A 54,319-nucleotide genomic window follows, 5' to 3' on the forward strand; every position below is an offset into this window, starting at 1 on the left:
CTTTCATCCTTTCAAGTACAGCAGTATTTGGGTTATATTTTGTCTTGTGCTTTCATAGTTTCCAGTTATCAACAAGTTCAAATATAAACCTAATTTTTGTACAGTATGAGTCAGGTGTCTGGATGTTCTGGGAAACTGCTTTGGGAAGAACAAATGTCTTTGAGAATTACAGGATCATAATTAGGGGTTTGTCAAATGAACTAAGTGACATGGGTCTCCTTTGCTCTCCTCTACATCTTCCATTCTGCTGTACAATAGTAACAACACTAAGCCCTGTAACTTTTTTATTCAGTTAAAAAGAAAGAAACTTCATTGTTCACAGTATGGTTTGTTCTCAGGTCTTTATTAAAAAAAATCAAGACTGTGTTATTTACAGAAAACAATGGTGGCTGAAAACTGGGGAGTGGGTTGAAGGCGGTTTGATTGTAAAGACTAAGAGGAGGAGCGGCTTGTCTGAGTTGTTCCCTGCCAACTGCTGACAGAGGCAGTCCTAATGAATCATTCTGGATTGTGATCATGTGCTGCAAGCCCTGAGTGAGCTGCCAAAGAGGAAGTGCAGCTTGTTTTCTTTTTCTTGATTCCTCTGCTAGAAGAAGATGAAAGGTGGTGGAGGAGGAGGTGACGGCGGCAGCAGCAGCAGCAGGAGGCGGAGGAGGCAGACTTAACCGGGAAAGTCTGCCAATTCCAGAAGAGCTCAAATGGAGGCCTCTGAGTGGGACCCTTTGAAAAATGACACTTCTCCACCAACCTTAAGTCCAGCCGTGCCTCCATATGTCAAGTTAGGGCTAACCATTGCCTATACTATCTTTTATTCACTCCTGTTTGTGTTCATCTATATCCAGCTGTGGTTGGTCCTTCACTACAGGCACAAGAGGTTTAGTTATCAAACTGTCTTTTTGTTTCTGTGCCTGCTCTGGGCCTCTCTTAGGACGGTGTTGTTTTCGTTTTACTTCAAAGACTTTGTCACCGCAAATTCACTCAGCCCCTTCGCCTTCTGGCTTCTATATTGTTTCCCAGTGTGCCTCCAGTTTTTCACACTGACACTGATGAACCTTTACTTCACTCAGGTAAGGAATAGCTGTTTCTGTGTTGGATGAAATTGTGACAGAATTATAGCTTCTGAACAGTTGGTAAGCTTAGTTTGTTGAGTAATAACTTTTTCTTTTCAGTGCCTCAGGAGTAACATTAACTGTTTCATCTGCAGTTTTTATAACTATGAAAGCTGTAATGCCATTAGATTCCCCTGACATTTCAGCATTATCATTTACTCAAGAGAAAAGACATTTAACAGTGTTTGCATGATAATTACGTATGAAAGTAGAAACTGAAAAAGATAAAGACTTTTAAGTTTGCATCTTTTCCAGAGACAAAGATAGTGGGAGGGGGGGGACAATAATAAAATCTCTAATTTATATTACACAGTCTTTATTCAATAGCTATAGGAAAATGTTTAGCAAATAAACATATTTTATGTATATTTTCTTTAGTAAATTACACTGCCAAAGTATTAGAGGAATCCTGGTTGCACTGGAAATGTGGAGGAGACATTATAAACCACAAATGAAACAATTACTCATGGCCCTCAAAGAAATACTGCTGAAAACCTTGTTGCTCAGCAAACTAAAGATATCAGCTGGTTTTACTAACAATGGAAAATAAAGTTTCACAATTCACTCATGCCTGTTCAGCAAAGAATCTCAGCAGCAAGTCTGTGGTCTCACTTATCAGGTTTCACAAGAAGAAAGCTCATTTAAACTGGATATATTGAACAGCTATTTATTTTGATAGAAGAGCTCCTTCTTTCATAATGAAATAAAATACTGTAAGTTGTAAGTTTAATTTCACTATACTAATCAAGTAAAATTGTAAAATTGTTCAGGAAAATCCTGTTTGAAATCTGATGTTGCATAAAGGTTAGGATCCTGGTTTATTCTCACCTCATCCACAGGTTTGTAGGTGGCCTTAGGTGAGCCTGGTTAGCCTCAGCTGTCTATCTAGCCTGTTTTGTTTGTTGTAAGGATTACTAAAACAATGTATCTGAAGCAATAAGCACTTAAAGTATCACTAAACTTAATTATTAACACCACTTAGCATTCTGTTCCTAAGACTTAGACATTTGTTTCAAAATGAAGTTCACTGAGCTTTTTACTTTATATAGAGAATATAATTAGGAAGAAAGGAAATGTTACCATTCATCAGCATTTTTAGGAAGATAAGAAGAGCAACTGGGAGACTCCTGGTCAAACACCATCTTCTTCTGAATGGCTTGAGCATGTCATAGCGACTTACAGTCTGGCTTTCTTGAAAGGAAGCCCCCTGGGTTTAAGTGGAGCTTACTTCAAGGTAAATGTAAAATGTTGGCCAAAGTTATCAAGATTAAAGTAGGAATAATAGTGACGTCTTCTGCTTGTGATTGTAAAGATGGATCACATAGAAACCATAAAAAACATTTTCACGTTAAAAGTTGCTCCATGGATAGTATTTCTCTTCTGTTAAGTGCAGGTGGTATATTGTGCTATTGTCACTGAAAAGGGACTTGTAGGAGCAATGCGTAAAAGCGGTACACTTGGCCTGCTTCAGAGGAAGGACTCAAGTAAAAAAAAATAGAGAAATGAGAAAAATAGGAACCAGCATCTGAAGGAATATAGCACATACTATAGAATAAGCCACACATGTTCCTTCTTTGGTAGTTGCTGCAAACCTATAATCAGGAAGTGGCAAGTTTGGCTTGTAAGTCAGCATACTGTCAAGGCTGCTGGGTTCAAAAGATACACCTATAATACTGTCTCAGCAGACAAGCAAGAACAAGTATGAAAAGGGGAGGAGAGGGAATTATTACAACCCCACAGACTTGTACGGAGATAACTTTCATCCAAATAAAAAGAAGAAAGGCAGACTAGAGCAACCTCTTGTCTTCATACACAAAAGCCAGCTTTTTCAGTGTGAAGAAAAGTTACTGATTGCTGGCATAAATGTGCACCTGCAGAAGTGGTGGAACAAATGACCATCATATTCATTCAGTCATTTCATATACATGGTTCGGCAGGAAGAACATGCCAGGAAAGCACCATCAATTAAGCCTAGGGGTGCCAGACCCCCGGTGGGGGTGGGGAATCCCTCCTCCTCACACCCCGCCCCCACTTACCTAGCCAGCGGGGGGGCACACCTTCCATGTGTGCTCCCCCATGGCGCGGCACGCTCCCATGCACAGCAGCCGCTGGGGTCGGGCCCATTTTGGACCAGATCGGGGCTGCTGCGGAGTGCAGGAGCACTCCAGTGCTCCATAGCGCCTCAAAACGGACCCATTTCAGCCGAAATTGGGCGTGTTTTCAGGCACTGCAGAGCACAGGAGCACTTCTACACACCACGGTGCCTCAAAACGGGCCCGACCTGTGGCAAAACAGTTATGTTTTCAGGCGCTGCGGAGCGCCTCCCAGGGGCCATGTGATGATGTCACTCCCGAAGTGACGTCATCACGCTTGTGAGGGCGCACACGCACCCCCCCTCTCCCCCAAGGTAAGTGCCAGGCCTCTATCCCCCGCCGGGAGGTTGAGGGGGCCTGGCAACCCTAATTATGCCAGTGGATTAACTTCCAAAAATTTGGTTTCGGGAAATAACAAGTGGCAGAAGAAAAGACTCTCTTGAATTTAGTAGATCAAGCACAGTTTAGAAATATGAAACAATATTTGAATAACTCCCTTGTATGTAGAACCAAAAAAGAGACAGAGGAGTGTCTGCACATGTATACGTAGGTACAACATACTGTGTTGCTTCTTTGTATACATTTCCCACAGCTAGTTGTACTGGATAATTTTGGCAGTAACAGATTAATTTCTCTTATGTACAGTTTCTAGTGAGATCGAGTTAATCTAATTTTATATGACTTTGTGACAGCAGCATTTTATAGTGGCTAGAGTAATGAATTAGGTTCTGAAAGACTTGGATTCAAATCTCCAGTTTGCCATGGAATTTTGCTGGGTGACCTTGGGTCAGTTAATACTCTTAGCCTAACCTCCCTCACAGGATTGTTGTGGAGGTTAAATAAAGGAGAGGAGAGTGATGTAAACCACTTTGGGTCTCCATTGGGGAGAGTGATGTCTGTTTGTATTTGTGCCAATTTCTTCATGAGGTTGATGGATTTCCTCTCCATTCGGCTGAATGCGGTGCTTTCCATGGTCATAGATCCAGAGGAGTTAGAGGACTAACACGGCTAACTCCTCTGGATCTATGATTGGGGAGAGTGGCAGGGTATAAATGAAGTAAATTAAAAAAATACGTTTATGATGAACACGGCAAAAGAGGCCCCAATGGACTGTATAATCACATGGCCAGGCAAGTGTGGGTGGATGGATGAGTAAGTTCAGGAATCACCAGGCTCAAGTGTCAGGAGAAGAGGGGATTTTGCTTTTTTGTCTTAGTCATCATTGTCTAAAACTGGAGGAGCAAAACCACTTATTGTTTTCAACATAAATCCTATAAATCAATTGCTTTTCTTAGGATTTTTCTACATGATGACAATTCTCTGTGTAGCTCTCATTCCCATTGCAAACACACAGGCATTTACAGAAACAATCGAGAATCTACATAGTTTCCCCTGTACTTTCCTTGCTTCAGGCCCTACACCTTCCTACACTCCAGCTGGGGGTTCAGAGAAGCTGACAGATTGCTGACGTTGTTAGAGTGTTAGACTAGGTTCTGGGAGATCCAGGTTTGAATTTCCACTCTTCCATGGAAACTTGCTTGGGATAGTCACACCCTCTCAGCCTCACAGGGTTGTTCTGAGATAAAACGGAGGAACAAATTATATTGTATTAAGTCATAATGCTATAGCAATCTCACAATTGCTGATTTTTTAAAAAGCTTGAAAAAGTGGTGGCATGGGAAAAAGTGGCAGCTGGGGTTGTGGTGGCTAAGGAGAGGAAAATAATGCTGATGTGGGTGAGATCATGACTGGCCCAGGGTTCCTCACTCTCTCTTCCTCGCGCCCCCCCCCCCTACTTGCTCCATTGTCATGAAACCCCTTCTTCCCCTCCAAATCTTCTCCTGAGACTTTGGGGTTTCTGGTACATTTGCCACCACTCCAGGACTCCATAATACTCTAGTCCCGCAAATCCTCTTTGTGCCTTGAAGCAGGAAGATGTGTGTATGCATGTGTGCATGGGTATAAGCCTATCTGAGCTGCTAAGCGGGTGGGCTGTCAAAACACCTTTTAAGAAAAAGGCTTTTATTTAACTAGTATATGTTCTACAGAAAAAGCCAACAAAAATTACAGAAGAATGACATCAGTGAGAAAGTAGGGTTGCCATCCTCCAGGTGAGACCTCAAGTTCTTCCAGAATTACAACTTATATCCAGAGATCACTTCCCCCATAAAAAATAGCAGCTGGAACTCTATGACATCACATCTGTGCTGCACTCTTCCCTTCCCTAAACTCTGCCTTCCCCAGGGTTTGTCCCCCAAACCTATAGGGATTTTCCAAGTTGGAGCTGGCAACCCAATAACAAAGTGAGATATAATGAAATATAAGAAATAAACCCCAAAAGAGAATAAATAACTAGCCTATACTGAAGTGTGTGTTTCCCTCTCTGAGCACACCCTGAGGAGTTTATGGCAGTATTTAAATAGCTGTGTATTTTCTTAAGGCAGACAGCCTCTCATTCACAACAGATGGGAACTTCAAAAATATGCACCTTCCCAACCACATGGTATCCAAAGGTGCTTTGACCATGATAATTTCAAACATGTTATACCAAACTGGATTTGTGAAAGATTACAGCAAGGAGGGGGGAAGCATGAAAACGGGCTGGAGAGGCTGACATCATGCAGAGGCTCCAGAAAAATTTGCTCCAGTTAGGATTCAAACCAGAGCAAAACCTCCACATGGAAACAGCCTTAGGACCAAACTACAAGTGACGAATGACACTTGAATGGCAAGTGTATTCCTCCCTGTTCACTTGCCCTCCACTTGCTCTCCACTCAATCCACTTGCCATTCAAGTGTCATTCGTCACTTGTAGCTTGACCCTCAGTCTCTTAGTTTTGTCCTGTTGAGAACGTGTGTGTTCTAAACATGTGAATTCACTTTTTCCCCTAAGGTATCCACAACTAGGCTGTATTTCAATGGGATGCAAGCTGGCAAGAAGAAATTGCTGATGCATATACCCAGCATCTTGTTTAAACCAGGTCTTTGGCCACTGGGCATGAGCTGCTAGCTCAATGATGGGTGCTGCGTTAGCATGCCAACATCACACATCTAGTAGCTGCAGGCCCGGTTTAAATGAAAAACCAGATGTATACAATGCCATACATTGCCAGCCCAGAGCTGTTTCCACACGTCACAGCATAATGAAGGCGTCTGACATCATCACACCATGAAAACGGGATTGTGGTGCAATTACATTAAAAATCACAGGAAGACGCCTTTCTTGCATGAGTTTAGCACTATGCTGGGACATGTGGAAATGGCCCAGATTTATATTTAAATCACAAGAAGGTGCTTCTTAAATCACAAGAAGAAGGTGCTACTAACCCTAACCTGTTCCTGGCACCCACCCACCACCAAAGAAACAAAGGGGCAGGTCTCATACAACTACAAATCCAAGGGGACCTGAGGTCCTAAGAGACTTGAGAAAATAATGAAAATTTTTATAATTTTTTAATTTTTAAAGTGCAAGTGCAATAAGTCTAAACATATACCCACCCACCGCCTGACCATCTGTCACCTGGTCGGTAGGGGGACCCACCCCTAGTCTGGCACCCCAACCCTAACCCACACCTAGCCAATCCCCTAGTCTGGCACCCCTAGCCTGGCACCCCAACCTGCCCCGGCACCCACCCCACCACCTCTTATCTGTCATCTGGTTGGTGTTTGGGAAAGGTGCAGGAATGGGGTGTTGAGGGCCAAAGTACACACCTGCATTGCTCTGGAGATGATGTCAATTTCAGCGCAACACAGAAGCAATGGGTTGTGACGGGCTGATTTAGTAAAAATTGGCCTCCAGTGCAACCAATCACTTCTGAGTTGCACTGGAAATTATGCCATTCATAGCACAATGTGGGAGTGCTGTGCAGTGTGTGTAAGTAGTTGGCCTGACCTCTGCCGTCTTTAATAGCCATTTCAGCATGGCTGCGTGTGATATTAAATGGCATCAGGCCTCTGGATTTAAAATGGCAGCTGGTATTGCACCCATAGGACTGCCAGCTAACAGTTGTTGAGTCCTGCCTGGGAGACCCAGGCATGAATGGAATGCCGCATAGGAACGTGGGGTGATCAGTGGTGATTGGATTTGTAGTCCCTTCAGCTCTGGGAGGAGTCCAGCGCAACAAAGGTCTCACAGAGTCATCCCTACTTAACACTTTCGGAAAGGTCTGGGAACTATAGACCACTGTCAAACGCTATACCAACTGGCTTACTCTGGAATAAATGGGCCAACAAAGGCACTTTATGTAGCATTTGTTGACTTGGCTGCCGCATTTGATTCAATCAATAGGTCCCGCTTATGGTCCAAGCTTGCCAAACTTAACATTGATAAGCGACTGCTGTTTCTGCTTCGTGAGCTGCACAAAGAGACTTTTGCTCAAATCAGGGTGGGAACCTCTGGATCATTAACCAACAGAATCCCTATTAGCAGAGGTGTGAAACAGTGTTGTGTGCTGGCCCCTCTACTATTTAACCTGTACATCAATGATATCAATGAGTCTCTGTCAGGTCCCCAATTTATGCCACCTTCTCTGGGACAACAGAAGATTTCAGTTCTCCTTTATGCAGATGAAATGGTCCTAACCTCCCTGACCAAGATCAGCTAGAGGAGACTCTTGGACCAGTTAGGCCATTATTGTAACGAAGAAGCTCTCAATGTCAACTACACAAAGACAAAAGTAATGGTTTTCAAGAGAAAGGCAAAAATCTCCCACTGGAGCATCCTTGGCAACCCAATCCAACAATGCAGCTCCTTTAAATATCTAGGGGTAACCTTTAAAGAGACTCTGAATTGGAAGGTACATCTTGCGTTGGTTAAATCCTCAGCATCAAGGATTGTAGGGTCAATCATACATTTTTTTCATACAAAGGGGGGGGGGTGTCGACTGATAGATCCAGCACTGAAATTATTTAAGAGCAAGGTAGTCCCTCACCTCCTATATGGAGCTGAAGTGTGGGGTTGGAAGGAAGACATTCTAACCAGCCTTGAGGTAATCCAAAACCAGTTCTTGAGACGGATTTTGGCTTTACCCAAAGGTGCTCCTGCCACCCTGATGAGGGCCGAAACAGGACTCCCCTTCCTTAGGGCGCAGGTACACCTTGCAGTTTTAAAATACTGGAAAAGGATCAAATTTTCCAGTTCTGACTCCTTAAGTTGCCAATCAGTAAATTACTTACTATCCAAAGACCCCACACAGCCTGGCTTTCTATCCACTATTTGCCAAAGGTATACCATCCCGGATAACCTCTTAGGGGTCTCAGCCAACAACCTCCCACTTAAGGAGGGGATCTGTAAGTCAGATGCAGTGATGGATCGGCTATCAATATCAAAATCTAAGGCAGCTCCTTGCTATAAACTAATCAAATTTGACCATTCAAGATCTCCCTACCTAGCCAGTATTTCTCATTACAACCTCAGAGTGTCTTTCACTGCTCTGACCTTCCAGATGATGCAGACAGCTCTTTTGGCAGGGCGTTATTCTCACACCCCTATGGAACATCACACCTGCATTTGTGGATTACCTACAGTGGAGAACCTTTCCCACTACCTACTTTATTGTCCATTATATAGTGTACCCAGAGCTAAATTTTTGGCTAGAATCCTATCAGTGATAAACACATACTCTGAAATCGAGAAGATTGTGTTTTTGTTATCTGACACTGATAATCATGTGCCCTATAGAGTCTCTCAGTTTGCACTCGCAGCCAAAAAGATAAGATCTAAGGTGGTACTGAATGAGGCTGCTTCATGATCCCTGGGATAGTTTGGCATACTGTATTGTTTTAATTAATTTTAGTAACCTATATAAACTGTGATCAGGGACTTAATTGTTTATTAGTCAATGTTTGGTGAATTGTGACGGCCTATGGCTATAGACGACAAACTCTTTGACTTGACTTGACTTGACTTGACTTGACTACTTAACACATTCCTTTCCATCCTTCCATGATGAGATCTCCTGTCTTTGATTAAGGAGCGAATCAACTAGCATTCATATGTATTTACAACTCATTCCTGGGAAGGTACATTCCCCAACTAAATTCATCAACTCAGCTCTGGTGGACTTCATTAGCAAACTGCCCCTTTGTGCAGTACCAGAACAAATTTTGCATTCTCTTTCACATGCCCCAGCAGCTACCAATCAAGGTAGCTTTTGTTACTCCCAGGAACTGACCGCCGGAGTCTTTGTTCCAACAGCTAGGTGGGTCTTCTGCCTCAGGGCACCTTTTACCCTATAAGAGTAGTGCCCTGGCCCCATTCAAATTGTGCAGCACAATTATTGGATCTGAAGTGCTGCTCCCTTGAGGTTGTTCCAAGCCTCTTACTCTCCTGGCTGAGAATGCTGGCATTTGAAGCTCTCCCTCCACGGACTTCTCTGCTCTCCGGATAGGTAAATATTGCCTTGCAATCCCTCAAATCTATTCCACCTTCACCACTGATTTCCCTAGGCCTCTTGTGTGTTTGCTTGCAATCTTGTGTGTATGCATTTGCCCCTTGAATAAAACAATTATCCTTTAATTAAGAACACCGGCTTTGTGTGTGTGTATCCTTGGAAAATTATTGGTGAGAAAGATTCCATGGTTACCGGCCTCTCACATAGCTGTCTTCCTTGCTTGCTAATCCCACCACTCTGTTTACTTGCAAGGAGATGATTCCAGGTAACAGTATGCACATGCAAAAGGTAAGATGACGGCACATCACCCAACTGTTCCCATCCCCCAGTTTGGATTCCAAGGGACCTGGCATTCTTACTTCAGGCACACTATTCCTTAAGTTGGAGGGCACAAGACAGCATGCACATATATGGGCAGTTATTGATTCTGCCCATTTGCAGTGCGGCATTTGCAGAAGACTCTGCTCAGATGAGCAAAGCTGCTGTGGAAGAGCATGGGGAGAGAGGCAGTCCCACAGATATGAAGAACCAAGGCCACGAAGCTCTTTGTATTTGATAACCAAAACCTTGAATTGAATCTAGTAACTGATGGGTCACCAATGGAGTGACTGCAGAATGGGAATAATATATGCCCGCTCTTCTTAGTTCCTGAACATTGGTCTGTGGCTCTCTGCACTAACTGCACTAACGGGGAGCCCTGTACAGAGTGCTTTACTGTAGTCTAGTTTCTATGCTACTGTGGTGTGGATCTAACTGGCCATGTCCGTCAAGGTCTCCCCTTTCCTCTGGGAACAGAGCAAGGGTCACTGAGGGGAAGATAATTGAATTTCCTGCATTATGCTGGGGGTTGGATTAGATGATCCTTGGGTATTCCATCTCTGTGTTTCTACATTTCCCTACCAGCATCACTTCCATCTTAACCAAAGGAAGTAGACTCCACCCCCAAATGTTTGGATGAAGACTGAAGATGCTGCCAGAGAACCAAAAGTTGAGAACAGTTCAAAACCAGTTGTGGGAGGATGAGGAGTGGCAGGGGAAAGTAGCCTGCTCAAGCCCCCCAGGGCCCTATAGAATCCTGAAGGAGGAGAATATTGGGACTGATGGGGTGCAAACTCATATTGTTTCTCAACCCCTCAACTTGTTCAGAATTTATTTTCCTTCAAATAGTTTTGTTTTCCAAATATACAAGCCTACTTTTATATTTTATATTTATATTTTTTTATATTTATGAGACACAAATAGTGCAATCCTAAACATCCTTCTAAGGCCATTGAAATGTAAATGGGTTTAGAACTTGTGCTGAAAGTCTGCTTCTTTCAAAACTTTATTAAAAAAGGAATGTCATTATGTTATTTATTGCTTTTAACTGCTTGAGTGAGATGTGTTTTTGTCTTGTTTCTATCATCTGGAGGATTTTTTACCTCCGCTTTTTCTCACGGAGGCTGCTGTATTCTTTGATTGTATTAGCTTTGTGGTATTTTGCCCACCAGACTCTCATGACTTTTTGTATTTGTTGCTTTGATCCCTTTTAAAAGATCAGTATTATTGAAATGTGTATTGATTATTTTCCTTGACAGGTTGACATATTGTCTGTTTCATCAGGCTCATGTTTCTTATAAAGGCTATAGTGTACAGGTCTGAGTGCTTATTTCCTACTGAGGTCAATGAGACTCAAACGGCTTTAATTATCTTCTGGATAACAGCCATATGCAGAATTTCCTGCTAAGTAAACACCAGGATTTAGGCATATAAATTGGGATTTTTAGGGTTTTTTTAAAAAAACAAATAGAAGCTTTTTGTGCCATGGAACGTAATAAGCAGCTTTTAAAACTCCAGAGAGCTTTCACAATACTCACAGAAGCAACGACACAATTCTATCTATTGTGGCCTTTTATTTTTATTTTTTTTGTGCTGTTTGTGCTGTTTTTTTGTGCATTGTTTATTATTATTAAATTAAAGTTGCAAACTGGCCAGGGGAAAATGTCTAGTCTCTTTAATAGAGGTTCAATATTCAGAAACAGGCAGTTGAAGTTCATGGCACGGAGCTAAATAATTGCTCTAAAATATTAAAGGGTCAGCTAGGAGGAGCAGTGTAAAAGTTAGCAACCCTAACAAATATTTTGATAAAATTCTTTCAGCATCAAACACATACAGGTGTTGCCAGTTAACTTTATATTGCTTTAAGTATTTATGTCAATACTGTTTTTAGTGTTAATAAATCTCACTTTTTATTAAATGTATATGATGTGTGGTGGTAGAAAGTGCTGTCAAGTCATAGGGGATTTATGGCAATCCCTGCTGGAGTTTGCAAGGCAAGAGTGAGATTAACAGAGACGGTTTGCCATTGCCTGCCTCTGCAACCCTAGTCTTCTTTAGAGGTCTCCCATTCAATTATTAAACAAGATTGACCCTGCTTAGCTTCCAAGATTTGATGAGATCAGACTTACCTGGGCTATCCATGTCAGACCATACAATGTGATCATGCTGTTAAATTACTCGTATTCATATCTAAGCCTTTCCATCCATGTTCACAAGCCAGAAAGTTTTCTCTCAACTTTTAATGACAGGCTGCCCAGTCTCAAGATATTCCTCATGTAGCTGGCTGGCTTTTCTCCAGATCACCTGTCACTTTGCACACTCCCTATTGATATAACTCAAACTGTTACTGGAGGCTGATATGAAACATCACAGGATGAAATTTGTCCTGCTTTTCACTCTCTTGTCCTAAACTTCATGCTTTAGTTGTTATGAAGCTGTCTTTGCAAAAGGGGGAAGAAGCAGGTTTTGTCTTACAATATGGAGATAAAATGTGTCTTGGGATGTACGTACCGGCAGCAGTTCCTGTGCCACTTCATGTCAGCTGTGGATAGCTGAGCCAACTCACACCGAGCAGAGGAGACAAGCAGCCATGCCAATTAACATGTCTAACGGACACAACCTTACTTAAGAACATGTTTCCTAGTCTGGGGTTTTTGAAAAGGTTGTTTGGGGCTATTAACACATTTTGTGGTTTGTACATGACAACATGTTGGAAATATTAAGCTTCCTAGTGTGATAATACTTCCTTCCACAACTAATGGGACTAGAAACTTGCTTTCTTATTGTCCCAGAGACTTTCATAATTTTAGCAGATGTCCCAGTCACTCAGACAAAATGTTCAGTTGCTCACAGTTTTTAAGTGGCTGTAAGCTCCATTGCCCACTGTGTGACTTTTGCACAAACATGCCTAGGATTGTGCTGAAATTTTATTTCACCTAAATATTTCAACTAAAAGGGTAATGTGTGAACAAGATGTTTGAAGTATTGTCGAAGGCTTTCATGGCCTGAGAATGATGGTTGTTGTGGATTTTCCGGGCTGTTTATCCATGGTCTTGGCATTGTAGTTCCTGACGTTTCGCCAGCAGCTGTGACTGGCATCTTCAGAGGTGTAGCACCAAAAGACAGAGATCTCTCAGTGTCACAGTGTGGAAAAGAAGTTGGCAGGTAATTTATACCTACTCAGGAAGGTAGGGTTGGGCTGAGTCATCCTGTAAGAGTTTCCCAGGGTGTGGAATGCTAATGGAGGGAGGCTTCACTATATCCTGAGGAGGTTCTTTTGCATATGGATTGGTGCTTGATATGCTAATCTTCTCTGCAGGGCTATTGTCAGGTATAGAGTATTTTGTTAACCTGGTGTTTTTCAGGACTGGAAACGATGCTCTATTCATTCTTAAGGTCTCTTCTTTCCTGTTGAAATTGTGCTTATGCTTATGAATTTCAATGGCTTCCCTGTGCAATCTGATGAAGTAGTTGGAAGTGTTGTCCAGTATTTTAGTGTCCTGGAGTAGGATACTGTGTCCCGTTTGAGTTAGGCTATGTTCAGCCACTGCTGATTTTTCCGGATGGCCAAGTCTGCAGTGTCTTTCATGTTCTTTTATTCTTGTCTGGATGCTACGCTGTGTGGTCCCGATGTAAACTTGTCCACAGCTGCAGAGTATGTGGTATACTCCTGCAGAGGTGAGGGGGTCTCTACTGTCTTTTGCTGATCATAGCATCTGTTGTATTTTTTCTGGTGGGTTTGAATACCGCTTGAAGGTTGTGCTTTATCATAAGCTTTCCCATCTGATCAGTGATTCCTTTGATATATGGCAAAAACACTTTTCCTGTGGGAGACTGTTTTTCCTTGGTTGTTTGATTCATCCTTGGTTTAATTGCTCTTCTGATTTCATTTCTGGAGTAGCCATTTGCTTGAAGTGCGTGGTTTAGATGATTAGTTTTCTCGTTGAGAAAGTGTGGTTCACATATCCGTCTTGCACGGTCTACTAATGTTTTTTTTTTAATTGTATTTTATTCAACGTTTTCAATATTTTTTTTTAAAACAACAAGAACCAGTTAACAACATAGTATATTACGTCTACTAATGTTTTTATTATGCCTCTTTTCTGTCGAGGGAGGTGATTGGAGTTTTTGTGTAAGTACCAATCTGGGTGAGTTGGTTTCCTGTAGACCTTGTGACCTAACTGAAAGTTTGCTTTGCGGATGACCAAGGTATCCAGGAATGGAAGTTTCCCCCTGATTTCTTTCTCCATGGTGAATTGTATGTTCAGGTGGATATTGTTGAGGTGGTTTAAAAACTCCATCAATTCTTCCTCACCGTGGCTCCAAACGATAAAGATATCATCTACGAACTGGAACCAGATTGTAGGTTTGTGGGGTGCTGATTCTAGAGCTGTTTTTTCAAATTGTTCCATGTAGAAGTTTGCTAGAACTGGGCTGAGAGGGCTTCCCATGTTTGAAGTTTCATGCAAATAACTCATTGGAGAGCCAAGACCAGCTGCAGCTCCCTGATGGCATACCCATGTTTGCAGCTAGATAAAGTGAGGGATGATCCCAGAAAATGGGTTATTTGTGCCAATAGTTCAGGGAGACCTTTCCCAAAAGCAGTGCAATGGTTTGAGGGTAAATGTGGTTTTTCTTTAATTATGTGGCCCTACAATTTGTCTGAAACACAAGATGTTTGACTGCAATGTGAGACCATAGTAGCATATTCTTAAATGTTTATTGCATATATAATACACTCTCATTTCATTACAGGTGATTTTTAAAGCTAAGTCAAAATACTCACCAGAACTACTTAAATATAGGTAAGAAAAACATTTCTTGCAGTGACTAAAAGGCAAAAGCAGCTATTGATTGTTAGCCCCTTTTTGATATATCTGCAGAAACAATTATTTACACTTCAAAGAAGTATTTCAAAGTTTTCAAAGTTTTAACACTTTCTAATTGTGCAGGTCACACTCTTAATCTTGTATTGGGGAGGTGGTGTCAAGTCTTGCCAGGTACTTCCCAAAACACTTCACTGCATCACGGGAGTGAATGAGTTAAAGTTGGTTTTATTGAAGAAGAATACCAGTATCAAGATGCTATGACAGGAGCATTGGCTGAAGTGGCTCAAGGTAGCAAAGCAAGGTTAATTAAAGATCAAGTCCCCGCCCCCCAGTGGGAAAGAAAGTCCATTAGGATTTTGGCATACAGAGCCTGGGAAGAGGGGAGGAGGGAAAGGATGAGCTGTGCTCAGTCTCTTAGGAGCCTGGTGCTGTCTCCGCTGGAACTTAAAGGCTGCATTCTCAAGCCTGCCAGGAAATCGTAACCAAAACACCTGCAAGATAAGCAACTAGCAACCATTCAGCAAAACAGGTTTCCCTCTGCATGTTCTCAGAGGTACAGTAAACCCTGCAGCAAGAAGTCTATAACACATGACAGATATGCTGGAGACAAGATTAATGTGATCATGCTGCAGCTATGATATTGCCTGGAGTGTGTTGTAGGGGCCATGTTTTTTCTGTTTTGACCTATCTACACTGGCTCCCAGTTTGTTTCCATGCACAATTTAAGGTGCTGGTGTTGATCTTTAAAGCTATATATGGCTTGGGATTAGTATAACCTGAAGGTCTGCCTACTATTTTATAAATTCGCCCAAGCACTATGGCCATCTTCAGAGGCCCTGCTTCTGGTGCTTTTGCTTTCTGAAATTAGGCAAATAGCAACCCAGAAGAGGGCCTTCTCAATTGTAGCACCAAAATTCTGGCATTATCTGCCCAGAGAGTCTCATCTCCTCCCTTCTGTTGCTATTTTACACCAGTGAGTAAAGACTTTTTGTTTTGTCTGGTGTTACCTCAGTGATCCTTCCTTCCTGCCCTATGTTTAAACTGTTCTTTTTCTGTTTTTGTATGGGCATGTAAGTTTTGTTTTAATTATTTTAATGATGTGTTTTTGTTTTGTTTTAATGGTTTTTAAGATGTGGTTTTTTTAATGTATGCTTTTAATCTGTTAGCAGCCTTGGTAGTTCCGATAAGGGCAGAAAGGCAGGCTATAAATTTTGTAAATAAATAAATAGTGATTTTTGAGCAATGTTTAAAATAAGCATAGTGACCTATTTAATGCATATATTAAGAATTAGTAACCTGACATTACAGGTCCTAAAATGCTGGGCACATAATTGAGCATGGGCTGGAGAAAGCAAACAGAGAAAACTTTTTCTCTATTTCCATAATACTAGAACTCAGGAGCACCCAATGAAGTTGATGGACAATAGATTCCAGACAGAAAAAGGGAGTATTTCTTTACTTAACAATTAATTAGATTGTGGAATTCAATGCCACTGGATGTAGCAATGGTCAAAAGCTTGGATGGGGGGATTACATGGATTCATGGAAGAGTGATCCATTAATGACTATGATTAGAGATGGGCATGAACCGAAATACGGACTAAAGTTTGTCACGAACTGGTCCAGTTTGTGGTTCGTGAACCAGCGGTTCATGGGAGCTCATTTTTGACAAACTGTGATGAACAGCTATGATTTTTAGCACATTTCGTTTGGTTCATATTTCAGTTTGTCACTGCAGACAGCCTGGCGCTGATCAATCAGTTTCCTAGGCAAAAGGGGCAGGATGGGCTCTCTGCAGACCTTTTGCTGACCTGGAAGTGACATTTTCATGAACCAAACAAACCAGTTCGTGAACTGGGGCAAGTTCATAACAGTTTGTGGTTTGTGGTTCATGAAACGCAATAAACCACAAACTACCACAAACCGCCATTTTCCAGGTTCGTGTCCATCTCTAATTATGATTACTAGCCATGGTTCCTAATGGAAATCTCCATGTTCAGAGGCACTGAATATCCGTGCTAGGAAGCAACATCTGGGGGAAACGGCCTCTATGTCCTGTTTGTTGGGCCTCCAGAAACTAGTTGGGCATCTGTGCGAAACAGAATGCTGGACTAGATAGCCTACCAACGTCATCCAGCAGGACTCATTTTCTTACATTCTATGTTCATCATACATGGATAATACATACTATTTAACACACTTCTTTCCAAGTGCTGCAGTGCATGTTGGGATCACTTTTACCATTATATGCTTTAACAATTATATTTTAAAGATATATCTCCTTGTGGTAATTTGCATCTGGGATGAACAAATTATTTTTTTCTATAATTTTAAATATTTGAGCCCTGTGGTGCAGAGTGGTAAGCTGCAGTACTGCAGCCCAAGCTCTGCTCACGACCTGAGTTTGATCCTAGCGGAAGCTGGGTTCTAGTAGCCGGCTCAAAGTTGACTCAGCCGTCCATCCTTTCAAGGTTGGTAAAATGAGTACCCAGTTTCCTGGGGGTAAAGTGTAGATGACTGGGGAAGGCAATGGCAAACCACCCCATAAAAAGTCTGCCAAGAAAAACGTCATAATACAATGTCCCCCCATGGGCCAGTAATGACTTGGTGCTCGCACAGGGGACTACCTTTACCTTTTTACCTAAATATTTGATGCTTAATACAAATTCAACAAAATGTTTCTTCCATAAAATATTTTGTGAAGAAACTAGTGATGATTGTTGAGAGCCAAAAAATGGTGAGATTTCGTTGAGATGGATCTGGACTTGGCAGCAGTTGCTGATGCAGAAGCCCTGCCTTGTAATGATGCGATACTGCAAATAAAGAACTACAGTGATTCACATTATAATTCATTTTTTGAAGTTAGTGTCTGGCTGATCATAAGGAGAACAGCACTGTGTTTTTAACAATGTAAAGCCTTTTTCCCTTTTATATTTGAAAATGTGAAACTGTTACCTATAAGCTGTTTATGTGGGAAACCTAATAGTCTCAATCCCACTCAAATAGCACAGAGTTAGGGCCAAAGTACATGTTTTTTTTAGTTGTGTCTGGGTGGGTCTCCCCAGTGGAAATGATATAGCAGGGGATGTCATTTTGAAGACCAGAAGGAGCCCTTTTCTCCTTGGAACTGTAGCTTAGAGGGAGGAGGGGATTCTTCCTCCCCATGCCGTTTTGAGAAGATGCACCCCCTTCCTCCACCCCTCCCCCCCGGTCAGGAAGTTATTTACATAACTATGGAGCAGCTTTTTGCAAGTTCTTTGCAAGCTTCCCTCCTCTGATTGATGTGATACCAGGCAGTCCATCATGTTGGTAAGATCCTCCATGTTGCTGTTACAATATTATATCAGTAGATAAAATATTAACTTTTGTTGGGACCTGTGAATGTCATGCTTTGTCAGTTTCTCCCCAATCAGAGTAAGACATTCTGTGGACTCAGGGAGAAGCTACAAGTGATGAATAACACTTGAACGGCAAGTGTATTTCTCCCTGTTCACTTGCACTCCACTCAATCCACTTGCCATTCAAGTTCATTTGTCACTTGTAGCTTGGCCCTCAGTTGTAGCCTTTAGGAATAAAGATGTAAGGATTCCTCAACGGGAAACCGATGCTACGTTTCATTGATGTAGTAAATTGACTACTTTTGTCCCATATTTTCCTAGAGAACAATAAGCATCTTATTAACACGTGCTGAAATATATTAATTTTAAAATTCATTCCCCCCCCCCCTTCAGGTTGCCTCTCTACTTGCTGTCTTTCTTCGTCAGCTTACTTTTTCTGCTGGTGAATTTAACGTGTGCGGTGCTTGTGAGAATGGAGAATTCGGAAAGGAAAAGTATTGTATTGGTCAGGGTCACTATAAATGACACATTGTTTGTGCTGTGTGCCATTTCGCTTTCCATCTGTCTCTACAAAATTTCCAAGATGTCCTTAGCGAACGTATACTTGGAATCCAAGGTAAAGTATATTTTAGACAATTAAAACATTGTACAGAAGTATATCCCCGTGGAGAGAAATGAGTGATACGAGTTTAAAAGCTGGCTTTCAGCCTCCTTGAGCTGAGATTAAGTAAGTAGCTTCAGCTCTGGGTTTAGGCCAAAGCATTAGTCTATTAAGTCCTTGTAAATTTATGTTTTAGGTGTCTTTAAGAAGAGAGACTAAGAATGTATTTTCACCTTTAGTGGAGGGTTGGTCTTATTTGCATAAAGATAAATGATAAAACATTGAAAGCAAGTAACATCTTTCCGTCTCTAAAATAACGGTCTACTGTGTGGACACTGAGGATACCAAAATGGGTGGGGAAAGACTATACATGAACAGGACATCTAGCAATGAGACATTGCCTGCCCCTGCAGAAAAATTACATGGATTGGAACCACCATACAAAATTGCTTCAGGTGAAAGTTGTGAATGCACATGCCCTTCAAGTAGGGTTGCCGACCTCCAAGTGGGGCCTGGCTACCATGAGGTAGCCCTTTTGGCAGTAGAATGCAGGGCACAAGCATCAGCCCTGTGTCTATCAGTTGTCTTGACTGAAGGAAGGCAAATATGGTTTTACTTTCCCTCAGCCAACAGGGGCTGACTCTCTTTCCTGGGAAGAGAGGCAGTGTTGCTGTTTATCATCAAAGTGATCTGGGAGGAGAGAGAGGGGAGGAATTAGGGGAAAGCATGCCCTTTGGCTGTTTGACTCTCCCTCCCACTGTCATAGATGCAGAGGAGTTAGCCGTGTTAGTCTGTGGTAGCAAAATCAAAAAGAGTCCAGTAGCACCTTTAAGACTAACCAATTTTATTGTAGCATAAGCTACAATATTCCCTCACCGTCCATTAATTTTGTCAAGGAAGCTGCTTTCTTCACTGCTGAAATGATGGGGGGGGGGGATCAGACAAAGTGCTTCTTTATTATTATCTGACCAAAATTTCTCCCTGTTATTTGGTGGAGGGTGGCAGCCAAATCAAGCACTGGGATTTGACTCAGAGGAAGTTCTTTCTGGATTCCTTCCAGTTATCCTCAGTTCATTGCAGCAAGATGAAAAGACAGTGAAAAAAATATTCCTTCTTCCTGCACTAAAAGAGTGCTTTGCTGCTCTCACAGTTCTTTTCAGCTCCAGCTTGTCCATTTTTAAGTCAGAAAGCCTCTCACCTGCCCCAGCGTTTAATTTGAATTATCTAATGGATATTCATTACATGATTTTCTGTGAAGTCTCACTCCTGTCTTTGAAAGCTTTAGGAAAATGATGCAGATGCTTTTGTTCTGCTGGGAAAATAGAGAAGGTTGGCAATTGTTTTGTGATGATGTTTTGTTTTCATACTGCTTTGCTTTATTACACTAAGTTTTAAAATTATTTTATACAATCATTTCATGTGTTTTGCATTTATGTATTAAATTTTTGTATTGTATTATGTATTTTGAAAATTGAAATAGCTAAATTCATTAACATAAAACTGCGTTATGCTAGGACTCTGTATTTCTGACTGGCAAAGTATATTGTATGTAGAAGCTGGCAGCTGAATGAATAGAATGAGGTAACTGCGCAGACAAGAAATAATATCAAGAGCAGAAATTGTCTCCTGTGAGACTTATGGGCTTTTCTGCACACTCAACATATTTCTGCTTTTTTAATTATTTGTTCCCCAAGCATCAGAATCAGTTTGGCCATGGTTTTTCTGCATGTCTGCCCTCCTTTTGAATTTCTGCAGTTGTGGAGTCTATTTTGTTCTGCATGTGCCTTAAATAATCAGGATTTTTAAGTGAGGGTGCTGTAGTCATTGGTGACATCATCAGTATCATCGCAGCACCCTCTTTTATTTTTTGTGCATGCTTATATCGATAGACCAATGTAAGTGCTGGATTTTTTTTAAAAGATTGAAATTTACACATGGGGAAGTCTTTACACAGGGAAGTCTAAAAGAGGAGCAGTTCCATCATCTATACCTGCCCCAATATAAACAAGGGAGCCCTGCCTGGGTGATCCAGAGCTGGGAAGCTGAGGCCAACACCAGCAGAGCAAACTGACTTCTGTTGGGATGGACCCCCAAGAAGCAGCAGTGATGTGCTTTTCAAACGCCCTGCTTTTTCTGGCACCAGAAGTGCCCCCCCTTCCCCTGGGCCATCAGGGTTTTTGCAAGATATCAGGAAAAGGTATATCTTTGCAATGGAATTGGCTACAGGGTTGTTGTTTTTGTAAATGAAAGGTGGGAATTTAGAGAACCTGCTGCACCTTTTATTACATTAGATCCATCTATTGATATGAAATTGATGATTATAAAAATCTAGCCCCTTGCTTTTCAGGGATAAAAGGAAAAAGGCATATCTCCACAATGGGAGGGGCTAGAGACTTACTTTTTAAAAAAGAAATGAAACTTGGGAATTCAGAGAACCTACTGCACCTATTATTACAGCAGTATATTGATACAGTGATATGAAATTGATGATTTAAAAAAACAAGGGGGAAAGGAAGGACAAGGGAGGAGTGATAAATGTCCAGTCATCGAAAAGTGGGTTGGAGATGGGTGGGAATGGGCAGGACAAACAAAACTGAATGAAACATTATGCACAAGGGAAAAAATAAACTCAAAAACAGTTTCCAGGAAAAAAGGGGTAAAAGCAGTCTCAAAAAACAGCTGGGAAAAAAAACGCAGGGGGAAAACAAAAACAAAAAAAGTGAAAATTAAAGGCAAATACACGTGAAAATCAGGGGATAAATTGAAGCAGTACGGAACCAGAGCCAATGCAAAAAAAAAAAAACCCACCCTGTGCAGAAAACCCCAGCAGTGTAGACTTAACTATTATGATATGTGGCTAGGGGTCCCATTTTCCTGGTGGGGCCGTGGAATCCCCTGCTTCCACCCTCTGCTCCCCATCACCATTTACCTGGCCACTGGGGGTGGGGGTGGGGACATGAGAGAATGGGCCTCCTGGACATGCTCCCAGGATGGCATGATGATATCACTTCCCACCCCGAGAGCACTCCTGTGTTTTGTGTGTGTGCTTGCATGATGATGTCACTTCTGGGAAGAGCACAATGGGAGTGGCAAAAAGGTAAGTGCTGGGTCACCCCTCCTGCCGGGAGGGTAAGGGGGCCTGGCAACCCTGTTTGTGGCTGTGGTCATTTAAGAAGGTTATTTGTCTATGTAACCTCTGATTCTGCAATCTCGATCTCTCTGAGATTTGCATATAGGGAATCCACTGGCAAGCATGCCCTTCTGCTGCTAGTCCTCTCTTGATTTAATTTTAACTTGGCCTTGAGAAAATTCCAATAAATCCTGATAAGTTAACCATTTAGGTGGACTCACCATTTCCCTTCTAAAATGAGCTTCTTGCGATGACAACCAGAGAGGTATTTTCGAACACAACCTAGTTTTGTATTTACTCTCAAAATGGCACGCCTTACATAATAATTATTAAACTCTGCATTGGCCTTCACTTTGTCATACCATAGATAGCCATGCCACCCAAATTTTAAGTCGTGCCCTTCAAGGTCCAATAGTCTTCTATTTTTTAACATTATCCATTCCTTCATCCAAACCAAACAGTTGGCTGCAAAATATACTCTCAAATCTGGTAGACCCAAACCTCCTTTTTTCTTTGTATCCTGTAGAACCTTAAGTTGAACCCTTAGTTTTTTGCCTTGCCATATAAATATCGATATATCCTTCTGCCATTGCTTAAATGGTGCCTCAATTGTCAATACTGGAATTGTTTGAAATATGAATAACATTCTAGGTAAAACATTAATTTTTATTGTAGCTATTCTTCCCAACAACAATAATTGAATCTTATCCCATCTTAACATATCCCTTTTAATTTCATTCCAAGTCTTAATATAATTATTTTGGAATAACATACAATTCATATTTGACAGAGTAATACCCAAGTATTTTACCTTTTTCTCAATTTTAAACCATTTTGCTTTCCAGTTTCATTTGGTCCTGTATTTTAATATTTTTAGTTAACTTTTGTCTTCTGATTATTAACCTTAAAACCCACCACTACACCAAATTTTTTCAGTCTTGTCATTAAGGGCTCAATTTCCTTTAAAGGGTCCTCCGAAACCAACACCAAATCATCCACAAAGGCTCTTAACTTATAATTCTCCTGTTTCACCTTTAAACCTCGAATTCTTTCATCTTGTCTTATGCCTCTGTTCAGAACTTCAAGTACCAGTATAAATAGCAATGGGCAACCTTGTCTCGTACCTCTTTGTATTCTACATGGTTTGGTTAACTCTCCATTAACGACTATCCGTGCTGAGATGTATAAACCGACTTAGTCCATTTTATAAAATTGTCTCCAAAAGCCATATCTTCCAAGATCTTAAACAAAAATTTCCAATTTAAATTATCAAAGGCCTTTTCAGCATCTAGGAAGATCAAAGCAGCTTGTCTTTCACTATGTTTTTCCAAGTACTCCAAAATATCCAATACTATTCTTACATTGTCCTTCAGCTGCCTCTTACGTAAAAATCCATTTTGGTCTTCATAAATGATGTCCTGTAGGATACTTTCAAGTTTTCCTACCAAAATCATGGCAAACAGCTTATAGTCTCTGTTTAATAATGATATTGGCCTGTAATTTCTTGTCAATGTCTGGTCTTGACCTTCTTTTGGTATAAGCGTTATGTTGGCTTCCTTCCACATCTCTGGCATTTCCCCTCCCTCTAAGATAGAGTTCATCATCTTTTGTAAAAGCTGGAGGAGTTCATCCTCAAAACACTTATAGTAATTACTTGGGAGTCCATCTGGTCCAGGCGCTTCCCCCAACTTACTCTTTTTTATAGCATCTCCCACTTCTCTTACTGTTACAGATCCATTCATAATTTGTCTTCGTTGTTCTGTGATCTTAGGTAATTTCTACTTAATAATATATTCATCTATTTTTTCTACTGGTACGTCACAACTCTTATAGAGATTTGCATAATATTGATAGAATGCCTTTTGTATTTCTGAAGTATCTGTTAATATCTTGTCCGCCTCTTGTATTATATGCCAACCATTTCCATGGCTTATTTGCATATTCAAATATTCTTTGTTTGGCACAATTAAATTTTATTTTGATTTCTCTTGACATTAACATCGATAGTTGTTGTTGTAAGATCTTAATATATTGCAATATGTATTTCCAGGAGCTCTCTTTAGTTCTTCCTCTTTGCTCTTTATCTCCTCCAAAATACATTGCTTTTTCTCTTGATTCTTTTTCTTCAGTTGAGCATTATATTGGATTAAATAACCTCTAATAAATGCCTTACTTGCATCCCAGACCATTCTCATGTCTGTGCCTTTATTTAGATTTAATTCAAAAAAGTTATTTTAGTTTATTTTTACAGTCTTTAATAATCCTTTCATTTTGTAACACAGCTTCATTTAATCTCCATCTAAAAGTATCCCATTTCCCCCAATAAGTCATAGATACAGGATTATGATCTGAGAAAGTCTTGAGTAGGACCTCTATTTTAATCACCCTAGTGGCAATGTCTCTTGATGTCAAAATCATATCTATTCTTGAGAAAGATCTATGTCTTTCTGAAAAAAGATATACTCTCTTGCATTGCCATTTTTCTATCTCCACAAATCAATCAAACCCAAATTGTTCATTAAATCAAAGAAAGCTTTGGGCAATTTACCCTGGAGTATCTTAATATGTTTCTCAGAGCATCTATCTATCTTCGGGTCAATCACTCCGTTCCAATCCCCCATCAAGCAATCTGTTAAACATTCCCCAATTTGGTTGTTGGGGGTTTTCCGGGCTGTATTGCCGTGGTCTTGGCATTGTAGTTCCTGACGTTTCGCCAGCAGCTGTGGCTGGCATCTTCAGAGGTGTAGCACCAAAAGACAGAGATCTCTCAGTGTCACAGTGTGGAAAAGATGTAGGTCATTATTCCAGGACACCAAAATACTGGACAACACTTCCAACTACTTTGTCAGACTGCACAGGGAAGCCATTGAAATTCACAAGCATAAACAAAACTTCAACAGGAAAGAAGAAACCTTAAGAATGAACACAGCATGGCTCCAGTTCTGAAAAACACCAGGCCAACAAAACACTCCACACCCGACAATAGCCCTGCAGAGAAGATTAGCACATCAAGCACCAATCCATATACAAAAGAACCTCCTCAGGATACAGTGAAGCCTCCCACCATTAACATTCCACACCCTGGGAAACTCTTACAGAATGACTCAGCTCAACCCCACCCCTCCTGAGTAGATACAAATGACCTACATCTTTTCCACACTGTGACACTGAGAGATCTCTGTCTTTTGGTGCTACACCTCTGAAGATGCCAGCCACAGCTGCTGGCGAAACGTCAGGAACTACAATGCCAAGACCACGGCAATACAGCCCGGAAAACCCCCAACAACCATCGTTCTCCGGCCGTGAAAGCCTTCGACAATACATTCCCCAATTTTTTTGAAAAATCCGGTTTTATTCTCATTTGGAGTATAGAGTCCCACCACCACCATTTTTGACCCCTGTACATCGATTTCTACTGCCACATATCTTCCATGCTCATCACTCAATATCAATTTAGGCTTTAAGTGTGATTTAATATACAAAGCAATTCCATTCTTCTTTTTCATATCTGCTGCTATAAATTCTTCACCCAGAACTTTATAAGTCAGAAATTTTATATATTTTTTTCTAATATTTTTTTTTGCAAACAAATCATATCATGTTTTAGGTTCTTCAAATAGTGAAATATTTTCTTCCTTTTGGGGGCTGAATTTGCCCCATTTATGTTCCATGTTAAACTTTTGTAATCCATCATGCCATTAGTTTTTTAAAGTTAATAAAAAAGGAGAAAAAAATCAGAGGAATGTATATATGGGAAGATAGAAAAAATAGAATTAAATATGAGCCCCCACTTCCTCCTCCTCCGTGCTCTGGTCCAATTGTTGCCCTGTTGATACTTCTGTCAAACTTTTTGTCAAAATGCCAAAAACACATTCTGTGTTTTTCCAGAAAGTCTCTGGCTTTATGTACCAAGTTCTGCCTAAATCTTTGTCCATGAAATGTAAAGATCACACCCTCTGGAGTATCCCATCGAAAAGCATGTCAGGATAATAAAATAAACAAACAGATGAGGCAGCTAGCAGTGACTGATCTGTGTCATCAGTAGTAACAAAGTGATGACAGGTAGCTATCATGTGACACCAGCCAGGTGATGTACTTCTCTGTAAATGTCAAGGACACCTGGGCTGGCACAGTGAGTCAGCACTGTGTGGGGATAGGCTACTAAGTAATATATAAGGATGCAGAGTCTTGTATTGAAAAGAGCTCCAGCTCTGCAGGTTGCTGGTAAAGCACTTTGTCAGTCAACGTAATGTACCTGTAAATATATCCACCTGTAAATTATATAATACACCATTTGTACTGAAGCTTGGTGTGTCATGTCTTCTCTTGAACCTGCCACTGAGGCCTGTGTAGCATAATCAAAACCGCAACAGGGTTATGGGCCCAGTTCCTGCGTGGCTGCACTAGGCTTTGGAGGTTCAGAAGCGAGAGAAAGAATGAGAGAGCCTGGAGCAGGAGGTGGGTGTCCACGTCTGACGGTGAGAGCAGCCCAGAGGACGTGTTGGATGGTGTTGCTGAGCTTCCAGTGACTGCTGAAGTGGGTGAGATGGCGCAGTCCACGGCAGTGCTGGTGGATAAGCTAACAGCAACAAATTACTCTATTTGGTCCTTCAAAATGGAACATTATCTAAAGAAGGAGTCGCTCTGGAGGTATGTAAATGACCCTCCAGTTGCTCCCACAGCTGCCGAGGTAATTGCTGAGGAAAAAGCCCTGGTGCACATTATGTTGAGCCTGGCAGATGACCAACTGTTATATGTGCAGGGGAAGACGACGGCAAAGCAAGCGTGGGATGCTTTAATGGCTGTGTATGCAAGAGCGTCTGCTGGCTCACTCATAGCCTTGACAAGGCATCTGTATCGCCTGGTTATGAAGCAGGGAGACTCTATGCAAGGACATATAAATGCTTTGACTGAATGTTTTCAGCAGCTGGAAGCAAGAGGAAAAGTCTTGGAGGAGCTGGACAAAGTGTATGTATTACTGAGTTCCTTATCTGAAGACTATAATGTTTTAATAACATCACTTGAGTCCTTGGACGCAGTCCAACTAACACTATCATATGTGTGTGGACATTTCCTGGAGGAGGAGCGGAGAGTCGGAGCTGCCGGGAGCCGAGCCAAGCCTGAGCTGAGTGATGGGGCCAGCCAAAGGGGCTCTGTGAGGGACGACAGCTGACTGCCAGAAGCAAGCAAGTCAACTGTTTCCCTTGTGAGAAAATATTTCCTTTGTGGGTCTACGACACACCTGCGGTGCAGATGTCCAGAGCTGAGGAGGAGGCGACAAGCACCTCAGCATCCAGGGAAAGGCGAGCAGGCGAGGCTCATTACCACAGAGGAGGCTGGAAAGGGCCAGTATTTCATTTTGGATTCGGGAGCCACACAGCATATCAGCATATCAGAGGCTTTGCTGGATGAAACAAGGCAGTCCAGCCTGCAGCATGTATCCCTAGCAGACGGGAGTGCTGCAAATGTGTTATGTGAGGGAAAGCTACACTTCCCTGCTTTAGAGTTTGTTTTCACAGGTGTCCTTTGTGTTCCTGCGTTGGAGAACAACTTACTAAGTGTTAGTGCCTTAGCAAAGGCTGGGTTCTCAGTCACTTTTGCCGGAGATGAGTGTTCAATATCTAAAGATGGCAAAGTGCTGATAAAAGGTTTGCTCCAAAACAATGTGTATATAGTGAATAGTGCTGCAGCCAAGGCTGTAGTAGTTACAAATAAGGCTAAGCATATGAATTGTATACATTTGCTACATCGTCGTTTGGGGCATGCTAGTTTTAAAACAGTAAGCCAAACGTTATCACTGTTGACTAATGAGAAGGTTTCCCAATGTAATGAATATTTAGATTGCACTGTTTGTAAGCAAGTGAAAACTAATGCATTTCCAGTGGCCAAGGAAAGCAAACGGGTGTCTCAGAAACCCTCGGCACTGGTACATTTGGATGTTATAGGTCCTTATCCAAAGAGTCATTCTAATAATCGTTTTGCCCTGATAATACCTGATGATTTTTCCCATTTCTCTTGGGTTTACCCACTTAAGCAAAAGTCAGAAGTGTTTGACACATTCAGGTATTGGGCAAAACATGTACAAAAGCAATTAGGGGTAGACCTGAAGACCATCCAAACTGATCAAGGTGGGGAATTTATGTCAACAAGGTTCAGCCAGTGGCTGAAGTGTAATGGTGTTGTTCAGAGGTTAACAAACACCTGTGTACCCCAGGAGCATGGTCTGGCAGAACGAAAAGGGGGAGTTCTGCAAACAAGGTTGTATGCAATGCTGGCAGATGCAGGTTTGCCAATGTCCTATTGGGCTGAAGCTCTGTCAGCAGCGTGTTTCATAACTAATTGATTGTGGACCAGTGCTACAGATAACATCCCTTACAGAATGTTATACAAAAGGGATCCAAGTCTAAGTTTTCTGAGAGTGTTTGGTATGCCCGCTTGGGTACACATCCCTTTGAAGCTGAGAAGAAAGGGCCACACCAAAACAACTAAGCTAACATTTCTGGGTTATCAGAATAAAATGAAAGCTTATCGCTTTGCTAATGTAAATAAGAAGCTGAGCTATAGCAGGTCGGCAAGCGTTTGCGAAAATAGGAATTGGGAAAGGTTACATGGCTATGAAAGTAAACCACAAGTGTTGTTACCTTTGTCCAATGGTGGTGATAGTACAGACCAAGGGTCTGAGGTGCTCAAACAGGAGGCTGCTACGCCAGGAAGGCAAGCCTCAGAGGATGCACAGAGTTCTGGGCATCAGATACATGTATCCAGCAGAAGCACAAAAGGGATTCCACCAGTAAGATATGGCTTTGAGCCAACGGTCAATTATGCGTGTGCCAGAGAACCAAGTAATTACCAAGAAGTGCTTACTCTTGAGGGGGAAGAGAAGCAATTATGGCTGCAAGCCATGCAAACAGAGTATGAATCACCAGTGTGTAACGAGGTCTTTAAACAAGTGTTTTCACCAACTGTAAGGTCCGAGTCTCTAAAGGTTGCCTTGTACAAGGCAGGGATTCAAAGTAAAGCAAAAAGACCATTATGACTGTAAAATAGCATATATTCGCGTGCACCTCAGGAAGAGGTATATATGCAAAAGGTTCCAGGTATTGGACACTAAACAAGGTAAACATATGTGTATGGCGATAACACATTTTTACAATGGTTCATGAAGATGGCTGAGAGGTTGTTTAGGATCAAACACCTAGGGCCTGTAAGCAATTACCTAGGGGTAGAAATCATACAAACCCCTGAAGGGTATTATGAATTATGCCAACAAAATAAAAATGCAAAACTGCTGGAAGAGTATGGGTTGTCAGAAGCCAAGAGTGTGGCTGCACCCATGGTTACAGGATTCATAAAAGAGCCAAACAATGAGTTATGGGAAGATGTACAGAGGCATCAGTACCTGATAGGTTCTTTGTTATATTTATCCTGTTGGTCAAGACCTGACATAAGCTACGCAGTTCACTTGCTATGTCAGAGCAGCCTGTCCTTACAGAAGGACAGCAGCCAAGCGTATCTTACGTTATCTGAAGGAACGATAAGTTACAAACTTGTACTAAGAGTGTCTGGGGAAGTACAAGTACAGGTGTATTGTGATGCAAGCTGGGCAGACTGTCCAGATGGAAAGTCAACGACAGGTCTGGTAATTTTCCTAGGCAATGCCCTGATAATGCACAAGTCAGTCCAGCAATCTCTTGTTGCTACAAGCACTTGTGAAGTGGAATTTGCAGCATTAAGCAAATGTGTCATACATTTGGAGTGGGTTTTTCAGCTTTTGCAGGACATGAAGATTGAATGTAAAGTTCCCATTTCCATCTTATGTGACAACACAGCAGCTCAACACTTAGCTGAGGACTTTGGAGCCAAGTCAAGAAGCAAGCACATTCTGATCCGATATCAGAATGTAAAGGACAGTGTGGGCAAAGGTTTTGTAAAGCTGCAGAGATGTTCAACTGAATGTAATATTGCTGATATGTTTACTAAGTGTTTGTATACTGAGCAATATGTACAATTAAGAAATAAACTGGGAGTCACTCTAAGCTGCCTAGGAGGAGTGTCATGATAATAAAATAAACAAACAGATGAGGCAGCTAGCAGTGACTGATCTGTGTCATCAGTAGTAACAAAGTGATGACAGGTAGCTATCATGTGACACCAGCCAGGTGATGTACTTCTCTGTAAATGTTAAGGACACCTGGGCTGGCACAGTGAGTCAGCACTGTGTGGGGATAGGCTACTAAGTAATATATAAGGATGCAGAGTCTTGTATTGAAAAGAGCTCCAGCTCTGCGGGTTGCTGGCAAAGCACTTTGTCAGTCAACGTAATGTACCTGTAAATATATCCACCTGTAAATTATATAATACACCATTTGTATTGAAGCTTGGTGTGTCATGTCTTCTCTTGAACCTGCCACTGAGGCCTGTGTAGCATAATCAAAACCGCGACAAAGCAATATTCTTCTGTTTTAGTTTTTCCACCAGGAAGCATATCTGCCATGAATGTCTATGGGTTCTGCCTCTGGCTTCTGAGAGTGTGGGAAGTTCTTTATTGCTCCATGCCAGTGGGTTATCTTACAAATCCTTGCATAATCCTTGCATTTATGAAAAATCGTGTGGGAATTACTTTCAAAATAATCATCTGGGCACCACCAGTTGTTAATTTTGTGCTATAGTGCTGTTGTAAAATTTGCTCCTTCACCCTTCTTCTTACAAAATAGGCCAGTACATCCCTTGGGACTTTCCTCATTTTGGCATATTTAGAGTTAATTCTATACACTCGGTCAATTTCTGTTTGCATTGCTTCCTGATCCCAATTCAAAAACTCTGCCAAGGCCACAGTCATTTTATCTGTAATGTCTGCATCATCTTCTTCTGAAATGGATATGAACCTCAAAGCAAATTCTTTTTCTCGCATATCTAACAGTGCAAGGTTATCCAATTGTTTTTCCATCTGTATATCATGATAGTCGACTTTGTTTTCTGTTATCCCAACCTTCTCATTCATTTGATTCACTTCTGCAGACCCATGTTTCATAGATTGGTCCAATTTTTGAGCTTGTTCTGTCATTTAATTTCTCAAAGCAACAATCCTTTTATCTATTCATTTCTCAAGAGAGTCCATTCCCCACCCCACATTCTTTCCCAATTCATCCATCTTATCAGCCATTTGCTGGAAATATTTCTGAAACTGTTCCATTTCTGGAAAATCTATAGATCCATGCCAAGTCTTTTTTGAAGTCATCATTGTAAATATTCTATAATTGTCAGCAGGTGGCAGTAAGCAACTAGGATTCTCCAGCTAGGAAATTTCCCCCCCTTTCCCTTCACTATGGCAACCCTATCTCTTTCACTCTTTAGATCTGTTAGACCAGTTGCCATAGCAACCAAAGAAAATATCAGCAAGGTCCAAACAATTCTCATCTTCGTTAGTCAAAACAATAAGTTTCCCAGCTTCACTTTTTTTTTTTAATGAGCAATACTTTTAATCCCAAGCATATTTTCCCTCTAAAACTGTCCAAATCCACAATAATAAATCTTGAAAAAGAATTCAGTATTTAGACTTTTTACTTTCCAGATCTATAAATCTTCCACAAAGTTGGAAAAAGATTTATTCAAGTGTCTTTTATAGTCTCCTGAAAAAAGGCTTTCTCCGCAAAGGATATTATCACATTGCTTTGGAGAAAATCTCTCTTTGTTGTTAAATTAATTAGTCTCTTCTAACATCAAGAAATGAGGAGCGGAAATCTTAGTGTCCTTTAATAGGCTCCAGCACAGCTCTGAGTAGAGATAACTGTCCCCAATTCCGACGGCTAAGATAGGGACCTGAATGCCAAAACCTCCATCTCAGCAATAAAGCCCCCCCAGAAGCACTCTTTGGAAGGCAGATGGGATAAACTCACGATCTGACCTCTTATTCCAAGCAGATAGCCAAGTGAAAATCTCTCACTACGGCAAATTAGCTGTGCTGTCTCTCAGCTCTTGCCAGGTGTCCACCTTCCTTGACCTCCTCACCAGAACTCCTTTAACTTTCATTTCTAAAGAGTTAGAAAGTTATCTGGTTAACAGAGATACTGAAAATTGGATAATCAATGGCTATACTTCTCAATAAGTGATTTATTAGAATAGTTTTATAATGCCTAGTGTATTTTATAAGGCAGAGCTAATTCACTTTGTGGCTAAAACATGCACATAAAATTTTAAATTTATATGAAACCAAAATTTCTAATAGAGCTATACCATTCCATTCAGAAGAATATTGTACTATGATTACACTTTAAAAAGTGTAATTTTTATTCTGTGTATTTTTTATTCTGGCTGAGTAAATAAGTCTTTCCTTCACTGCTACAGATTAACCAGCAATGTCTGGAACTGAACCTGGTATCTTTTGCATACAATATACTTTATCATAGGCCACTCTGTAACCAGGGCTTTTTTTCTGGGAAAAGAGGTGGTGGAACTCAATGCCCTCAGAGAAAATGGTCACATGGCCAGTGGCCCCACCCCCTGATCTCCAGACAGAGGGGAGTTTAGATTGCGGTGACGTGGAGGGCAATCTAAACTCCCCTCTGTCTGGAGATCAGGGGGCGGAGCCACCAGCCATGTGACCATTTTCAAGAGGTTCCGGAACTCCGTTCCACCGTGTTCCAGCTGAAAAAAAGCCTTGTCTGTAACTATTCTAGTGACTCTATGCTGAACTATAACTATGCCGAGTTACATTAAAAGATTATACCTTTCTTGAAGCTCTCAGAATATATCTCTACCATCCGCAATATTATCATGCATTTATTTGATGAGTCATTGTGTGTTTAAACAATTCAGAATACTGTTGCTTTGGGCTTTAAGCCATATTTGCCTTCCAAATCACTGTAAGATGTAAAATAAGGACAGAATGAATTGTTATACTGTCTCTAGGACCAAAAAGTGATAGATCCTTAGGATTAAGCTAGAATGTAGAAAAAGATGCATTTTATGGGGTTCTTCAATAAAAGCATAGTAGGCCAAGATGCAGCCTTCTTTCAGGAACATACTAGCAGTAAACTGATATCATAGTCACTGGCACACAGGGTATCAAAACATTACAGAATTATGTTTGTAATTCTTGTCTAAGGGAATTCTGAGACTACTATTTGTGAGAAGTTTGGGGATTTCGGAGAATTCCAAGGTTTTTATGAGAGAATTATGACAGTTTAATTGATGTATTAGTAATACAAAATAGGCCTATAGTGGATAAAACCCAGATTACTTTGCTTCAAAAGACACATTCTCAGTTAGAACAAGTGATGATAGAAAGGTTCTGTAGTCTTCTACTTCCCACTCAGTTTCCATAAAGACACAGTTTAATCACTCACCAACACCAAAGGCAATGGAGGAATACACAGCAATGTTTTCCTTTTTAAACATTTTGTACTGTGTGCTACTGTCCCACCACAACTTTCACAGCCCCTTTGCTCTACTGGTAGTTTCATTTCCTCTAAAAAAAAATGAAGTCCTTATTACATTCAGCAAAATGTCACTTACAGTAATTGCATTAAACGTTTTTCTCTGCTTGGCAGTTTCATAAAGCAGTTTGCTTAAAGCCAGGAAATTATGCTACTAACATTCAGGGTCATAGTGTATAGTTTCAAAAGATACAGGCTTAGATATAGTTCAAATATAACTCAGAAAAACAAAACGTTGTCCTATAATAAGTAATATTTCATAAGCAATTACAATATTATAATAATTATTATAATAATTTATAATTATTTCATTCACAGTATATTCAGAGAAATTGGCAAACTGTATTGTATAATACAGTCCAAATACACTAAAATATGTTTCACTCTCTCCTCTAGGGTTCATCTGTATGTCAACTAACAACCATAGGACTGACTGTTATATTACTTTACACTTCAAGAGCCTGTTATAATCTGTTCATACTAACTTTTTCTCAAAGCAAGACAATGAATTCTTTTGACTATGACTGGTACAATGTGTCTGATCAGGCAAGTATCAAATTTCTGTTTGACAATGATGATTTTAAATTTTATATTGATATCTGTCTACATAAAGATAACACAAAATACTTCATAATCAAGAATAATTATTAGATGGGATCCTGTTCACGCTTTAGTGTAACCATTCTGCAAAGAACAGTAACAGATATATTTTTTGCAGAACTGTTCATAATATCATAGATATTGTAGATGCCGCATTTAACAACCTTTCCAAAATAGGCAGATCCAATATAGGTATTTACATGGTAACTTATACATATAATTGTAATTCAGGGTGCATTATAACAAAGGGAACCAGGCAGCAAAACTACCATGTTCTGCAGAGAAATCATTCTTACTTATCCTAAAGAAGACAATAATGAGTATCTGCTTCATTGAGGCACAGCATCATGACCTATAGGACCCCCATCCAACATGAGTCCCAGCCCTCTCTCAGTCCACAGCTGGCCTCTGGCTTTTAGTATCTTTATAAAAAATAATTAATCAGGTATGCCAAAAGAGAAGCAGAAGTCCTAGAGTATTCAGACTTCATAGCCACTCTAGAGTTTGCATGTCTCCTACACTATAGTGTACTCAGCATAGCAGTGCATAGCCTAGCCTAGCCTATAGTTCATTCTGCCATTTCCTTCAGGGATCTGATCTCTCTAGTTGGGAGATGAGTGTAATTTCAGGAGAACTCCAGATCCCACCTTGAGTTTAGTAGCCTTAAAATCATCATAGAGTATCAGATGCTGAGAAATCCAGAAGCAGCTCAATTTAGCCATGATTGGTATCATTTCAACATTATAACTCAGAGCCAAGCTACAAGTGACGAATTACACTTGCATGGCAAGTGAAAAGTCTCACGTGTATTCCTCCATGTTCACTTGCCATTCACTTGCTCTCCACTTGATCAAATGGAGCTGAAGTGAATGGCAAGTGAACAGGGAGGAATACACGTGAGTCTGTTCACTTGCCAGGCAAGTGTAATTCGTCACTTGTAGCTTGGCTCTCAGATCTAGGATAAATCTACACAGTCTGTGTCCCTCAGAGCTAAACCAGATGAGACAAATTACACAAAGACGCTAAAGTGAAGGGAGACGCAATGTTAGCTGGGAAGCATAGTTTGAATTTCACCTCTCTCTACAAAGTGGGCTAGATCGCTCTTCAGAGGGTTTGGTAAGAATTGACAGCCTTTGGGGAGGCAAAGAGGAAATTAACATTTTTATGGGCTCTGTAGAGAAGTGAAATTATCAAGCCTGCTGAGGAGTGATCTAGCCGGCTCTGTAGAGAGAGGTGAAATTCAAACTACGCTTCCTGGATAACATTGCATCTCCCTTCACTTGAGCATCCCTGTGTAATTTGTCTTGTGTGGTTTAGCTCTCAGATTGGCAGGACATCCTCATTTTAGAAGATTGAGAATACAATCCTAAACAGAACTATGCCCTTCTTACTTCATTAGAAGAGTGTAACTCTGGTTAGGATTGCATTGTAAAAGCTTTTGATTCAGTATCATCCAAATGCAAAAGAACATTCTAACTGATAGGATACAGAGGAGAGACAATCCCTGTGAAATCTGCTGTTAGGGTCAGTTTCTGCTTATTGGTTTGTTTAGCCAAGAAGATTGTAGATGCACCCAAAGAATCTACCAGCAGATACCTGATTTGTACACTTGATTCTGCTCATAGATTTAGCAGGGGTCCCATGTATGTAGTAGACTGTTTGGTATTTTTTCTATCTTCCACAATAGATAGTTGAAATGCTGCTGTTGTTTCCAAGTGTTGAATTTCATTGTTCACTTTTAACACATTACTTTAATTTTTCAACAGGCAGATCTGAAATGCCAGTTGGGTGATGCTGGATATGTAGTATTTGGAATAATACTGTTTGTGTGGGAGCTGCTGCCTACTTCCTTAGTTGTATTCTTCTTCCGTGTTCGAAACTCTACAAAAGACTTAGTAAGATTTAATTTTTTTGCTTCCTGTCCAGAGATCTGCTTGAAGTGGCTTACAAGTAAAAACAATAATATCAGAAAAATAACCATAACGATTATCAATAGTAGCAAGCCATATAAAAACATTCAGTAACTTCAAATAATATAAATAAAACAGAGAGCAGGGCTCAAAAACAGGATCATCACTGGTGGGCTGAATACTATGGGATGCAGTCGTCCTGAACAGTATGGGATGCAGGCACAAGCTGTTTAGGCCTTTATAGGGAAGAACTAAGAGTTTAAAATGCACCTGGAAACAGATGGGGAGCCAGCAGAGATCTTTCTGCACAGGAGAGATACAATCCTTGTATCCAGCCCACAATGTCAGTTAAATAGTCACTGTATATTAATCATAAATCAGCAAATTTGAAAAGATTAGCTCAGCAAATTCTAGCTGTTATTACCAGGAGTATTGTACTGAACATGATAGTGGAGAATGCCCTCAAGTCATAATTGACTTATGGCAACCCCTGGTGGGGTTTTCATGGCAAGAGACTAACAGCAGTGGTTTGCCATTGCCTGCCTCTGCAGGCCTGGTCTTTCTTGGAGGTCTCCCATCCAATTACTAACCAAGGCTGGCGCTGCTTAGCTTCTGAGATCTGATGAGATCAGGCTCATCTGGGCTATCCAGGTCAGGACCTATCCAGGTTAGGACTGTACTGAACATACTGATGTGTCAGTCCCAACTTATTTAAAGCAAAATATGTTTTTGTTTCAAAGACTTTGAATATAACTGTTTTAGTCTTTTCACATGACGTCAAATCAATAGTGGAAAACTGGAGACATCCTTTTCATATTATTTTGCTTTAAAAAAGTAAGATAGCAAAAGACAATAGGAATCCAACTTTCATTTAATAACTCAGCCACATCAGATACTGTTATAGAGGGAGTAATGGCCAAAGAGAATAGTAATATACTTCATATGCAATAAATGTGTGTAAGTAAGCAGTTAAATCTTCCCTACTGAAGGAAGATTTAATGAAAGTGTGTCCTGGGATCCAATGTAGCAGAAGTGAGTTACAGGATCTAAATTCAGGCCCTGTTTAACATCTCTGTTCATAAAAATTTGCTAAAGACTCATCTTTTATTATCCTATTCTCCTTATTTTAATGCAAGAGACTTTCATCTTTTATTATCCTGTTCTCCTTATTTTAATTCACTGTTTCTGTTTATCCCCATTTAAACTGAAGTCAGTGCATATACATATACATAAACTGAGAATTTGAAGTGCAAGGAGAACCATGTTTTTTCAAAGGTTAGAAACTTAAGAGTAACACAAAAGGTTATTCCACTAAGATAATGTAATGCTGTGGCTGTTTCACAATGTGTTAAAAGAAAACTTTTACGTTGGTCTCATCATGGTAAAACAAAGCTCATTTGGAGTGCTGTGTTCACTTTGGTATACCATAATTTTTTATAATTCAGATTATAGGTATGAAGGCAAATTAGAGAAGGAAAGGGCTTTGATATGTTTTACAATATCAAAATGAAGGGCGATCTTGTATTATAAATATGTCAACAAAATTAATTAGAAAAAGTGATTTCTAAGAAAGGGCTAGCAAAGTTCTTGTGAAAGACAAGCAAATGTTTGCCATAGATAGGGAACTGGAGAATAAGTAATCTCATTCACTATAACTTTCAAATGCTTTGCCATAATTATATTAGGGACCCTGCAGCATCACAAATCAGGCTCATATTTATGAATGGAACAGAGTCTGGTCTCAGTTCCAAGAATGTACTGCAAGGAGGGTTGCTGAGCTTCCATCCCTTGAACAAGAAGGGTGAAGGATCATTGAGAGTCTTGACCTATAGAAGAATTCCTGTGGTAAAAGGGAACCTTGTGGGGCATGCTCAAAAGAGAGAAAAGAGGATCTTCAGAAAAAGTCAGGGTATCATGACCAAATCACATCACAATTCAGTTCACTATTTTAATTATTTTTTAAAAGAGTTAACACAAATTTGTGTGTGGTAGGGCCACCTATGACTATTAACTGTAATGTAACTTCTATGTTCAGAGGCAGCAACCTTTTGAATACTACTGCTAGAAGGCAACAATGGGGGGAATCTTTGGCTATTTGTCTCATGCAGCCTGACCTTGTATTCTTATGTGCTTACCCTAAATGTTGCTGCTGTGGAATAGGTGATGCCCAGGAGCAGCATGGAGTGGCAGTCAGAGGTCTGCAACAGGAGGTGGAAGTTTGCAGAAATTGCCTCACCTTCCATTAGTGGAAATTTTCTGTCTTATTCAACTCATTGTTTTCACTGATCTGATAAAGTCGATTTTAACGTTTGCTAACTTGTTTTCACTTACAGGACTCTTATTTATTATATGATACAATTATTGTAGGATTGGTTGTTCTTTGTAAACTTCTGCTTTTGTGTGTAGTATTATATATTTGTAATACAAATCTAAAATTCATGACAGCAAACCACAGGGAAACAGATGGATACAATACTGAATAACTTCTTTCTCTCCTAGACCAATCCAGGAATAGTTCCAAGTCATGCATTCAGTTCAAGATCTTATTTCTTTGACAATCCTCGCAGATATGATAGTGATGATGATTTGGCATGGAGTATATCACCACACAGCATACATGGCAGGTGAGGCAAACATGAAAACTGAGAGTGTGTAAACGGAACAAGGAACTATATTTAGTGCTCCATAACTTGTTTCATAAAGTCTTTTAGGCAGGGCTTTTTTTCTGGGAAAAGAGGTGGTGGAACACTCTATTATCACATGTGCATATGCAAAGCATGTGTGCACTCCCGGAAATGCGTGATGATGTCACTCCCAGGAGTGACATCACTTCTGGAAGTACCGTCACTTCCAGAAGTGATGCTGCTTCCAGGAACCCAGCATAATGCATTACGATGAGATAAATATTAGTAACCTTGGAAAATTACACTATTATGAGAAAAGGTTTTTTTCCTTTCTGTATCCTCTACAAAAAGTGAAATCTTCCATTCCCTTTCCCAAACATTTCATTTCTTTGGAATCATGTTTTAAAATATGCAAGAAAGAAGGGGCCTCAAAATCCAAAACCCATCTCACAAATCTAAATTCTAACAGTTTCCCTCTGCCAGCATGGGAAAAAAATCCAAAATTCTTTCTCAAAATTCCACAGAGTCTGACATTCCTAATCTAATGAATATTGAATTTTCAAATTTTCAGGGAGGGTTTTGCTTTACTGGAGCAATTCAAAATTAGATACTCAACTTTAGGTGCATTAGATTTATACTTAGTTTAAAATGGCTTTTTTTTGTTGCCTGCCAACTCTACCTTACCAGTGTCTAAGCTGTTGTGACATTGTCAAATGCTCATAAATATTCCAATGTCCCAGACAAACAATATTCATAAAAACTTCCTTAACACCTGTATGCCCACTGCAATTTCAGTGATGTTAATCAGCTGAGGGTGAGGAGAACCATTTGAGTTACAGCTATTAAGACATAAGAACACCTATATGCTGATGAATATATTGATGAAAGCCTTCTGGGACTTGGACACAGTTAGCCATTCCTAGCATAAAACTGGAATAACCATAACTGATATTTTAACTAATTCAAATAACTATAACTGATATATTTAACTAACACAGAACCGATCTGCATTCAAAAGCTGTGGGAACCATATCAATGTCAACTTCAGTCAACAAAAGAATGAAAGCAACACACACACACACAGCTCGCACCCCCCCATGAAAAGAAAGCAGACTGAACTCAAAGCAGCACACATACACACACAGCCCCACCCACCCGAATGAAAATAAAACAGAATGAACTCAAAGCAGCACACACACATGCACACATGCACACACACAGAGAGAGCCCCACCCACCCAGAATGAAAATAAAACAGAATGAACTCAAAGCAGTGTGCACACACACACAGAAATCCCTGAATGAAATGAAAGCAGAATGAACTCAAGGCAGCTAAGCCTCCTCTGGAGAGCCGGCCCCAGCAACTCTGCTTGCTTTCTCTCTCACTCGTGAATGAAAAAAAAGCAGAATGAACTCAAAGCAGCTTACCTTCCTCTGCAGAGCCCTACCGGGCCCCAGCTCTCTCTCTCTCTCTCTCTCTGACGAATGAAAAAAGCAGAATGAACTCAAAGCAACTAAGCCTCCTCTGCAGAGCTGACCCTAGCAGCTCTGCTTGCACTCACTCTCTCTCACACACTCACGAATGAAAAAAGCAGGATGAACTCAAAGCAGCTAAGCCTCCTCTGCAGAGTTCGTGCTGGGCCCCAGCTCGCTCACTCTCTCTCTCATTGTCTCTCACTCATGAATGGAAAAAAAATGAACTCAAAGAAGCTAAACCCTCTCTGCTGAGCCCGCAGTACCGAAGGAGGAAGGAATCATGTGGGCAGATTCTAGAGCAGCTGGAACAGCATTCCAAAGCGTTCCCCCTCAAAAAAAGCCCTGCTTTTAGGAATTTAAAGTAATGAAATGTTTGTTAACTAGCAGATAGAAAATCCTGAAAATGACAGCAATAGAATCCATCAAAGCTGACCAGTTATGTTCAAGAGAACATCCAAATATAGTTCTGAGCATGCTAGCCCTTTAAAAGTAGTTCTAATTTGTTTCCCAGCCATTCTGAGCTGGAGATTATTTTCTCCATTGCTTTCAAGAGATACTTGAAATCTTAAATTGATTGGCCCAATCTCAATAACCAGCTACTTTTCACAGCATTCATATAACTCCACAACCTATCTATGATGTATATATAAAGTGCTGTCAAGTCACAGCCAATATATGGCAATCCCAAAGGGTTTTCAAGGCAAGAGACAAACAGAGTGGTATTTCCATTGCCTGGCTGTGCATAGTGACCTGAGACTTCTTGGTGGTCTTTCCTCCAAGTACTAACCAGTGCAGACCCTGCATGGCTTTAATATCTGACAAGATCATGCTAACTTGGAAAATCCAGGTCAGAGTTTTCTAATGCTTAGCATCTCTCATTTATGTGTGAATGATTCCAGACTCTACTTTTGTCATTCTGTTCCACTGAACTGTACAATACCTGGAGGCATCATCCAAATGTGAAAATTCTCTCTCTCTCTCTCTCTCTCTCTCACACACACACACACACACACACAATTAGAATAAAGCTGAAGAGAAACACTAAAAGAATCATAGTGCCAAAATACAATCCAAATAATATTCTTGAAGAATTTAAAGACCAGGTAAGGAAAAGATTTGCAATACTAAGTTTAATTGATCATGAGCCAGAAGAACTATGGGCTGAAACCAGAGATACTATCAAGGAAGAATGTGCAAAGACTATTCCTGTAGCCAAAAGAAAGGAGAAGCCTAAATGGATGACTGAGGAAGCTCTTAAAATTGCTAAAGATAGATGAGAAACAAAAGGTGACAGAAATAGGGCCAAAATTCTAAATGCAACTTTTCAACAACTTGTACACAGAAACAAAGAAATCTATTATAATAACCAGAGCAAAGTAATAGAAGGCAACAACAAAAAAGGAAGAACAAGAGATCTGTCCCAAAAGATCCGAGAAATCAAAGGGAAATTCAAGCCACGGCTTGGAATGCTGAAAGATCAACATGGAAATACAGTAACTGATCAGGACAAAATAAAGGAAAGATGGAAACAATACACTGAAGAACTATACAAAAGAGATGGAAGGATGACAGACACTTTTGACAAAGCATCTTTTGATGAAGAACCAGAAATCCTAGAAAGTGAAGTAAAAGCTGCACTCAAAGCAATTGGGAGAAACAAAGCAGCGGGAGTAGACGGAATACCAATAGAGATACTTCTAGTTACAGAAATGGAGTCCATCAGAATCTTAACAAAAATCTGTCAACAAATATGGAAAACAAAACAATGGCCCATAGACTAGAAACGCTCAGTCTACATCCCAATTCCAAAAAAGAGGGATACCAAAGATTGCAGCAACTATTTTATTTATTTATTTATTTATTTATTCAATTTATATACCGCCCATCCCAGGGGCTCTGGGCGGTGAACAGTTAAAATTGATAAAAACAAAACTAAAATCAATATACAAATAATAAAACAAATTAACAAGGTGCAGTGGTGGGGAGAACCTTCCCCACCCCAAAGGTGGGAGGCCGACATGGCACCGCCCCCTTCAATCACCAAACGCCTGGCGGAACAGCTCTGTCTTACAGGCCCGGCGGAACGATAATATGTCCCGCTGGGCCCGGGTTTCCATTTACAGAGCGTTCCACCAGGCTGGGGCCAGGACTGAAAAAGCCCTGGCCCTGGTTGAAGCGAGGCAGGCTTCCTTAGGGCCGGGGACCACAAGTAAATATTTATTCGCTGATCGGAGCGATCTCCGGGGAACGTACAGGGAGAGGCGGTCCCGAAGATATGCCGGTCCCAACCCACTCAGGGCTTTAAAGGTAAGAACCAACACTTTGAACCTGATTCGGAATTCAACTGGAAGCCAGTGCAGCTGGCGCAGGACAGGTGTGATGTGTGACTGGTAAGGTATACCAGTCAGGACCCGTGCCGCCGCATTCTGGACCAGTTGTAGTTTCCGGATCAGGCCCAGGGGTAGCCCAGCGTAGAGTGAGTTACAGTAATCTAGCCTGGAGGTGACCGTTGCATGGATCACTGTAGCCAGGTCCTGGGGCGTCAGGTAGGGGGCAAGTTGCCTGATCTGACGAAGATGGAAAAATGCAGACTTGGCAACCGCCGTGACCTGGGCCTCCATCGATAGGGAGGCATCCAGGAGCACACCCAGACTCTTTACCACTGGCAAAGTTGCCAGTGGTGTCCCATCCAGGGCAGGGAGCTGGATCCCAACATCTGGCAGCCCCCGTCCCAGCTGCAGGACCTCCGTCTTCACTGGGTTCAATTGGACTATTACATTAATTTCCCATACAAGCAAAGTGATGCTCAAAATTCTACTGCAAAGACTCTTACCATATATGGAACGAGAAAGCTGGATTCAGAAAAGGAAGAGGCACTAAAGAGCACATTGCAAATTTACGATAGATTACAGCAAAGCTTTTGACTGTGTGGATCATAAAAAGCCATGGAGAGTCTTAAAAGAAATGGAGGTGCCACAACCTGTACTCTGGACAAGAGGCTACCGTCAGGACAGAATATGGGGAAACAGAATGGTTTCCAATTGGTAAGGGTGTTGGATAAGGATATTATCTCCCTACTTGTTCAACCTCTATGCAGAGTATATCATAAGGAAAGCTGGATTAGCTCTAGAAGAAGGTGGAGTGAAAATTGGTAGGAGGAACATCAAGAATTTGAGATATGCAGATGACACCATATTACTGGCAGAAAATAGAGAAGATTTGAAATGACTACTGATGAAGGTTAAAGGAGAAAGCGCTAAAGCAAGATAACAGCTGAACATCAAGAAGACAAAAGTAATGACTATTGAGGAATTACACAATTTTAAAGTTGACAATGAGGAAATTGAAATTGTTCAAGACTTTCTATTCCTTGGCTCAATCATCAACCAAAAGGGAGACTGCAATGAAGAAATCAGAAGAAGAGCAGCTGTGAGAGAGCTAGATAAGGTCCTTAAAGATAAAGATGTCTCTCTGGGAACCAAGATCAAGATAATTCAAACTATGGTAATCCCCATTAGTATGGATGGATGTGAAACTTGGACAGTGAAGAAAACTAACAGGAAGAAAATTGATTCATTTGAAATGTGGTGCTGGAGGAGAGTTTTGCAGATACCATGGATGGCCAAAAAAACAAACAAGTGAGTATTAGATCAAATCAAGCCTGAATTCTCCCTAGAAGCTAAAATGACAAAACTAAGGCTATTGTACTTTGGTCACATCATGAGAAAACAAGATTCTCTGGAAAAGATAATAATGTTAGGAAAAATGGAAGGCAGTAGGAAAAGAGGAAGACCTAAAACAAGATGGCTTGATTCAATAAAAGAAGCCACGTCCTCCAGTTTGCAGGATCTGAGCAAGTTTGTTAATGAATGGACATTTTGGAGGACTTTCCTTCATAGAGTCACCATAGGTCGGAGGCAACTTGACAGCACATAACACACACACTCCCACACAATACTCTGAGATGGGGATCAGTTACACATGTTATAAATGCCCTGTAAAGAGCCCTGTGGTGCAGAGTGGTAAGCTGCAGTACTGCAGCCCAAGCTCTGCTCATGACCTCAGTTCAATCCTGGCGGAGGCCAGGTTCAGGTAGCCAACTCAAGGTTGATTCAGCCTTCCATCCTTCCGAGATCAGTAAAATGAGTACCCAGTTTCCAGGGGATAAAGTGTAGATGACTGGGGAAGGCAATGGCAAACGGTCCCGTAACAAAAAGTCTGCCAAGAAAATGTTGTGATGCAACATCCCCCCATGGCAGACCTCCTGATGATACCTGGTTTTTTGACCACTGTGGGACACAGAGTGTTGGACTGGATGGGCCGTTGGCCTGATCCAACATGGCTTCTCTTATGTTCTTATGTTCATGGGTCAGTAATGACTCGGTGCTTGCACAGGGGACTACCTTTACCTTTAAATGCTATAATACAAATTTAGTACTGAAATCCTTCTTCCTGTATCTCAAAATGTTTTGTTTATAAAAACACACACTCTCATTTACTTTGAGTAAATGAGAGAAAACCTCCTTCACTTTAAAATATGTCTAAGGAATTGTTTAGATAAGTTTTGGTTCTCTGCATTCCAGCCTCATCTGCCCATGAATTTGCAACAGGGACTTGGATTGTAAGAGAGCAGAAACACTCTAGCTGTGGCCTAAATTTTTGCTTAGTGATCATCCTGGTAATTAAAAATTCTAAAAAAACTACTTTCTACTCTCTTACAATCTAAGTCCCTGTTCCAAATTTCTGGGCAGATGCGGCTAGAATGCAGATGACCAAAACTTGTCTACACCATTCCTTACTTATTTTAAAGTGAAGGTTTTTTCTCTTCCACATTGAACAAAGTCGAATGCATGATTAATTCTGCATTTTGTTTTTCAGCTTCTCCCCTGATTACTATGACTGGGCACATCAAAATAACAGTTTTGTAACACATGTCGGATCCCTGCAGCATGATTCTGTATCAGAGATTGAATGATCAAGCTCAACAAAGCACCAGACCAATGACAATTTTTTTCATTATTTAAAAGTTACAGGACATTGTTGTGTTCAAGGTGTTAAAATGGTTCAGCAAAAATATAGGTGGAAAAACCGTTTATGAAGCTACACTTTAGTTACATTTTCATTCCAAGATACCATATTAAAGGTATGTTCCTGCAAGAATTTGCACATGTACTTTGTATAACTAAGATGAACCCTTACCGAAGCCAGAGAATCTCCTTTTATAATGAAGAATGAGGATGGACGAAAGTATTTCCAAGACTGAGGTTTCAGAGTAAATAGTGTTTTGTATTTTAATTATTTTGTATGTTGAAAAAATACTGCTGGAAATTAATAGAATACTTTTCTAACATTGTAATTTTTTAAAATATGTACAGAAATGGTTGCGTTTCAAATACCACAATCATTTTATAAAGTATTCTCTTACAGCTTAACTGTTGTGACAATTGGAGTTACCAAGTGTCTTTCAGCCAATATTAATATACACATATTAGCAGTTAAAATTACAGCCTGTCCCAGAAAAAGTCATTTTAAAAACAGCCTTACATTAATTAATCTGCATGACATAAATGGCATTCTAATGGCAAGTTAATGTTACGCACTGTGATTGTGTCCATTAATAAGGCAAGAACAAAAATAGGTTCAAGACTTCCTATTTGGCTGGAATCCAAAAGTGCTGTTCTGCCAGGATAATGGCACACGCTAAAGGGGCAGCATTTCCTTTGAAGGGGGTATGATTTTTGCTGACATTCTTGCTGCTGACCTCACCATCCTTTACCCTGTTGTACATGAGAGTTTCCTGCATCCAAAAAAAATTATTTCAGGGGGCTACAAAGGAGGGGGAAATAGGAAAATCCCATTCTTCAAACTTTGTACTGCTTGTGGAACTTTGGATCTAACCTGCTGCTAAGATAGTTTTGTTTTATTTAAGCACAGAACAATAATCCTCAAAATACACAGAGACCAGTACTTGATACAAGCAAAATTGCTATTTGTAACAATTTTACACAAAATTAATTAATCCTGATCACAAGTCTCACTAATATGAAGACAAGACTGAAACTGGTAACTTTTCTGGATTAGATAGACTACATCTTGTAGTCTATCTTTGATTCATCTATACAAAATATACCTACGCAAAACTCATTTGTATGCATAATTTCCAAGGTCCATCTGTGATTCTTACATATCAGTGAATGTCACCCCTTTATCTGAAGATCTGGTGTCAGGTTATAAAAAATCCAGTCTTCATCTGCCTTATCTGTTCAAAGCTATGGTTAAAGAACCACAACCTGAATTGTATTTCTTCTTTTGCAGACTTAAAGAAAATACATTTTGTTACTTCCTTTGCTGATACCAAACTTTCTACAAGTATGACTTGTCTGCTATTTTGTGATCTAGGTAACAGCAGAATTCAGATCAAAAAGGCAAATTAAAGGGTGCAAGTTAATTAAAAAGAATGCAAATGAGCGGGTGAGAATAGTTCAGCTAAATAAATTCAATAAAATGGGTTCTAGCCCCAGTTTACTGATCTCCTTGAGGACATCAATTATTAGAAGCTATCATACCTGCATATAATAGGGCTGTATATTCATCGCAAGCTCAAAACACAAAAATTCTGCACCAAATAAAGCTGAATACTGTGGCCTGTATAAAGAAGTTGCAGGTAGCAGCATCAAGCCCAATCAAAAGCCATGTTTTATCTTTTATTAAGATCAACCAAAATGCCACAAAACAGTGTGCAAGCTTTCAGATTCTCTAGAACTCTTCATCATGTTTGATGTTAAAATAAAAAAAAGTGGAGGGCTTGTTTTCCAGATCATGGGGTTAAAGCATCTTTGTCTGCTTCCTGTCAAATGCCTTTAGGATGTTTAGCTGACTTTAATAGGCACAGTGTGTGGCTAGCTGGTATAAGATTGTGCCCCTGGCACACTGGGATGATGAGACAAAAACTGGAAACCTCCTCATGAAAATTTGACCAACTGCTAGTTTTTGTATTTTCAATGAAGGGTTTATATATGCCACCTTAATTTAGCATGATTAAATGAGTGGTAACGGGCCAGCTGCAGGTATTCCTGAATGAAGTGTTTGATGAATGAATGGTTTGGATCCATTATAATATGGCTTCAGACTTGGTTATGAGATTGAAACAGTCTTGGTCACCTTGGTGGATGATGTATTGCCAGGACACGGACAGGGGGAGTGTGACCCTATTAATTCTCTGGGACTTCTTGGCAGCTTTTTATACCCTCAATCATAGTATCATTATGGACCACCTTTGGGGACTGGGAGGCACTGTTCTGCAGTGATTCCGGTCCTCCCTTGAGGGTAGTTTTCAGAGTGTGGTGCTGGGTGACTGCTGCTCTGCCTCTTGGCCTCTGGGGTGCTCCAAGTGGTGTTCTCTGGGGATATTTGTCCATCTCCCTCTATTGCTGTCTTCTCCCAGCAGGTGAAGACTTTTTAAAATTCATTTGGCATTCTCCCAATAACTGTTATTGGCCTGCCTCCTTGCTCCTGTTGTTGTGTGTGTCCATTGAATTATTTTTATATTATTTTAAATGTTTTAAATTTAAATTGTTTTAAAATGTTTTAAAAATTTAACGTTTTAATGTTCATCACTTTGGGGACCTATTTGGGTACCAAGGCAGTATACAATGGTTTAAATAATAAACACCCACTGGTACTGAGATTTCTATGCAAACCCCTTCACAAGCAATTCAGGACATTCCCTTAAAGCTGTTGATGAGGAAGGTGGTGTTCTTTATAGCAATCATATCTTCCAGGAGGGTAGAGGAACTAGGAATTCTGAAAGGAATGAATTCTGTATATTCCTCCCTCACATTTATTCTGAAAACAGACCTGGCCTTTTTACCAAAGGGGAATTCTAACTTTTCACAGATCCCAAGAGTTGGTCATCCTGTTTTTGCCCCAAAGCTTTCTACCGTAAGGAGAATAAGCTAGATGCAAAAATGGCATTTGAGGGTTTTTTTGTATCTTATAAACAAGGAGCACAAGACTACAAGGCACAAAGGTCCATCACCAGCAGGGGGCTGAGAGACAGCATTGTTCAAGCCTACCGAGTCACTAGGCTTTGTCTCACCAAAGAGCACTATTCTGTATGCGATTCAACCTCTTCAGCAGCTCATTACATTAATGCACTTATCAGGAACATTTACAGGGCAGGACTCTGGTCTTCTCCAACCATGTTCATAAAGCATGATTTAAGGAATATTTTATGCTTCCTTTCCAGAAACTTGCTCAAACCAGCTACAAAACTGTCACCTTTATTTGCAGTACTCTAAATAACCTAACTGGATGAGGAGGGATGGCTGAGGACTGTTTTGTTTCCACCAAAGATGTCAGTCAACTGCAGTAAATTCTTGCCACTTTCCTAGGACTGAGAAAGGGAAATTGGGCTGACTATGAAGCTCCCTTTTTGTTTAGCACCAGGACAGCAGGCAGGCCACTCCTACCCAAATAGGCCCATCTGTGGGCAGGGGCCAAGGTTTGTGTTTGTGTGCAGTGTAAGTGGTTGGCCCAGTCTCCGCCATTTTAATGGCAGTTTTGTATATATGGCTGCTTGTAATATTAAAAATGTTCAGGCCTCTGGAGTTAAAAATGGCTACTGTATTGCCACCAGAGAGCCTCTAACAGTTGCTACGTCCCACCCAGGAGAATACAGCATGCATGGAATGCTGCACAGGAAGGCAGAGTGATTGAGAAGCGATTGGATTTACTATCTCTCCGGCCTCACCGATGCCCAGTGCAACAAAGGTCTCATAGAGTCATCTCCACTTAACACATTCCTGTCCCTTCTTCCGTGATGAGATCCTTGATTGAGGAGCTAATCAAATGACATTCATATATTTATACATTTGTTCCTGGGAGAGAACAGTCCCTCCCTAAAAGTACTTAATTTAGTGCCGGTGGACTTCATCAGCAAACTATCCTTTTTGTGCAGCACTAGAACTAGTTTTACATTTGTATTCACACACCCCGGCAGCTGCCAATCAAGGTACTCAAGCCTTTTGTCTAACCCAGGAACTCACTGTTGGAGCCTTTGTTCTAATGGCTAGGTGGGCTCTTCCACCTCAGGGCACACTTCACTTATAAAGGTAGAGCTCTGGCCCCATTCAAATCATTCACACTTCCAGATCCATAAGCGTTATTCCCTTGAGGTTTGCTCTGAGCCTCTTGCTCTCTTGGCCAAGGACCCTGGACGTTTGAAGCTTTTCTCTCTCCTCACCGCGGACTGGACTACTCTCCAGGATAGGTAGATATACTTACTCCCTCTCTCTCTATCCCCAATTTCTGGCTAAACTTCCTAGGTCTGTGTGTGCAAATGATGATCATTTTTATCCTGTAATTGTGAGTGTATGTGCACGCCATCTTGTTCTTTAATAAAAGTTATTGCTTGACCTTAAGAACCAGCCTCGTTTGCTATTTTGGAAGGGACCTGGTACACACTGGTGATAGATCCCAGTCACCACCTCTCCTATAGCTGTCTTCCTTGCTTGCTAATTCCCCCACAAATCATTTATTGCAAGGAGACCACTTCTGGTAACAGCAGTGCTAAAGTTAGTGTAAGGTTTGAAGATCTCAGCAGTTAAGATGACACTTCCATAGGAAGTGGTTCCTGTACAGATTTTTTGTATAGGTGTTAGGTCGCAAATTTTTAGTTAAGATTTTTTTTTTCCATTTTACCTTGGGGAGGGGACTCTTTCATCGAGGGGGTAAAAATTTGATTGGCTTTGCATCCTGAATCACATGAGGAGCTAACACAGAAACAAAGAGCTAGAAGGGACCCTAAAAATCATCTAGTCCAACCCCTGCACAATGCAGGACATTCACAGCTACCCCACCCCCACCTCACTCCTCCAGAGACCTCTACTCTATACCATGGGGAAGGCAAAGAACCTCAATCTGCCCTGGAGGAAAATTACTACCTGATCCCAAAGTAGCAACGGGCATTATCCCAGGTTTATAAGAAAGGGACATGAGCCTAGCACCCGTTCATCCCTTCATCTGCAAACATTCATATTGAGTCACAGAATCATCATTGCTGTTATTTAGCCTCTTCTTAAAAACCTCCAAAGGACAGCCCACCACCTCCTGAGAAAGCCTGTTCCACTGAGGAACATTTTCTTGACTGTTGTCTTTGTACTAAACAAAAGCGCTTCATAGCCAGTACTGCTTTCTTTTTTCATCATTTTCTCTCCCTGCTAGCCAAACAAGCAAAAATTTATATATGGGAAGAAGTAGTGTGCAATGAATGCAAGGCAGCTAGGGCTTGATAGTTAAGGTAGAGGAGACAGTGAGGCTGGTAAAACCTTGATCGAACTGGATAGGTTTTACTTTACAGCCAGGAGGAAAACTACAGCGTCTCTTTGTATGTTTGCACCTCCCTATTGAGCAAGCTGGCCTGGCTGGTGGGGGGCTTCAAATATTATGGTGCAGATTGGTTAATGCCTTAGGGAGACCTGAAAAGAGGTGTCCCTTCTCTGTGAGTTTTTGACTGTCTGTGGAACTGTGAAGCAATGCAGAAGGACCAGCACCCATTCTGCACATATACCATCTGCAAACTTCCAGCAAGGAGGGGAGGCCAGATGGTCAGGAACTCTAAGACTCAAGCAGTTCAGAAACGTTTCTGTATCTTTCCTTAGTTTGCATTCTAGCCCTGGAACTCTGGAGCTGTGATCTGTAGTAATAAAGTTGATGTATATTGTTGAAGGCTTTCACTGCCAGAGAAAGATGGTTGTTGTGGATTTTTCGGGCTGTATCGCCGTGGTCTTGGCATTGTAGTTCCTGACGTTTCGCCAGCAACTGTGACTGGCATCTTCAGAGGTGTAGCACCGAAAGACAGAGATCTGTCTTTCGGTGCTACACCTCTGAAGATGCCAGTCACAGCTGCTGGCGAAACATCAGGAACTACAATGCCAAGACCACGGCGATACAGCCTGGAAAATCCACAACAACCAAAGTTGATGTAGTTAAGATGCATTGCCTTGATTCTTATCCACAAGCTAGACCACTTGCCAAATGCTATGGAAGCACACCCCTTAGTTGTTGTTCATCTTGGAAGCAATCAGGAGCAGGGGAAGTTACAGAGGTAATCAAGAGATAGTGGCAGGGCTATCAGAAGAAAGGCTCCAAATCCTGCCTAGCAGGAGAGTTGGGGGGCAAAAGAACAACTTCTGTGTCCACCCACCACCTGCTGGAGAGGGGAGTGTGTATCCCACTGAGAAGCAGTCGTCTTCAGCTTTGCTTCTTAGGTCTTCAATGTGGTGAATTTAAAGTCTGACATATTCTCCTGTTCAAGTCTGTAAGGTACTTGCAGATACAATATGGCCAAGGCAGCATGTATTCCATGGTAACATGTAGAAATTCAGCATCCTGAGAATAAATTCAATTTTTAAAAAGCCAGTTTCTAGCACTTATGGTTAGGAACATAGACTTCAGGATGTGTGGGCAAAGGATAACACTTGGTGTACCTCATACAAGCTTTGTTACTGCCAGCAGCCCATATATATTGGTTGTCTGAATGATAACAGAAATCTGTCAAATCTGGAACCTACTGATTTTTTAAACTTAGTGCTTATTACTTTTTCAAAACTCAGTCATAAAGAAGTGAGGCTTTCTCTCTAAATGGTTTAAGTAAAACATGTTTATCCCATTCATGTAACCAAACAGTTCTCAAAACAGCTAATGATGGTTTAAGATTTTCAGGAATCTTGAAACTGAAATCTTATCCTAAGACATAAAAGACAAACCGTGTTGCTGACAACTCACTTCTTATCCCTGCACATGCGCAATACACCACGCATGTGTAGAGTGCGGGGATAAGAAGCAAGCAGGGGCAAAACGGTTTGCCTCCCCGCCATTTCCTCGGGGCTTCCACAGGCCTGGAAAGGCCCAGCACGGCAGCGGGAAGGCCTGGTGCAGCAGTGCCAGGCCTTCCCACTGCCCCTGAGCTTTCCGAGGCCCAGGAAGGCCCAGCACGGCAGCGAGAAGGTTTGCTGCTGCGGCCCTGAGCCTTCCTACCGCTTTGGGGCCTGATGCACTGTGGGGCTTCCCCTTTCCAGCCATCCTTGGGACTGTGACAGTGCACATGTTAGCATGCTGTCAGAGTCTACAAAGGGATGGGAGCAGGGTGGGGGAAGCAGGCTGTTGTTTGCAGTTTGCCTGAGGATGGTGGCAAAGCTTGGATTCACTTTTTGAAACCAAATATGTAACCAAACAGTTCTCAAAACAGCTAATGATGGGTTGGCAGCCTGCTGCAGCATGGGGCTGCCTGGCCCAGTGGCCCGCTGTGGCGCGAGGCTGCCTGGCCCCATGGCCACCGCAGGGCAGGGCTGCCCAGCCAGCATGGGCAAGCGGTAGCAGCAAACCACCACTTTCTCCCCGCCCAGCTGATCCGCAGGCAATGGGGGGGGGGTGGCAGTGGACCCCAAACTTCGCTCAGCTGGGGAGGGAGAAAGCGGGTTTGTCCTGCTTTCTCTGCCCAGCTGATCCACAAGCAACGTGGGGGGGGGAGTAGAGCCCAGCTACCTGACCACCACTCAGCTGGGCAGGGAAATTTCTCTGCACCCAGCTGATCTGCGGGCAATGGGGGGGCGGTTTGCCTCCCCTCAACCTGGCAGCACTCTGTCCACCCACCAGCCACCTAAACCCGGTGGCTGCCAGCTATGGAGCCCGGCTGCCTGCCTCCCCTCCCACCTCATCACTCGCCACTGCTCCAGCTGCCTTGTAGCACAATGGTTAAGTGGTTCGGCTGTGAATCAGCACTCTACTGGTTCAAATCCCACTACTTCCATGAGCTCAGTAGGTGGCCTTCGGTAAGCCACTCCTCTCGGTCCCAGCTTCCCAGTTTTATTGTGGGGATAATAATAACACTAACTAACTTGTTCACCACTCTGGGTGAGGCACCAATCTGTCTAGAAGAATGGTATATAAGAGCAGTTATTATCATTATTATTATTCCGTCGAGTGAACAGAGACCAGGTCTCCTTCCCTTTGCCAGGCTGGTAGACCTGGCCTCTATTCCCGCAGAGACCAGGTCTACCTCCCCTTCCTTGGCTGGTCCAGTAGACCTGACCTCTGGACCCACAGAGACCATGTCTACTTCCCATTCCTTTATGGGGCCAGGAGACCTGGCCTACGTTACCTGAATGGGCCAGAACAGGCCGCTACTGGGCGCAAGAGCCCACCAGGGCACCTCGTGCCACCTCCCTTAGTGGCACTCCTTGCCAGCAGCAGCCTAGACAGCATCCCGTTCTGATCTCATCAGGGCTGGAATGGGCTGCTGCCAGGAGCAGGAGCCCACCAGGGTGCCTGCAGCGGCCCGATCAGGCGCCGACAAGGCTGGGTGCAGGAGCCTACAAGGACGCCTGGCGTCTCCCCCAGTGGTGCTCCCTGCTTGCAGTGTCCTGGGCAGCGGCCCATTCTGACCCCAACGGGGCCGGAACGGGCTGCTGCCAGAAGCAGGAAACCACCAGGGCACCTGGTGCCACCCACCCCAGTGGCACTCACCACCTGCAATGGCCCAATCCAGCGCCAATGGGGCCAGAATGGGCCGCTGTTGGGCACAGCAGCCCATTGCGGAGCTGGGAGGGCGCAATGCCAGGCCTGCCCTTTCTACAGCCTGCTGTATTTTTTCCCACAATGGGCTTTGTTACTAGTGTAGAATAATTATACAGGATAAAACTTACCTTGTAGTGGCTTCAACAACAGTTTTAAGATCTGATTCATACTAGCAAAACTCTTCTTGTTCACTTTTCACAGACAATATTTAACTCTTTATATGCAAATTACTTTAAAGTATAGTAAAGGACAATCACTTCTGTTCTTCAAATGAAAAAAGTTAATGAGTTACAAATAACCTTAGTTTTCTTTTTCCCAGTTTAAAACAATAAAGTTATGTAATCAAGTGGGGTTTAAAGAAAGCAATACCAACACAACTGTATATATGCAGAAAAACAGCAAGATTCCTTAGATTAGAAGGGCTTAAGAGCACTTTTAATTCATGTTGTAAAGAATGCTTTACTTATCAAAGCAAAAACATAGTATATACAAATTTATATACTGTACCAACATTGACATTCATGCTGTACTCAAACATCCCTCACTAACTACAAATATTACGTTATAAACAGCTTCTAAATAAGCTGCTCTGTCACAATTTACAGAACTCCTCCTACCGCAGATTTTAAAAGTTTTAAACTTTTTTGTTGTTTTCTGTTGTTCTGTGGTGACTAGAGTCCCTTTTGTAGATAATGGCTGAGGATTAAATTTCTGCACAATATACCCGTTTCATTAATGATATTATGTATCTTTTTAAAAATGGTATGATTAAGGATTGCATAGGTAAAATATGCCCTATTAAATGCCAAAAATCAACACTATTTTTAAAGATGTCATTATGAAAGGAAGATGTCTTTTGGTTTTGTCTTTTCTCCATATAGTATAATA

At 41.3% G+C, this 54,319-nt stretch overlaps 1 protein-coding gene across 1 annotated transcript; it reads left to right on the forward strand.

The window, feature by feature from the left end:
• The first annotated feature begins 573 nt into the window (after positions 1-573).
• Positions 574-48,676, forward strand: GPR137B (G protein-coupled receptor 137B). Its single transcript, XM_054976445.1, has 7 exons — positions 574-1,067; positions 14,667-14,716; positions 18,472-18,694; positions 33,641-33,794; positions 35,615-35,739; positions 38,254-38,378; positions 44,732-48,676. Exons 1-7 carry the CDS (start codon positions 699-701, stop codon positions 44,826-44,828), a joined length of 1,143 nt encoding a protein of 380 aa, XP_054832420.1. The 5' UTR covers positions 574-698; the 3' UTR covers positions 44,829-48,676.
• The last annotated feature ends 5,643 nt before the right edge of the window (positions 48,677-54,319 follow it).

Source organism: Eublepharis macularius, chromosome 1, assembly GCF_028583425.1.
Source record: "Eublepharis macularius isolate TG4126 chromosome 1, MPM_Emac_v1.0, whole genome shotgun sequence".
Classification (NCBI taxonomy): Eukaryota; Metazoa; Chordata; class Lepidosauria; order Squamata; family Eublepharidae; genus Eublepharis; species Eublepharis macularius.

Excerpts from the sequence above, each read along its gene's own strand:
- GPR137B (XM_054976445.1), top strand. The coding sequence starts at position 699 with ATGGAGGCCTCTGAGTGGGACCCTTTGAAAAATGACACTTCTCCACCA. Across the intron at positions 18,695-33,640 it reads ACGTATACTTGGAATCCAAG|GGTTCATCTGTATGTCAACT; the intron begins GTAAAGTATATT and ends TCTCTCCTCTAG. Across the intron at positions 35,740-38,253 it reads GAAACTCTACAAAAGACTTA|ACCAATCCAGGAATAGTTCC; the intron begins GTAAGATTTAAT and ends TTTCTCTCCTAG.